A 72,089-nucleotide genomic window follows, 5' to 3' on the forward strand; every position below is an offset into this window, starting at 1 on the left:
TGCTTATATTCTGATCCTGGTGAGAGTAGGAGCAGAGTCATTGATTCCTGACTCTTTCTGGTTGAAGAGTGAGTGTCTGTGCTTAACGTACCTGATTAGTCAGGTTTGCTATTCAAGGCATCTACCAGAAAAAGGCTACAAGCCTGCAGACCCTTGCATCATCAAGAGCAATCTTTATGGGTTGATGGGAAATAGAAAGTTCACCCTGGGGATCACTCCAGTGGCTCTACTTGATAGAGGCACTGGGAACTAATGTCGGGTGGCATGATGCCAGGGAACCAGGGCCATTAGCCTAGCACACAGCTATGAACCTATGAACTGCATTTCCATTGCTTACTCATCCTTCCTTTCCACATCTTTTCTTTTCTCCACCTTGTGAATTAATTGCTAACCTAACCATTCTGTGCAATCACTAAGGCTGTATCCTTTTCCATCAGCCATTCCACTCTTCCTCAAGCCCATGTCCACAGCCCTGTAAACAGCATCTCTGTCATATTCCATAGTTTGTATTTTCTTTCAGATTGCTCCTAATCCTCATCTCATTTTTGACCTGCTTCCCTTGTTTATTATATACCAGTTCCCTTGGAACCCACAACATCATGTCTTTGTGTTTTTTCTAGTGCCATGGATGTAACTGACACAGTGACATGATTCATGTTGGCTATAATGGAACATGCAACCAACCATCCCTGAGATCTTTCTCATCAGTCAAGACTGCATGCAGAATTATTTCCCATTAGGCAAGCTGTACCAGGTGGCTGATTCAGTCATAGTCCAGGTCTTTAGTCAGTTCCAGCAACCTTTATACACTCATGCTTAGAATTTTCTATTCATGTCCTTGGAGATGCAGATCTCTCATGACTGTAACTTTATATCTCCTTCCTCACACCTAAGTAAACAATCTGTACCACTAAATTGTATCAATCCAGTAACATCCATTTGTGTCATTCCATTAACATCCCACATGTCAGTCATTAACATACATTCAGAAACAGTCTGCAGCTGGTTAACTGATATTCAGCTCCAAAATGTAAAGTCCAAAAGTTTACGAAGCAGAATGGAACACAGCTGAATTGTATCACCACACGTAAACTTTAATAAAACACTTTAAAACAAACGATAAAACAAAAATTGTAAAATGTGTGTACGTTTAGCACTTTTGCATCAAACTATGATGCTTCATCAGAATGGGTTTTAAAGACACAGTGTCATTAATACCAAATCATTTTTCCGATTGTAATGTAGTAATCCACCTAACTTCTAAGGCTTCCATCCTATCTTTAATGTCCCCTAAATGTTTATCAATAGGTTATAAATTGTATTACCTGAAAAACAAATGTATGACAGCTAACATTTGAACTGATATGTCTAGCTAATGTATTATTTGCACATTTCTTTGTATTTCACTAAGATGTTCCTGTATCCTTTCTCTTAGTGATCTGTTGATTTTACCAACATACTAAGCTAAGCAATATCTGCACCTAGCTAGATAAATTAAATTCTTACTGGCCCAATCTATGTATAAAGAGAATTTCTATTTCTTTTTTGTTGTAGAATGTTTGAACATATTCCCCTTCTCAATATATGGACAAACTGTGTAAAATCTGCAGTTGAAGGTACCTTCTCTTTGAGACTTGACTGTATTATAGCTATTGTGTTTTCCTCTTCTTGAAACTGAAAGATGGAGTATGCCCTATTAAATTTCTTATCCTCTCATGCACTGTTAAAATGTGCCAGTTATTCTTCATAATATTACAAACATTGGCCGCATCTGATGAAAAGGATAAATATATCCCGAGGTTACTGAATGATACATTATGACCAGAATTGGTGGAGGATGTATGCATGCTACTATTCTCACTTGAAAAGTAAGGACGTCCCTCTGAAATATAGTAAGACATAATCCATCTTTCAGTTTCAAGAACAGGAAAACCTTGTAACTTAGGTTATGTTATGAACACAATAGGTATAATATCTGTACTATTACTGAGGCATGGTTCCAGTGCACTGGTAGTACACTTTTCCTTCCTGGGGTCAATGCTTATCAGATGTTCAGATCCCTTACTGAAGGTAACCTCCATGTGTACTGATAGTATATATAGCTTAATATTGACCACAAATGCCTTCATATCCTTGAAGTTAAAGATAAGACTCCATACCACTTTCAGTCATAGAACCTCATATCCCCTGAGACACATCTAAATAAGCCTGAGTGTCTAGTGTAGAACCAAAAACTATTATACAGTACTTGGTATTTTCAGTGCTACATCTGTTAACTTGGTACTTGGGCTACCAAATAAATATACTTATTGTCTCCTGGATTTTATTCATGCAAACTAGTATTATGATCCTCTATGAGAATATGAACTATATTGGGCCTGAGTATTACAAACATTAAAGTCTGCAACTGTTGTTATAAACTCCTATGTTAAGTCTGACCATCAAGCAGTGGTTTTCATCAGCTGAACCCAGCCTAAGACACATAGAAACTCTACCGCCTTCAGAGATTTCTCTAAGGTAAAACAACTTCTACTGTTTTGATGACCTGAGGGGTTCCAAGAGTTCCCATCCCATTAAAAGACCCAGCAGCAGTCGTTGATGCATTCATGGATGCATTCTCTTAACTCATTCCCTGCAATGAGACATTGAACCTGATCTGTAACCAATACAGTGCCTAGTTTAGGAACAAAACCATTTAGTGACTCCCTAACATAACAAGATTTACATTAGGAGGAAACAAAACTCTACTTTAGGAGCAAATGAAGACCCTTAGAGCTCAGAATTAAGCTCTACATATTAAACAGAAAGCTTAGAAGCAAAGTCAGATTTTCCAAGGCCAAGTATGAATTGTCTTTTCTGTGTAAGACAATCCTAAATCCTGCAACTATTTTAGGAACCTTAGAAATGACACACAGCACTGCCCTGGGATGATACATAATGCGCTGCTACATGATGGCTGTACCTACACTGCCCTTGAAGGCAGAGCTGATCTTGGCATACAAATTTAGTTCAAACCTGTCACCACTAGCTCACCCTGTCTACACACAAATGACATCTTATCTGCCTACCCCAAACCACATCCACAAACAATTCCTAAAGGCTGTCTTGGAGGTGAGATATATTAGCTTAGTTGGGCATGCCAGTAGGCTGTGCTTCTTTCTTGCTAGTATGAATCAGTGTACTACTGATTTATTGCACATGTTTAGCCTTAGTCTTGTCTGGCTTTGTACTTTAAGTTTGGGGAACTGTGGTGGTCATTCCCATAGATGAGAGAGGCACCACCACTGACATTGGTAATTACAGCTCTGTAAGCCACAAAAGCTTTGTTTGCAAACAATAGAACACATCATTATAGACCTCCTAAATCTGAAAATTGGTAGTTTAGAGTCCCTTACCCAAATCACTTTGGGGTTGTGAAGAACAGACTGTCTACTAAACAAATTTGAAAGTCACTGAGACCATAGCTGAAGATTTTGACACCATCCTTCACTCAGCCATTGTAGGAAAACTTACCAAACTAAATGTTATCCCCTATGTTGCCCAATCTATAGCAAAGTAAGCTTAGACACAGTCTTGTTTAAAGTTTTGTTATGATGGTAACCCCAGGACTCAGTTTTAGGGCTGATTTTATTTGCTATTTACTTATCAGACATCAAAACTAATGTGAAGGACCTTTGACTAACTGCATTTGCTGATAAGTACATTTGGTTCCATCATCAGCTCTGCAGAGGGCTTCCAAATTCTGCAAAAAGGGCTAAACAAATGGTGCCGTGACTATGATCTTAGGCTAAATGATATAAAATATGGTACTGTATCTTTTGACATACAAGAACATATCTGTTTGTAGTACAGTAATGGTACTTTTTCTCAGAATGGACATGCATGCCAGAGACCTGGTCACATTTGCTGACAGCGAGCTATCATTTAACCACCATGGATAGTTGTTAGGAAATTTTTCTATTCAGCTAGCTGGTTTACTAAAAGGGTCTCTCCTCCTGTTCCAAGGATATTATAATACTGTTCTACTTGAGTAATGTGCTGCATTTGACATGTATCTGTCCAGATTTGATCCAAATTGGATAACTCCAGCATTTCCTCAAAGAAAGTGAAGGATCTGAGTGTCATTATTTATGCAGAATGTCTCAAAACTTGCTTTCTGTCTCTCTCTTTCTCATCTGCCTGATGTAGACACTTTTGACCTCTGCCTCAGCCTACTAGTCCCACATTATCCTGTCATGAGTGACCTCCTTCATAATTGCAAAACTAGCAACTCAATGAGCACCTTTACTGAAGCCCTTAACCTTCACTGTCACATAAACTGAACCCGATGACATGATAGGGACCTCATTTAAAGAATTAATTTCCTCTGGAGCAGGGTGTTTCCTTCATATTAAACAAGACTGATATTTCAGCCTCTTCAAATGCAACTTGGATGAATGGCTGGGTAAAACTCAAAGACATACCCTGTCTCACACTAAAGAAAAGGGGTAGCATGTAGTGGGGCTTGGAGTGGCAAGGTTGTAAATGATCTACAAAATTAGTTGCCTAGTAACTACATGTGAACCTGTGAAATAAAATTGTTACCAAAAGCAAAAAGTACTGAATTCAGTACCAAGATTATTGTTATAAATCTGTTGGAACACATTGATAATGAAGCTGAAGTGTTTCCCATGAAGTACACCTGACTTCCACTTCCAAGTGATATTGTAATCATAAAGAGGCAGATGAAGAATAGTTTTGTTGTCATAATGGAGCCTTGCAAATTTTTAGTTCAGGCAAGTTTTTTTAATTCTGCATGTGGGTCAAGGGGTTTAGGTTTTGGGTTGGGTGATGGTTGCATCTGAATTAAAGGGTTGTACTTGAATTTTTGCAGTGTTCTGACCTAATCCAAGGGTATGATACATTTATTTTTCTTTATTTTGTATTACTTTATTTTATTTTATTAAGAATTAATGTGGTGTGTTATGCTTGCTTTTAGACTTCTTCTGTTTAGTCTTGTTTTGTATTTAGTAATCAATGTTATGTTTATTTTGGCATGTACATTGTCACTCGTTTGTCACTAATACATATAACATGAAGGCTTGGGGTTTCCTTCTGATGCTTTAATACATACAAACACAACAGGATGGATAGCAGCATCTTTAAATATGAACTAGTTAGTAGACAGAGCTTACATACATACATACTTCATCACAACCTCCTACTCGTATGTTGTCTACTATGATAGCATAAGGATAACCAGAACAAAGGTGCTCCATTGCACGCTGAAAGACTTCATTTGCAGAATTTATTCCATATGGCATTCTCAGAAATCTGTACCTGCCAAACGGAGTATTAAATGTAGTGAGCAAAGAGGATTTTTTCAAGCTGAACTTGCCAAAATGAATTATTTGCATCTAAGACAGAAAAAATAGTGGCATTTGGCATTAAGGCTGCAACTTCTTTGACTGTGCACATTGCATGATGAGGTGTTTTAAGTGCTTTGTTCAAATCTCATGGGTCAATACATATTCTTATATCATCTGAGCTTTTCTTGTTAACAACCACCATGGAAGATACCCAATCAGATGGAGTTTCATCTGGACAAATCACACCTTGTCGAACCATTTTATCTAGTTCAGCCTTGACTCTGTCCTGCATGGCTATTGGAACTTTACATGATGGCCTAATAACTGGATAGACCTCTGTATAACTTCATGGAGTACACAACTGGAAGTTTGCCTTGTTTGTCTTGGAAAAGATCATCATAGGTAGAAAAATGTGCTGGGCAAAATTAGAGTAGTGTTCTTTTAAGCTAACATGGTGGACATCCTTATTGAATGAAAGCAGTCCCATTTTCAAACTGACTCTGAGCCCTAATAATGACTGGATGTGCCTCTTGACCACATAAGATAAGTCATAGCTTCTTACAGCAGAGTAACATGAAAGCACTACTGAGCCTGTGGTTTGAATTTCTTCACCTCCATAAGCAACAAGTTTTGCACACCTTGCCAAATCAAGATTTTCACCTTTACACACACTAGCAAATGTTTCTGCTGACATAACATTGCACTTAGAACCAGTATCAACTTTGAGCTCTATGGGTTTGCCCTTCATCTGAACAGTACAAAATACTTCATTCTTTGCCGTTAAATCTATTGCATGAACTGTTTCCTGAAGCACTGACACACCATCAACATAGAGTGGGCTGCAACTCCACCACTTAACTTTCTAATTAATCAACTTGCTTCTTAAAATATTCCCTTTCAGTAAAAGAATGTGGGTCTTTTGATTTACAAAACCTTTTGAGGTGATCCCATTTATTACATCTGTATCATTGTTGATCAAAAGTTAAACATTTATCCATTTTAGATTCATGTCTTCCACCACAATTATGACAGTTGGCAATAAAACTGGGTTGGGGGCCAAGCTTTGAGTTTTCTGACTCATTCTTCTGCTTCACTGAGACTGTGTAAACTCTGGAATTTGCTAGAAAGTTCTGGGGTTTACCAGTGAGTGTGGCAGGGGTTAGTTATTTCCATGTGCTTGAGCCTGTTTCTTTTAATAACGTGCCGCATACTATCAACATGAGCTTTATCTCTGTGCCTTCTAGAGCTATTCTCACTTGTAAGCATATTTGTGTGCTTTTCTGTAAGCTCGTATATCTGCCAAATGTCAATGGCCATATTCAAAGTTAAATCACTGTCATGAAGCAAAATCTTTCTCACGGCATCATTTTTTATGCCACACACAAGTCTGTCCTTTATCAACTCATCCCTTAAGTCACCAAATCTGCACATTTTAGCTTGATTTCTCAGGTCAGTTATGTATGCTGCAGAAGTTTCACCAGGCTTTTGATCTCTTATCTAAAATAAGTGCCTTTCCATAGTTACATTTGTCTGCGGATTACACATTTCTCTGAATTTACATTTTAAGTACTCTGGGTCCTCCTTTGACTCAGCCGGTATAACAACATGACAGTTTTCCTCCTCTCCTATATAGATAGCAGGTGCATATACAAATGAGTGTTCCCTTTCTATAGCTTCTGACCCAGCTAAATTAAGTAGAGTAAATGCCTTTGTATGATCATCTTTATCAGAAAATGCAGCCTGTATGAAAATGTCATACTCTTGCTAAAACACACTGCAGTTCTCAGAAATATTCCTGGCAAACACAAGTGCACTAGGTTTTAGAAATCCATCTGCCATGCTCACAACATATATACAAACACATGTATGAAAATATGGCCCTTGTAATTCTGAATAAATAAATTGTTCTTTGAGCTTGTAACAACATTCAAATGCACAATAAACTCTTAAAAATACTTTACTTTGTGAAACATGCTCTGTAATAGCTGTATTTTGTGAAATATTCCTTGTAATGGCCTTACTTTTTTGAAATAGCTTTGCTGTAATACTGCACAAATATGCAAACACTTTATACACTTCTGATAACTCAGATATCTTTGCTTAATACGAAAATACATGCTTTGAAAATACTGTCGTTTCTCCATATTTTATTTATTTTATGCAATTTGGACTTTGTTTTACACATTTTCCTTAGTAATTTAAATACCTTTATCAATATCATATTTGTTTATGTGGAAATTATTATGAATGTTCTGTATGCCTCGTTTTATATTATGCAAATAAGAAATAGTGCTGAGCAAGTTTTAATACCTGAATTTTTTTCCTGACCTGTTTTGAGAAGTTGTGCACTTTTAGCAATGATCCACTCCTATATATTTCACCAGCATCTAAACAAGTGTCTCAAGTTATTTTAGCCAAGCTGTTTCTGACTCCATGCACCTTTGGTATGCTTCATCTAACTTCATGTCCTTTTAGATATCCCACTTCTGACACCATGTCACTCGTTCATCTCCAATACATATAACAAGAAGGCTTTTGGTTTATTCAGATGCTTTAATACATGCAAACATATCAGGATGGATAGCAGCATTTTTAAATATGAATGAACTAGTTAATAGAAACTTATATACATACATGCTTGCATCTCAGCAGCTAACTACAAAATGGCAGTCAAACTTGCATGTGCTCAGTATTTATACACTTGTGCAAGCCCTTGGATAGCTTCTTAAAGGTATATATACACACACATTGATCTACATACATGTTTATTTAGTTTTTATCATTTTCAAATATTCATTTTCTCTCTCTTTGGAGATGCATATTTGATTGAATATGCATAGATGGCATTGTAGTGGGATCATAAAGTTGCTTAGATTGGTATTTATAACACTTTACATTTATTGCAGTACATCTACTTCAGAGGATAGGGAGACATTAAACCTGGTCTGTTCCAAGATGGATGCACATTGAATAACAGCTTAATTTCAGCTCTCCCAGTATGATAACAGAAACTCAGATGAGAGAGAGAGTAAACTCATATTTTGGGATAAATTTCAGTAACTGGCTAGTAAGTGCACTACCTGGATGCTAGCAAAAAAATAAATAAAAAATTCAGGAAACCTAAAAGAAAATCAGTACAAAAAGTGAGGAATAACACTGACTGGAATGAATTCTGCAGCAATTCAGCAAAAAAAAGAAAAAAAAAACAATGCAAGGTCTAGTTTTGGTGCAGGGCATGATTTACAGTAACCTAGAGGAAAAACAAATAAGTCATATGTACGCAGAACTGATAAAATAAATGAAACACTGAAGGAATATATCAAGTCACATAAAGAGCTGGAAAACATTGAAGAAGCTTTAAACAGATATTCAGATGAAAAAATATAGTTAACATTTTTGCCTGTGACTTTGTGTTATCTACCCATACAGTTTATTACCGGTGGTTCCCTTATCTGTTAGAGCACAAAAAGCACCAACGGACTTTCCAAAACAGTTTATTGGAGATAAAATTGTGCCTCTGATATACACTTTCATCCACCACAATGTATAGACTTCTTCAGAATGTATGTGTTTGAACGTTAGATACTCAGATGAGGTGATAAAGTTTTAAAACTCAGAGGATGAAATGAAGAAAAGGCTAGCTGAATATGAGACTGCTCAAGAAGAGATGTCTCAAAAAATAGAATCAGAGGACAGAGCATATAAGATTTTCTGCTGTGCCAGAGAAGCTGGAAGGAACAGAATGTATTAATTTTATGAAAGTATACATAAGCAATTGGACTGGTACAGCAGGAGTTGTTAATTGAAAGGGCAGATTGTGTGTATCCTCCAAACCTGGTCATGAGAAACCAACCAATACCTGTAATAGTAAAGATGCAATCCCACCAGCAGAAGTTGATTCTGACAAGACTCTGGCAGACGGACAAATTACTAAAAGTGGGTGACAATAGAGTGTTTGTAGAAAATAATTACTCACTGAATACCAGGCAGAAGAGGAGTAAATTTATTCCACTAATCAGAGAATGTCAAGAAGCAGGCATGATTATTAAATTGCTGTACCAAGCTATTTTCAGATTATTCTTTCCTGGAGGGAGATAATTTTTTGATACAGATAATGCTTAGGAGAAAATACAGTATTTTGTACAACAAAAGTGAGCTATGAAACAGGAGGAGAGTCTGCTTTTTGTTCTTCTGATTGGAAAAACCACAGAGACTGTGCCAGTGAAACCTTTTCCAATGTTTCAACAAAAAATGCTTGAGACATAAAAAAACACGGGTTGAGAGTACATTGGAAATGAAGCAAATACTGGATTTGGGAGATGGAAATCAACAGGAATAAAACCAACAACTCTGAAACTGGCAAATAAATGTGGGATTAGAAATCATTTATATTTTTGAAACATGAAAGAACAAACGTTTATGGCACTCTTAAACATATGCCCTACTTCATGCCATTAATGTTTGGAAGAACATTTTTTGGGGGTAGTTAACTGTAAGTAAAACAAAATTTTGTTAACAGTAGTATTTTTATAATCCATCTAATCTGTATGCTGTAAAGTAAAGTTTTCCCAGTTATTTTCAAATGTAATGAGATACTAAAATAAACAGGTACCTCTGTTTTTGTTTTTCTTTCTCTTTACTCAGTTTTAATACATGTAAGAACTACAACATAAAAAAGAAGAGTCTGGTCAAAAGTGCATGTTACATGATCAACTGAAGTGCTTTTTCTCACACTTGCATAGTGGAATAACTGTATTAAGGCCCTTGAATTAGTAAAGCATTTTTAAGAGAAAGATAACAAATAAAAAAGAACATTGAATATACTAAAAAGTTTTCTTCTGGAAAATAAATGAGTGCTTGTAGAAGCAACTCTGTGTCTGGCTCTCATGTCTTCATGGAGACAATCTAAGAAAGAGCAATAAAAGCAAATACCTCTGTCTTTCAAAGGCTTTCTTTCAAGACTAAGAGATAATGTTTTCTGAAAGCATTCAAGCACTTTCCCAATCTGGGAGAGTAATAAAGATGAGACAAAACCAGACAACACTTAGTAGAAGCACAGGTGGTACCATGCATCTTAGCATGCATAACATACCTTTTAGGTTAATCCAAGTCTGTTGAATGTGGCTGTCAGTCTGAGACAATTCTTCGTATTAGGAGGGTAAAACTTAAATATTTTAAGATGTACATACTTGTGTATGTTAGTATTAAGTTAATAGGTTTTAGGGGTATATTGGGGGGGTGTTTGTTTTTTTTTTTTGTTTGCAAGCTTTCAATAAAACAAAGTTTAGCAAGACGTGACATAGACTGAAATCTATATGACTAGAAACAACTGTATAAATTATCAAACTGATAAACATTAGTGTATGCATGTAACACAAAAGCTGAAACTAGACAGTGAACAAAAAAGCTTACACATACAAGGTGGAAACAACTTTTTAACATAATGATCCTTTCTATATCTTTAAATGTAAATGGTCTCACAGATGTATACAAAAAAGAAAGAGTAGTGAACTATATTAAATATAGTGTGCAAGTAGCTATGCTACAAACCACTGAACATGTGAATTTGATGAAGAAAGGTTTTCAGGATGGTTAGTCAGCAGAATACCTGTGACAAAGGAAAAGAGAAGTACTTATATTAATTGTAAAAGGAGCTTCAATAGTGATAGAAGAGGATAAAAAAAAGATAATAATTGTAGATTTGTAGTACTAAGGGGCTACTGGCAAGGGATGATGATTACACTGGCATGTATTTATATTCCACCTAAAGCTGTTATAATGGTGCTTAATAAAACTGTTGGAGAAATGATCAGCTTTCAGCAATGAATTGTACTTACAGGAATTTGATTTGCACCAATGAAGATGCATCTGGGGATCCAGAAAAGAAAATATAACAAAGGAGGATAGATTTTTGAAGAAATGTATGACAATATTTGGCATGGAAGATGTGAATTCAGTAATAAGAGTTTAGAGTGAATTTATGTATTCTTTAAGATACAAAAACTGGGCTAGGCTAGATAGAACTTATATTTCACAAGAACATGTGCATTTAATTGAAAGTTTTGATATGCATCCAAAATTTTATCATGAGCCAATAATAACTAAATAAAAATGCAGGTTAATGAAATAAAATGAGTCACTGGTGCTTTCCCACCTATCTGTTGAAAAGGGAGGAATTTAAGGAATGGGTAGTGGAAATTATTTGGGAGTTAGTAGAGAAGATGGGGATTTCTTCTGAAAATATAGCTGGGGGTGGGATAAAATTAAAGTAGAGTTTAAAATAGGGTATAAATAAATGGTAGATATGGTTAAGAAGTTATAAGAATTATTTAGAGGGACTGACAAATGGTGAGGTATTGCAGAATAGGAGGAATCTCACAGAACACGAAGAGGAGCAATTGTAGAATCCTAAACAGAAAATAATGGATTACTTTGAAAATATGCATGAGTTTAGAAAGATTGCCATTAGGCAACTATTTTTTGATAAAAACTCCAGAGCACAACAACTCAGGCAAAAGAAAGTTGAAAGGGTTGTGGACAAGCTTAGGGAGCCAATAACAAGGAAGATAACAAGAGATCCTGAAGAGGTACTAGAATTATTTTGGAAATTTTCTGAAAGTCTGTATAAACCAAAAAAACATAGAAATCAAGAAAAGCTACAAATAGAAATGTTAATGAACAATTAAATATGCCAAGGCTAGAAGTAGATGAGACTCAATTACTAACAGGATAGGAGGAGGTGAGATAAAATGGTGATGTAAAAACAAATCCACAGGAAAGTCCCCATTCAGAGATGAGTGGATATTGCCCTTATGGACTGACTAGTTGTATAGATGGTAATCTTGTGGAAGTTTAGAATCTAGGAGGGAAAAAACTGATAAAGATCTGGAAGGTTTTGTTTAACATTATTTTAAGAGTAGGTGAAGAACCAATATCCTGGAAGAAAGTGGTGGTGGCTGTAATACCTAAACAGGGCAAAGACTCATCGGATACAGATTCATAGAGATCCATTTCAATCCTTAACCATGATTATAAAGTGTTTATGAATATATTGGCTAAAAGAATTGCAAAGGAAATGCTAAAATTGATAGGTATGGAACAGTGTGGTTTTGTGGAGGGGAGGCAAACATTTGATAACATTAACACAACATTGGTGATCCAGAAAGAAGCAGAATGTGAGAAAATACTACTGTTGTTTGTGGATCTTGATGCAGAGAAAGCATCTGAGGGAGAAAGTTGGAAGTTTATGAGCAAGGCAATGGAAACATCTGCATTCCTGACAAAATTATAAGGTTGTTTACAAGGATTTCTGAAGGACCAGAGGTGAAAATTAAAGTGGGTGGGGCTTCTCTCTGATAATTTCTGTTTGAGCAGAGGAACCAGGCATGGGTGTTCTCTTTCCCCTCTGTTATTTGCATTGTATTTATAATCATTGGCAAAGAAAATAAGGGACTCATAAATTAAAGATATAATTGGTGTGATAGACAAAAAAAAAAGCTGGTTCTATTTGCAGATTTTATTTTGTATCTGATAAAATCAGAAAATGACATTTCAGGGTTGTGGAACATTTCGAGACAGTTTCAAATCTTTTCAGGCTCCAAAATTAATGAAGCTAAAACAAAGGCAATAGCTAGAAATGATGTACTCACACACAAATTGGTTCAGAAATATCCATATTTATGGGGATGTGATAAAATTAAGTTCTTAGAAGTATGGAATAAAAAGGATTCTGGTGCAGAAGCTACAGATTTGTGCCCTATTGTGACGGGTAATGGATGGGTTATGGAGTCAGACTTGATCTTTATAGAGCAGAAACAAAAGCTTATATTAAAGATGATACCATCAGTACTAAGGGATACAGAGCAATGTTTGGATTTGCTGCATCATTATACTAATAGTTCAATAGGACCAATGAATTTCTGGATTGTAACATTTGATATTCAGAGCCTATTCACAGTGAAACTGAATAACTTTGGAAAAGACTCTATAAGAATGATTCTTGGCATTAAAAGTGATTAAGACAACAATACCATCAGTATGATATGTATGCTACTGGATTTGATTTTAAGTAATAATATGTTTGCCTTTCAAGGCAAGATATATTGGCAAACATGGGGTGTCACAATGGATATACCCTGTGCTAATAGCTATGACGATCTTGTCTTGGCTAAATGGGAAGAAGAATATGTCCTGAACAGTGATGAATTTTTCTCCTGCATTAAATATTATAAGCCCTTTGTGGGTGATATTTTGATGTTATGGGATGGAGGAATTGACCAACTTTGAGAATTTAAAGTGTATTTGGAGGGGACAACTTCATTCCTGAAATTTACAATGAATGTTTCATCTTCTAAGACTAGTTGGAATACTAAGACTAGTCTAAGGACTGTTGGAAAAATAAGCTGTTGTACTGCATCCAGGTCATGTTTATAAGAGTCCTTAAAGGACAATTTCTACAAATCTCTTGTTTGCATAATGGGGACTCAGAATATCTAGAAGTGTCTAAGAATTTAAGTAAAGACTTTAAACTGAGAGGATATAAGGAGAGAGAAATAAGCATTACATCAGTGTAAGTCAGCGATTTGAAAGACATGAAAGGAAAACCTTATTTTTCTAGCAGAAATAACATTTTCTAAAGAGCTCTAATGCCAATAAAAGAAGCAATGCAAATATGGTTTTAATTTATTCCAGTGATATTAATCAAGTATCTGATGTGATTAAAAAGAACTGGAAAATTCTTACTACAAATGATAATGATAGAGATAGTTGGTGAACAACCTTCTTTTTGCAACAAGAATAGTCAGAATTTGAAACAAAGACTATGCAGTAACATGAAGTGGGAAGTTATCTTTCAAACAGAATTGGTACGTTCCCTTGTTTTTCTTGTAGAGCTTATAACTATGTATTCAGAAGCAATCTCTTTATACATCCAATATTAAGAGACTTTTTACCCCAATTATATGCTGATTGTATAACTACAAATGTCATCTACCTCACACTATGCCACAGTTTCTATGTTGGAAAAACAAATAGATTATTGAAGGAAAGGATTCTTCAACATAAGTGACATCTGGTTACAAGACAATAAGAATGCCTTAGTTAAGCACATTACTGTGAATCCAGGGCATGACTTTAACTTTATGGTATAACAGATTGTCAAAGAAAATATCAGAGGAGGTGATGTAAACAAAACAGAACTTGCTGAAGTTAATTCAATAGGCACGCTACAAGCCGATAAGCTGCATGCACTCAATGCGAATGTTACACTTAAACCTGCCCTAAAAGGGCATAGATAATGTCTGAGATGATGATCAGATGTTGCCATTATGGACTGACTAATTGTGTACGTCTTGTATAGGGTGTCAATTACTTTGCAGGTAATGATTGGATATTGGTTCTTAAAGTTGTTTTACTTTGAATCTGCTCATAAGGAACTTATATAATTATGCATTTATACTTTCTTTAAAAGGGAGTAGATTACTTCAGAGACAAAGATCAGGACACAAGTCTATTGTTAAAGATTGCTGAAGAAAACCTCAGGAGAGATGAGCTTGAATATTAAAAGGAATCTGCTGAAGTTCATTGGCTAACTATGCTGCAAGCCGATAAGCTACCTGGTTTTAATGCAAGCATTATGCTTAAACTTGCCCCAAAAGGTGTAGATTGTCTAAGAGATTATTACTAGATATTATCATAGTTGACTGACCAATTGTGAATGTTTTGCAAGAGAGATGTAGATAATTCTGCAGAGGATGTTTGGACATTGGTTCCTTGAGTTGTTTTACTCTGAGTATGTCTATAAGACTGTTTGAAAGACAATGATTGCATATTGATGTTTTGCTAAAACCTGCCCTAAAAAGGCAAGGACTGTTCTGAAGATAATGACTGGATACTGATTACCAAGCTTGCTCAATTAACTTAATCTGGTTTGGGTCTGCCCATGAGGTGTATAGATCATTTCAGTGACTAATACTGTTTAATAGTTTTTTAAAATGCATAGATTTATTTTATGAATTTTATGGATCTGAAGAAGCATTCTTTAGTAATGCAAAAGCACTCAGCCATATATGTTTTTACTTTGCTTTTTTATTAAAATTTGTTTCTGATTCTGACCATGGTGGTTGGTCTTCATATTTATCTTTTCAGCTACGGATATGTGGGAAGGGACTAAACAAAAGATAATACAAAAACTGGGAAATTAGAAGCTCTGTTTTATGCATATGGATGGCAAGATACAAGCAGATAAAATCATTTTAGTCCCTTTACATTTATACACAAGGCAGGCATATTTTTATCAGTCAGAAGAGAATTTGTGGATGCCAATTAATAAAGATCTGAAGGATTATATTTGGGAGGGCAAGAGAGGAAGAGTCAAGTGGGATAAGCTGATTTCCAATAGAGCAAGGCAGTTTGGGATTACCTGATTTGAAGGGGTACTACAGAGCTACACGGTTAAGGCTCCTATACATAGCACAAGCAGAAACCTTTAATTCAAAGTGGAAAGGGATGATAACAAAACAGAGTGAAGCTGAAGAAACAGAGAGAGACTGGAATTTTGGCTGCATACCCTTAAGGAGAGTAACAGTAACCATACAGAATATTATACTCCTAAAGTAGCCGAAAGTAGTCCAAGAAGTAAGCCAACAGGGGAATGGAGAAAGGAGATTCTACCTCTAGGGATGACTGCAATTGGGGATACAGACAGTAGGCAAGAGGGGGCTGGAATTTATTGAAGAAAACTGGCAAAAGAACCAAAGTATTGGCAGCAAATAATTAATGAGGGAAAGTTAATAAAATAGGAAGAGGACAATAATTTATTTGGACTGCAAGCTACAGATTGCCCTCCCTATCAAGGATTGATATCAGAGCACAGGCAAATAGAAAGAAATGGGGGGGTCTAAGTGAAAGACCAGCACTGGTAGAGTTTTTAGTATCTAGAACAGAAGCTGCTGTTAAAAAAGGAATAAATAGTACAGTATATAAAATATTGCATGATGAATATAAGAATCAATTAGAGGAGGTTAGAAAGGACTGGTAAGACAGACTGGATAAGCAATTCACAAAGAAACAATGGGGGGGTTATATGTATGTCTCACAAATATGCAACCAACTCTACAAGCTTTTGGATCTTGCTTGGAAGTGTTTACATAGGTATTTTTGTACCACAAATAGACACCAAAGATTTTTTCTTGAGGTAGATAGCAAATGTTGGAGATTTAATGGTTTAGAAGGAGATAACTGACAACACATTTTTTGGGAGTGTAATGAGTTACCACTCTGTTAGAGATTCTGGATGAGCTTGAAGTTATATCAACTGAATTGGTATAACTAAAGAAATTACTTTTTTGAGCTGTAATACAGAATCTGAATTTCCTAGACACAGTAAGGCCTTGCTGGGTCTAATTATGGTGGCTGACAAAACAGCAATTACTAGAGAATGGAAAACAAAGTCTAAACCCACTGCACTAGAAGTAGTGAATATAGTACAAAGATAAAGTAACTGGAAATTGATCTTTAGAAATGGGTAAGAGAAAAATACATAGAAAAAAGTTGGAATTATGGGGACAATACATGCAGAGAAGGAATGAGGTTTAAAAGGAGACATGATTTGAATGAGCTATGTAATGTCTGACTATGACTAGATAGATTATAAGTGGTGAATAATGTTTGCACCTAAAATTGTCAATATGGTTTGTTTTCATCTGTATAAATGTATGATTGCCTATTTCATAAGTGTTAACTTAAAGATGTTTCTTGTTAAAAAAGACATTAAACCTATTTAGTCTGCCCTTTGAGTACATTTAATATTTTATGTGCACCAAAGTCCTACCTTATCTCTTACCCTTTCTACACCCATCCTATACACGCTTGAATACCTCTGCGAATTCCTTGTTTTTACTACCCATTCTGATAGTCCATGCCATGGTGCTACAACCCTCTCTGTGAAGAAGTACTTTCAGAACTCCAGGGAGTGATTGCACTCTTCAGTTTTATTTTATTTATTTTACATTTGTTTACGGAGGGGGGGGGTCCGACTGGCCAAAACCCATTTTCAGTACAGGCCTGGGAAGAAAAGCTTCACATAAAGAAAATACAGCATAAAGATCTGTAGCACAGACATATTAAATTAAAAAAGTGTAAAACAAACTTACAATATTCAAATAAATGCACGTATGAAATTTGTACAACAGTAAATTAGAACATTTGGGTATAGTACAAAATAATGCAGAAATCAGAGTAACAACAAAAATATTTATACAAAGATAATTTAAGTTAGCATTAGAAATAAAAATAATTTACTGTGTATATCAGTAGACATTGAGTAGATTAGTAGGAAAAATAGATTGAGAGACAGGAGAAATCCAATATAGATGGAAGTGCTCAACCAGGGGCATTGCATGAGCATAGCCATGTATCTGATGAATACATTTTGAGTAGTTTCTTGACTTGGTTTATGTTGTTAGCAGATCTGACACTGTGGGGTAAAGCGTTCCAGACTTTAGAAATGAAACAAGAATACTTGTGGTCCTTTCTTTCCCTCTGCATTTCTTGTTAAAGATGTACTCTTCACATCTCCCTGATGTTACACTGTCTTTTCTGGTCTCAAGTGAAGAGTGCTGCCTACTCTACTGTCAGTCTGTATCCCTCCCTGCATTCAATGGTCCTACCTGGTGGCTTAATCCTGAATTCATACATAGCCTGATATAATTTTCTTGGCATAGCTCCAAGAAGTGAACACAGTACTCAAAGTATGGTCTAGCCAGGGTCCTGTAGAGTGGGAGTATTATGTCCTTACTTCTAAGTGCTTTGCCATCAGAATGTACCCTAAACTTCTGTTTGCTGCTCCCACTGGCATCTCTCACTGTGCTCCTTGTGGACCGATCCAGGTAAGATCAACACTCTAGGTCCTTTTTATGTTCTGTTGTCATCAGTTCCACTCCACAACTTTGATACTTCACACTGGGTTGTAGTGACTTAAATGCACTACTCTACATATTGTCATATCAACCTTACCTGCCACATTATAGCCCAATTGGATACCCTTTCCAAATATTTCCTTAGATACTTCCACTGCCTCCCACTGCTGCATGTTTTGTGCTTTCAGTAAAGAGGGTTATCTTGTTCTCTTATCTGTCAGATATGTTTGACTCAAACAGTACTGGATGCAAAACAGGCCCATGTTGTGCTCTACTACTTAGAACATGCAAGGAATTAGAAAACTATTTCACAACCGCACTCAGTCATGCAGCAGTTCATGTCCTGTACATCATTCTGAACCTCTACAATGCCAGTTTTCCTATCAACCTCTTATGTGGGAACAGAGTTGAAGGCCTTTCTGATGTCCAGGTAGATCACATGAGCTAATAGTCCCCTATTTGTAACTCAGCCACTAATCTTGGTCAGATTTGAATAATAGCTCTTCATGAATCCATGTTCATTCTTGTTAGGATGTTAGGATTTCTAGCTTCAAGAAATAGTGCCAGCCAATCACTGAAGGTCATTTTAATAACTTTCCTCTGTCATTAGTGTTAATTCAAATTATTGCAGGAGTGTTAGGCTTCTCCACTACCACCACCCATACATTGCAACCACACTTACACTCTTCCAGCCCTGATACACTTGTATATTAGTCCGTGATCTTTTGAATGTCTCAGTCAGTGTCTAGCAGCAGAATAGCCAAATTACTAAAGAATGTAGGTGGTAGCCTGTCCTCGTGCCTTACTTTTCCTATGAGCAATCTGTCTCTGTTGTACCTCTTCCTTCCCTCTCTGTCCTGTTGTTCACTCACTGCTGTCCCCATAGTATCCTGCTTAGGTTTCAGCATGGCAGTATTAATTTGCTTGCTTTTGTGCAGAATAAAGCAAGTCATATTTATTCATTAAAGAGCCATAAGCAGATCATCTGGTGCTGTGAGCACCGGTCGTCTGGGGAATACTCTCAAGTGAAATTTGAGAACCAAAAAAGAGTTGTCTTAAAGCTGAAGAAAAAAAAATCTGATCCATAACTTTAGTATGTTATTTTCTTCATCCATAAAGCACCTTTCTCCAGTTCTTAACATAATACGCTTCTAAATACAAACCTGACTGGAGTACTTACATTCATTTAAGCCAATATATGACCTGCAAATTGGATACATTGCTTAGCACACTCCTAGCAGCTAACAGCTAAGGCCCATTCTCCGTACCGTAGTTACTGCTCGGAGTCAGTATCTCTGCTATCCCAGTGTTCTGTGATCTCCCTTCCATCTTTACTCAGCCGAGTCAGTTCTGTCCCTCTTTTCCACTACACTCTACTTGCAAAAGCCCTTATTTATGTATTTCTCAGAAACCAGTGCAGTAGACTGATTGTAAAGACCCATTTCAGCTACAACCCAGAGGAACACCAGTAAACAGGAAACACAAGAGCAATGAAAACTGTTAACATAAAACTTTAGTTGCTATAAACATTCACAATGATACATTGTAATATACATAAAAAAATGTACATATACAAAACATATGGAAAAGAAAAACAAAAGACAACTCAAACTGAAGGCCAAGTCCCTACATTTCCCCTCCATCTTCCCTCTCTTCAGTTTAATCATTTCTTGTTTATAATCTGTGCTAATAGAGATGGCAGCAATGTTAAGTCATGGATTCCTATGATTATGCAGTAAGATTATAGAGAAAACAAAATAAATACATGGTTATTGTGGGACGAGAGGAGGAGGAACAACTTGATTTCATTCTTACTGTTTGCAGAAAAGATGTCCTATGTATTTAAAGGCCAGAAGAAGCTCAGTGTCATCATATTGGCAAGATAAGATAATAATTTAGGTTTGCCTGAAGTTCTAAAGAACATTACTTTGTTTCCCATTTAAAATAAGTTGCTTATTACTTATCCAGATGAGAATCATTTGTAGATCTTGATGACTATGTTTGACAGTAAGGTGAAAAGCAGGAAATCTAAAGATGGTAATATTATCTGTATAAAAGACTGAAGTTAGAGAGGTGATCAGAGGGAAAGAAATAATAGGCTAAAACATGTACCCAACAACAGAGCTTAGTGGGAGACAGAGTTTAGAAAGGAAGAGGTTAACAGGGAGAAACCTTACTTAATTTTAAATGATGCATTAGAAAAGTTCTAATCTAGAAGATTGTTTCTTGAGAATATGTGCAAAAGTTAAAGAAACAATTATGAGCGTGTAATTAACTAGGCTGAAGGCCTTGGCACTATGAATAATCTATAAGTCTTGGGAATAAGACTTTGATGGACATCAGCACAATTTGGGTACTACTTTTAAGTCTCTGTCAATACTGTTTTCCTTTTAAATCCTGAATCATATGATGTAGATTTTTTGTAGTAATGTATCTGAGATTGCTAAGGAACTTGGTTCTTTCTTAAAAGGACAAAGACCATTTTGTCAAGGGAAAAAAATACCAACATATGGAAATAATCAAAGAAGGCAATGTGGAACAGAAATAAAATCTCTGCCATGTTTGAGGAACTATAGGAAGATGACATTAGTATCAGGTCACCATACAACAGCTTTTCTATGCATTTGACTGAGATTTTCTTTAGATGACAAGGAGGAACCAGTGCGAGTGTGTGGAGAAGGGTGACAAGCTGTACATGGGATGTTAAAGGTCAATCTGACATCAAGGAGTTATGGCAGGTGACACTAAAGAAGCACCATGGTAAACTTTGCAAAATTAAAGGCTGCAACATTGGAACCCTAATGTATATGGTGTTCATTTGCCCCTCTGACTGTGACTGAGGAAGTGTTAAAATGAACAGAGGCAGTAGACCTTAATACGAATCAGGGACTTAGTACTTTTAAAATCTATTTGTTTCAGTAATGACTTAAACACTAGAATTGTCTCACGGTTCATAATTCACTGCCATGGCCTCAAGCTCAGTGCCAAAAAGTGCATTGTCATCCCCTTTGGTAAAAACTCTGTACCCATGAACTACCACATAGGCAGCAATCTACTTAACACTGAATGCGTGATAAGAGACCTTGGGTCCCAGGTGGACAGTAGTCTCTCCTTTGATAGTCACATCACCACAGTAGTCAGGAAGTCCTTCTACATGGCACACCTCATCATAAAAGGGTTCCCATCCAGGAAAAAAAGAGGTCATTGTTCCCCTCTACAATGCCCCTTTTGGAATGTACCTCACAAGACATCTGCAGCAGCTGGAAAGGCCGCAGAAGTACCTCACAAAGAGGATCACTGGCCTGAAACAAATGCCCTACACTGACCGCCTCAAAAAACTCCAGCTTTACTCCGTAGCATATCGCCTACTCTGAGGTGATCTCTGCCTAACATATAAAACTATGTCAAACCCACAGCTGTTGGACATGCTACACCTAAAGAAATCCCAATCCCTCCGAGCTACATGCTCTAGGGACCTAAACCTTGTCACCACAATAAAGAGGACATGCTGGAGGGATAGATTCCTGTCCCAGAGACTTCCTATACTCTGGAACAAGCTACCCATCTATGTCAAGCAAAGTACTTCATTAGCACTCTTCAAGAAAAATCTTGATGAGTGGATGGGAAATAGGAAATACACCCCGGAGATCACTTCTCTGTCTCTGCTGGTCAGTGGCACAGGAAAATAACTTTCTTGGGTGGTGTAAGCTATGGAATCTTGCTGGCTAGGCTTACGTAGGCCCTTGGGCCGATAGCCTAGTACCTACCTATGAACCTAAATTGAGTGATATTGGGAAGAGACAATATTTTGCAATATGATTAATGTCATTAAGTGCTTGCAAATTCTACAAGCCACACTAAAAAGATTCATTAAAATTTAATAACTTAAAGAATACAAATTGACTCTTCAAACACACAAAACAATATTAACTGCTGGCAGTTCTATGTTGACAGCATATGGTTACCTATCAGAACATCTACTCTTCATAACATCTAAACTCAAAACATCAAGACCATAACATCTAAACTTCAAAACATCTAAAACTCATAACATCGAATCTCATAACATTGAAAACTACAAATCAACTATAAATAACATCCCACAGAGTTTATTCTTAATTAATAATTTCCTAACCCCACTGTAGTGCAACCTTGGAGTTGGTCTATCTAATTTTTAGGGGTGGGGGTTCAGGGGGGCTTGCCCCCCTGCATGAACTGCATTTATCCAAAAAAACGGATCAACGAAAATCAAAAAAAAAAAAAAAAAAGAAAGGAAAAAGTGAAAACACTAAACACATTTATGTGCCCCCAAACCCCCGTTACGTATATATATTCCCTTATCAACACTGTGCCGCGTTTATTTATCTGAGTTTCCATGAAAGTGCACATTCAGAAAAACAGGGTTGCGAAATTACATTTCAGAGAAACGTAATTTCAGTGGGTCGAGGTAGACCCATATATATAAAACAGTTACAGATATATTTGCAAAAGTATTGGGAAAGTGGAATGAATTTTGACCATTGGAACTTTTTACAATACAGAGTGTTCTGCAAGAATGTATCACTTCTTTGACTAGGTTTTCTTATGTAGAACAACAGTTTTTTTAAACATTTATAAAGCAAATTTTGGAAGCAGTGGGACTGCTGATGTATTTTTTTTTCTGATGACTTAAACAGCTGTGTTATTCTATGTCACCATCTATAAAGCAACAGTGCTACACATGGAAGGAATTTATTCTGAGCTATAGTAATGCCCAAGCCAGTAGTGAATACATTTTTTTTTTTGCATGCACAGAGCAGTTGCAAAATAAGGATTTGAAAAAATGTCATTATTTATTTAAAGTTACTATTCCAGCTTTAGTAAATTATGAAACAGAGTAGCAGCTTTTCTTTCTCAGGTGAAGTTAATCGGTTGTTAAACGGTTCTGCTGATGACTTAAAAATAAGAATTTTCATTGTTATCTGGACATTTAACTAAAACTGTGGTGTTAAAATCAACTTTGACAACTGAGAGCAGCAACTGGTGAAAGCTCTGTGACTGAAAACGCTTCCCTAACAGAACATATAATTAAAAAAATAAAATTTGGATATACTTGTTAGCTAATTTTATACACTAATAGAGAAGATTTATAGCTTCTAGTTCTTCAAAAGCTGTAATTTTTTTGTCAGAATTTCAACTGTTTGGTTAAGAGAGAGGAGACTTCAGCATGAGCCATTCAACAAATGGTACTCAGTATTGTGGTGTTAAAAAATACATCCAATCACAAATATCTAATATGCAGGATGTGTTACTTAAAATGGATAAACTAGATACCACACCAGAAAGTTTCAAATAAGAGTCCATAAAGAAGATGGAATATTTAGAAATTCTTATAAACCAACAAAGTGCACAAATCAGTAGTATGGACAAAGCTTTAAATGATCATGAAGGGAGAAGAGTCTCAGACTGAATTTCTTTTATAAAAAAATAACTGTCATGCATATCGTCAATGATTTAAAAAATAGACTGAGATAAAACAACACCTGAAAAGTATGAAGGAAACAATATAATAAACTTCTTAAACTGGCTACATAAAATATTAATTCTACCTGAAACTGTCTTTTGGTATTGAAAGGGCACATAGATCCTTCAGCACCTTTGAAGAAGGAAAATGCATCAACACATTCAATTATAATTATGTTTGTGTCCACTTAGAAAAAGATCAAATATTAAAGACAGCATCCTCCAGCCCACCTTTCTACATAGAGAGCATGTAGTCAGATTTGATAATGATTATTCCATTAAAGTAATGAGTAAAACAAAATCCTGCTTACCACTTATTAAAGAACCTAAAATGAGCAATGTTAAAGTCACTTTGGTGATGCCTGCAAAGATGAAATTATTAGTTTCTGAAGGAACTAAAATATTTGACACACTAGAAGAAGCATCCAATTTTGTAAAGAAAAATAAGATCCTTAATGACACAAAGCAATGTGTTGGAACAGTAGATCTTACAGGAGACAGAGTGAGATGAATTCCTGGAAAACTGCTTCTAAAATTAAAAACCTTAAGAACAAGTGACTTGTATTCTCTGATGGCATGACCATTTTCTGAGACATTAGATTTACCCTTTAAGTAAAAGATTTGTATTGGACTTTAAACTTCAAAACCTATGTAAGGATATATTTATTTTAAGCTAAAATATTTCCATGATAAGAAATATAAATGGTTAGTTTTACTATATTTAAAGTGCAAGACTTAATATATTTCCTTTTACTAAACTTATAAATGTATTTCTAAATGTTAAACAAAAAAACAAGTAATCTCCATGGTATCCTAGAAGTCTCAAAACAACCCACTCAAGTGTAGTGGGTCCAAAAACAAAACAGTGTAAGAAACTTCTCTGTGTGGAAGATTTTCAGTCCATATATTTCTAGTTAATCACTGTATATTAATCAGATCAGACAATAGTAGTAGAAGTAGCGAACTTAAACTAATCTTAAGTCAAAACAAAAAAAAAATAACAATAGAAAGTATATATAATTGTACAGCATTACTAAGTATTTGAAAGTAATCCAAGCAAGGCAGGCAGTCTGTTTCCAGTTGAAAATGTACGGTCTGTGTACTTAATAAATATATATATGGGTCTATTATATATAATCGAAAACTCACGTTTTCGAAAATAAACAGTCGACCCATGGTTACGCGGAAGTGCACTTCTCCAAAAGTGCACTATCGTGAACACCACTTGAGTGAATGGTTACGGACCTTAGGGTTAGGGCTTGGGTTAAGGATAATGGATAGCTAGTACAGCTATCCACTTTCCTTAACCTGAACTCTAACCCTAAGGTCCATGACTAAAACACCACAGTAGAGGAAATTGTATGTCCTCCATGGTGCAGTAGTCACGGACCTATGTCCTCCATTGTGGTGCAGTAGTCATGGACCTTAGGGTTAGAGCTTGGGTTAAGGATAGTGGATACCTAGTAGGGCTATCCACTATCCTTAACCCAAGCCCTAACCCTAAGGTCCGTGACTACCGCAGTACATTGCCCGTTCATTCTAGTGGTATTCGCGAAAGTGCACTTTCGGTTAAGTGCACTTTTGCATTACTGGACATCTACTACCGGATTTCAAAATAGCGTAATTTCAATCTCTGGTAGTAGACCCATATATATATATATATATATATATATATATATATATATCTAAAACTACTTATCTACTCATCACCTAGTTCTAACAGTATATATGTGTATATGTACTTGGTCATGGTAGGATATACGTCCAAAACTCAAATAAAAAGAAAAGGGGGGGGGGTAGTCAGACCAACAGATTGCCAGAACTGCATAATAAAATGTCTGAATGAATATTTGCTGTCTTATGCATACTTGATTAATTTAGCACTCTATATAAGAAAACATAAAACCAACATGCAAAATTCAATGCTATAACCCAAAAATGAAAAAAGGAAAAAAAAAAACAGTATAGTCACTTCCTTGCATAGCACAGCATTGCAATAAAACATGAATATTCCTAAAAACATACCATAAAAAGCAATTAAAAACAAACTGCTACTATGGTAACTTTTTTTAATTTATTTTTATTTGCAGTTTGTTTGCCAGGATAGTCCAGTTGGGCCTCGAATAACCTGTTTTCAATGCAGTCCTTGGAAGAAAAGCTCCAGAAAATACATGAATGCAAGAATACAAAAATACAAATGTACAATATAAATGCAAGAAGTGAATCACCTGTCTAACAAGAATAGAAGAATAAAGAATAACTACCAGGGTACTCGCATTCATAAAACTTCAAAGTAAACATCTAAGCAGGTGAGCTATTATAATCACAATCTTTGTAGGCAAGTTCCATGTATACTCATGAAACTTAAAGCTTAAGAATAAAAGCTGACTAATGTTGCTAAAAAACATCAATCATCATTCAAGTGTTATATGTATAAATGTGTATGTCTGCTTACAAGCGTCAAGTCTTATAACTTTAAGGATCACTCCTCAGTCAAAATGAAGATGAAAGTATCTTGCCTGATAGACACCCAAGGAAATGTGCTAATTAAGTTATAAACCTGCCGAACAAGGCCAGTGAAGGGGCTTAGATCCTGAAAAGAGCAAAAGAGTGTAAGCAATCCTGAAGATGTGTAAGAACCATCCTCTATGTGCATAAAGCCAGTCAAAGAAATCTATGTGAAAGAAGGAGCTTACAGCATATCATTCCCTTTAACTGGAGTGAAATAACCAATCACTGGAGTAAAAAAAAAAAAACAAAAAAAACTTCAGTATAAAACTTTTAAGCAGATATGCTATTATAATCACAATCTTTAAAGACAAAGCCGATGCATACACGTGAAACTTGAACGCTATAAGAATATAAGCTGGCTAATGTTACTACAAAGATATCAACCTTCAAGTGTTATATGTATAAATGAGTATTTCTGCTTAGAAGCGTCATGTCTTATAACCATAAGAAGCACTTCTCTGTAAGTGAAATAAAAATGAAAGTACCTTACCTGATAAAAACATCCAAAGAAATGTGTTAAGTCATAAACTTGAAAAACAAAGCCAGTGAAGGGGCATAGATCCTAAAAGTGCCAAAAGAGTTCATATAAGCCTGAAGTTGCATAAGAACCATGCAAAGAATTATTTGCAAAAGAAAGATGAAAGAGGAGTATGGTTTATATCCTCAGTGAATGTTCACAAAATCTCTAAATAAATAAGTAGAACAGAGTGGGACCTGAAGAGATATTGTTGAATGAGTAATAATTTATGAATATTTAATGGATAATTTATACTACTATTACATAAATAGGTATGTACTACACTGTTTGTTGGATTATTTAATACTTGTGATTAACAGAATAAGATAACTTTTATGTAGTAATGGGAGAATAGTTTAAAATAGCAAAATATATATATAAGTTAATAGTCTGTCATTATTTTTAACTTGTATACAATATTATATTAATTTGTAAGTCACTGTAGCTTTTGAATATTTTTGATGAATATTTAGGTATTGGTAAGTACAGAGATAGTAGTTTGTCTATTCAATAGGCAAAATAGGAACTTTGGTATCCCTGGATACGTTGTATAATACTGTAATATATACCGTTACATTTGTAGACTTGTTTCTGTTTTTATTTACAGGTTTTAGTCATTTAGTTTGTAGAAAGAAAGAATTCAAAAAAACATTTGGAATGTTAAGATAGTTTTGGAGGAATGCATTTATACAATGAAATTAATATGGTAGATACATGTGTCATATTATCATTTAAAAGAAATCATTTTAAATATACAGAATGGATAGTTTTAATCTATCAATGTAAATGAATTAAATAATGACAAAATGAAATCATTAATGAGATATCTAAAATTAAATAGAGGAATCATTATATTCTTGCAAGAGACTCACTTGATAGATAAAGATAACATTTCATAACCTAAGTTATTTGAATATTGCATTATCTACTTCTTTCAAAAAAGAACTGCTATACTTTGCAGAAAATCTACCGTAATGCCTAAGGTCATAGAATCCATCAATGATCCCAAGGAATATGTGCATTTGTAATAAATATAATTGCAGACTCTAGTCACTAACTAATGCTTACTGTATTCATAGAACAGATGCACAAGTAGCTAAAGTTCACTTAAACTTACTACAAAGTCATTGGATGTGTAGTTTAATTTTAGCAGGGGATTTTATTTGCATATCTAGTATAAAATATAAAAGTGAACAGAAAAAAGCTAAAATTTTGGCATCAGCTAAAGCACTAAACAGATGGTTGGTAATCATAAATTAGTTGATTTAATAGTAAAAGCAAAAGATAAGCAATTGTTCTTCACTCATTTTTATGTTCCTGGGACATGATCTAGAATTGATAGCATTTATGCCTCTACAGATTTACTTAAAGGAAAACTCCACCCTCTCATACGATTTAACTCAATCATTAGGCTTCTTTTCTCCCTACAGTATGGTTCCAGCATTGTGTAGGTACCAGAAACTTGCTTGTACCTTTTAAAACTTGTATTTCCTTGCTTTGGAGTCAAAGGAAGGGAAAGCCCACATAATTTATTTAAACTCCACTTCTCACACACTTTGCATAGAAATTCGTCTCCACCTGTGTGACATATCATAGACCCAGTTAAATCTGTAGTTTACCCTGTCAGGTACTGCTGTCAGTCTTAGATGGGCAATTAATCCTGCTAATATCAGGAACACAGCAGCTGATATAAAAAAGACAGTAAGCTGTGGAATTGCTTCCACTGTTTTTATTGCAGAGGGGAGGAGGAATGAACACTCCCCTTTCATACCAAACCAAAGCAATTAGATCAGTCAGGGGTTTAAAGGCAATTGTCAACTCTTACATAAGCAGCAACACAGTATTGAAATTCTATGCTTTAAATGTTATTTATAATAGTTTGTGTTAAGATAACTTGAGTAGTAGCAAATATTTGTGACATTTAGAAAAACGTCAGTAAACATTTTTTCTTATAAAGTATAAATGCATTTACCATTTTCAACCCCACCCCCCCCCCCCCCCCACACACACACACATGCACACACACAGGCCAGAACTGCAGAAAGAGAGTCAGGTGGCAACCCTATCAGCTAGATGCACTGATACTGTTCATAAAAAAAGGTCTTTTATGCTTTGTGTGACATTCTTCCAGAGGGGGATGCATATCTGGTGCATGCAGATCCATTGTAAGAGATTCTCACTGACTTTGAGCCAATCCTTGCATTGTCAGAGAGCAACCATAATATACAGCTGATTTACTTTAACATACATTTACTGTGTGCCCTTGCATTAAGAACACTAAGAAAAGGAAATCAGAAGTACCTAACTGTGTTTAAATGCACACACACACACACACACACACACACACACACACACACACACACACACACACACGCTTTTGTACACATGTACTTTATATACATATACAAAAACACATACACACTATATATATATGTGTGTGTGTGTGTGTGTGTGTGTGTGTGTGTGTGTGTAATATGTGTGCATACAATGAATTATTTATAATAAACAACATAGTATAACATTCTAGTAAATGTTGCTCAGTGATTTACTTGGTCACTGTCATACTTTGGCTATGTGTTCCACATGCAATCTTGATCAATCTCTTTCTGTCAGTATTTTTTTATTTGTATTGATAAGTGCATTTAATAATTATTATCTTTGCCAGTGTAGCTTATGTTGTGGCATAAAAGGGTCCTGGGACCAGTCCACTTTCTTGGTTACCAAAGTATAAATAAATATTTATTTATTTATTGCCATTTGTTAACCAGGTTGGTCCAACTGAGCCAAGGCCCATTTTAAGTGAAGACCTGAGGAGAAAAGCTCCAGATTACAATTACAGTCAGTTGAGAAAACAGTTTACATTTCAGAAGTCATAAAACAAACATAAAACAAAATCTTTTAAACAACATAGAGATAATTAAGTAAGATTACTGTGATTAATCAAGGTTTCTAAATGTGTCAGTAAAGTAAATGGGGTCTATATTAGCACAACAGAAACTGCATTGCGCAAATCCCATTTGAGCAATACCTAAAGCACGAATATCGCAAATATCGCAAGAATGAACAGAGATCACCATAGGGAATTCTTCCCTTTACTTCAATGGAGTGCAATCTCGGAGTTGGTATATTTAAGTAGCGGTGATATGGGGGAAGGAGGGGGGCTTGCCCCCCTGCATAAAACAGCTAGTGACAGTTTTTGGGTTTTAGTTTTTTTATTTATTGGATTCGAAATTTGCAAAATTCACTCATTTGGTGTCGCTCAAATGGGATTCACACAATGCAGTTTTTGTCGTGCTAATATAGACCAAAGTAAACAAATAAGGATAATATTCGTGAAGAAAATTGTATACAAGAGGTGGGAGAAGATTTATAGTAGTGATGGCATAACTAAGTGGAGAGAGGGTAGAGGAGAGTCAGGTAATAATGAGAGAAAAAAGTAGTTTGAGGATGAGGGAGTACATGACAGAAATAATTGAGGAACCAGTAAAGCACATTTTAAGTCTGCATCATTCATGAGAGAGAGAAACCCCTCCCACTGAAAGCATTGGGGAGTAGCAGACAAAGTTTAGAGTCCTACTACTTGTCACTTGTAAATGTACAGCAAGGATCATTTACTGCAGTGAGAGTTTTCACACTCAGCATCAGAGTATGGGGGAGGGTTTATCAAGTTTGTTTGGACTACAAAAGACTCCTCTTACAAAAAACTGTATCTGCTTTCTTTTGTTGCAAGTAGCTAACAGCTATTTATAGCACAGAACAAGCTCTGGCAGACAGGCAAATGAGGATCAGTCAGGCAAACAGAGAAGCAGCTGTTTTATGGAAGGTGTGTTTAGATGACAGTGCTTCACAGTCCTACCATTATATTTTAATGGCAAGAGAAAACAGCACCACTTCCTTATGTCTTGCATGAGTCATATAAAGGGGACTTGAAATGTTTCTGGGATGAAGGAAGGAAAGCAAGAAAATAAGATCACATTACCAAGGCAGGCATGATTTTGAGGCATTAAAATAGCTCAAAAACAATGATACAATGAAAAAAAATGTTTTTTGAGTTCTAGGGTGGAGTTTTCCTTTAATAATGTGAATTTTAAAGCTACTCTGTCCTTTATCTGATCATAATGCACTAAGTATTAATATATTAATAGATATAAGGAAGGTTCAGATTATTTATAGAATACCAGTATATATTTTATTTTATTTTTACATTTGTTATTTTTACATTTGTTAACCAGGAAAGTCCGACGTGGAATGAAGCCAGTTTTCAGCGGAGGCCCAGGGAGAAAGGGTCCAGATGCACATCTTTATAATGTGGGAGGAAACCAGAGCACCCGGAGGAAACCCACACGAATGCAGGGAAGACAGGCAGACTCTGCACAGAAGGCACCCCAGCCGAGAATCAAACCAGAAAACCTCTAGCTGTGTGCCAACAACACTACCGCTGCACCACTGCACCATCCAAATATATGATGAAAAGAATAGAATTTAAGATTTATCTTAAATTGAGAATTTTTATTTTTGAATGGTAATGGTCGCTTAGTATAGTCATATCTCAGGACTCCTTAAAAATGCATATTAAAGACAGAATGGGAATATGTGCTAGTAATAAAATGAAAGATTGGAATAAAGATTTGTTAGAAGTACAAGATGAAATACACAAAATGAGGTTTCAACAACAAAGAAATTAGAAAATACTTAAGCCATTAAAAAATAATGACAAAATATAAAACAGTTTTAATGCATAAAGTGGAGATACCTTTAGAAAAAGTAAAATTACATGTTATGTGATGACTTCTAAAAATCTGCATGGACTTTATAATAGAAATAAGATGTTAAGCAAAAGGCACAGATCAATAATATCCAAAATACTTCCACTAATAAGCTTACTTAAGACATAGAGGAAATGCTTAATATTTTTTTAAAAAGTCCATGAGAATCTTAATAAAAATAATAATCCTGATTAGAAAATTGACAAGTATTTAAAGAAAAATGTTATTAATAAACTTAATGATCAACAAATATCTATGATTACAGATATTATCATAACAGAAGTTAAAAAAGTTTTTAAAAAGTGAAAAATGGTAAAGTTCCAAGGTTAGATAATTTAAGTATGGAATTATATGGTCTGCTTCCATTAAATATTTTAGAATTACTGAGACATTTTAGGCTAATTCAGAGTGACAAAATAATGAATTCCTCCCTCGTAAATTTTCTGTAATGTCACCTATACTGAAATAAAGAAAGGATAATAACTTAGTTTCCTCATATAGACCTATTTCATTACTAAGTGAAGGTTATAACATATTTGCAACAAGATTCAGATATAGTAGATTAATAAAGATCAAACAGGATTTATAGTCAGTAGATTCTTATGATGATATACAATTGGTAGTAACTATCTTAGGTTTAGAAAAAGGAATAGGTATGAAACTCACCCTAAGTAGCTTAGATATTGAAAGAACTTTTGATTCTGTAGAGTAGAACTACTTGTTTAAAATATTAGAAGTGTTTGTGTTTCCAGATTAATTTATTGAAATATTAAAAAAACCTGGACAGATACTCCAAAATATGTACTAAAATTGGATCTTACATTTCTCAAAGATTCACTTTAAACAAAGGCAGAAAAAAGTGTGTCCCTTGTCCCTTCTACTATTTGCATTAGTTATCGATCCCTTGGCTAATAGTATAAAAAAAAATTAAATAAATGATGGATTCTCAATTAACAAGGATTGCAATCTAAAATACAACTTTTTGCAGATGATATTTTACTAACTATAGGAGATTTAAATTATTCATTTGAAGAAATAGATGAAGAAATTGAAAAGTGTCAAGAAGTATAGCTGCTAAAATTTAATAATAAAACAAACGTTAATGTTAAATCAGTTACTAGATAGTACATTTAAAGATAAGTATAAATATAATCGGGAAGGAAAAAAACTAAAATATTTAGGTATAAAAATCTATAAAGATTTGAGTAAAGTTATTAATTTTGAAAAAAAAAATTGAAGTATTTCTTATTAAAAACTGGAATGAATGTTTACTTTTGAGTATAGGTTATTACTTATTAAAATGATTATAGTACCCAAGATTTTATACAAATCTGTCTATATGCATATTATATCTATATCTACATATATATATATATATATATATATATATATATATATATATATGGGTTCCTATCTAATGGCCGAATTAACATAATGCCGAATTACACATTCCAGAGATGAATTTGCCGAACTTACACATTGCCAATCGGTTAAACTACCAAATAACACTACGCCTAATAGAACATGAACTGTACCTGAACGTATCCCATAGCATACTTTGTACAACATTAATCATGGTGGACTTCACAAGCAAAGCACTGGAAACTTAAGGTAAGCTTAAACACGCTAGTACACACCATAAAAAATGAAAAAATGTTTTTGCTGTGCCCCTCACCCCCCTACTTAAATATACCAACTCTGAGACCGCACTACAGTGGAGAAACACGTAAATTCACTTTCCCCACTGTAGTGTGCTTTTGCATAGTGTTATTTGGCAGTTTAACTGATCGGCAATGTATAAGTTTGGCAAACTTGCCTCGGGAATGTGTAATTCGACATTCTATTAATTCGGCCATTAGATAGTTGACTTTTGGGTTAGCAGTCGCTTCTGTTTTTGATATATATATATATATATATATATATATATATATACATGTGTATATATATATATATATATATATATATATATATATAGATATATATATATATATATATATATATATATATATATATATATATATATATATATATATATATATATATATATATATATATATATATATATATATATATATATATATATATATATATATATATATATATATATATATATATATATATATATATATATATATATATATGTATATATATATATATATGTATATATATATATATATCTATATATATATAGATATATAGATATATAGATATATATGTATATATATATCTATATATATATATATATATATATATATATATATATATATATATATATATGTGTGTATATGGGTTACCTTAATTTCATTGACAGCTGACTTCACTGACAAGTATGTAAATCAGCAAGACCAATTCATTGAAAGTTCATTTCACTGACAACTCATTGCATTGAAACTCATTCCATTGACAGTTATATATGGCCTGTTCCCCACTGTAGTGTGATCCTGGAGTTTGAATATATAGTAAGGGGTTTGGTGTGCGAACCCCCCCCACATACTTTGGTTGTATATTGTTTTCTGCAAAACAGTTATTCATTGCACTTGTAAGTATCCATCTGTATAGTTTAAAATGTTTATAATATGTTCATTTTTATGGTATCCTAAAAAGCTGATGGTTGCCTATAGAAATCATAAAAGATTATGGGAGTATGACTGTATTAGCTTTCCAGATGTAGAATTGTATTCTACTGCTGCAAATTTTAACTCTGTTCTACTTCTGATAAACTCAGCTTACACTAATAAATGGAAAACTGTATAGGAGCAGATAATACATTTTTATAAGTTTATCAAATATGGTACATTAAAAATATGTAACAATCCTTTCATTTGGTTAATAACATGTACCTTAGAAGGAAATTCATTTCAGTCTTTAGACTCTGGTTATATATGAAATCAATTTTTAAAGCAGTTAAGAAATATGTTTCCAAAATTTATAAATATCAAAATGGCAAAGTTTGTGCTTTCCCACTACACATACTTCTAGAATTAAGAAAACACAGAACAATGTCAAAAATGAATTTACTAAAAAGCACTCTATTAATATTATGGTCTGATTGCATTGAAAAAGGAAAAACTAAGTCTCCAGAATATTTAATGAAAGAATATAAGTTGGCTAAATCTGTTAACCAATTAATATTAGCCATGAGTAAGAAATTAAATTAATTTGTGGATGATGTGAGTGAAGTGGAACTGAACAGTATGTTACCATTATATGAATATATGAATGTTATTACTGAAGGTAAATAGGCCTACAAAGGAAGCCTGTCCACGTTATATAAATTAAATATACATAATATAAATAATAATATAAATAACTAACAATTTTGATGCAAAATTTTTGAACTTTTTAGAAAGTTTTGGACTGAGTAACTCAACAGATAGTAAGAATAAATCTTTGTTACTCAAATTATTTAGTCATTCTTTTTTAAGGTTGTGTTGCAAAATTTTTATGTGGAGATATATACATAGAATGTTTGTTAATCCCTATAAAATCTCTATGTTTTTCAAAATTACTTCAGTCTGTTGGAGATATAATAAAGATAAAAGAAGTTGTTTGACACTAAGGAAGGAGCCAACCAGTATACTGAATCTACACCAAACTTTAATAAACAGGATTACCATGTCTTTGTCTCATCAAGTAAAGACTTCATCAAATGTATACAAAAAATCACAAATTACATTTCATAAATCCCAACAACCCTCTGACAACTAGCAATGAAGTGAAATGTCCAATCAACCAATTAACCATTAAAAATTCACCATTCAGAATAAATGCATAAATTGATGCATAAATGAATGAGTAAATAAATGAATGAATAAATACTTGAACAAATAGATTCATTAAAACATACAAACAGTGATATGGGTTTGGTGTTGTAAGGTAATGGAGGGCGTGAATAATCATAATTAAACCATTATTCAGGAAGACACTGGTTTCTGTTATAGAGATTAGTATTTGGAAATGTGACGCTACTAAGTTATTTGACTTGATGAATAGAGATTTTTTTTGTAGTGATGCATTATTATGGTTTACCAATTATGGTTATTAACATAACTTGATTTAAATTCCTGAATCATGTGATTATTATAACCAGTAGTGAGTTTAGTTCAGCTTTGATGCTTAATACTGGATTGTGGTAAAGAGGCACATTATTATCTTCATTATTTGTGCTTGTTATGACCCAACCCCCCTTTTATGTTAATTGGAATATGAATTGATAAGTATTGCTTTTAGAAAAAACATGTGTTTAAAATCAAATGTAGATAATTTGGCCATAGTGATACATTTTTCCATAGACATAGAAAAGTTTAAGGAATGCCTTAGAGTACATTAAACTGTAAAAATGAATGATTACTGTTATCGAAAAATAGATGTGCTGAAATGTCACTCGATTCCTACCGGCCAACACTGTAAAAATGAATGATTACTGTTATCGAAAAATAGATGTGCTGAAATTTCACTTGATTCCTACTGGCCAACACTTTAACATTTTGGGAATTTACTACTCTGCTCAGTGTTTCAAATCTGCACAGCTGATATATGATGCAAACCTAACAGTCAATACAAATTAAGTATGAAGCAAAGTTTTTTTTATTATTTGATGCAATCAGCATTGTAAATAATTTTTTAGCATTGTTTTTGTTCCTGCTCTGATAATCCCAACTTTTCCATGGTTATGATCCATCATTTTTAAGACAATGTTTTCCAAGTTCTCATGGAGAGTAGAAAACCCTCAATCTGTGGAAGAAACTTGTTAAATGTAGGATGCATTTTGGTATTAATATGTCTTCATGTCATACATTTGTTGGTGTTAATATACTTGACATGAATAAATATACTAGCTTAATCAGTTTTAAATGCGAGAATGTTTCAATGAAGTACAGTATTTTTATGGTGTCATAAGGAGTTAACAGGAAAAGAACATAATGGAAATTAAGTGGCAAATATGTTAACAATGCCATTGTGATGGAGTTTTTAGTCATACAAAATGCTCTCTCATTACCAGTGTTCTCATTTTCCAGCATTCCCAAAACATGGCTTGATGACAGTACTGTACTTTTATTCAGTAGTAAGGCTTATGTTGCATAACAGTGTTATGATGAGTTGGGCTAAACTGAATAATTTTTTTGCTCATGTATTTCATCATTCGCAAAAACTGTAATAGGTTCATAGGTTGGTACTAGGCTATCGGCCCTAAGGCCTATGCAAGCCTAGCCATAACAATTCCCTGGAAATTTTTTCCCACAATATTTACTTCGCTGGGCCCCTGTCTAGCATAGCGACTGACATGATCCCCAGGGTGAATTTCCTATCCAATCATCAAGGTTCCTTTTGAAGAGGGGCAATGAGGTGCTCTGCTTGATATGTATGGGCAGTCTATTCCAGAGTATGGGGAGTCTCTGGGTCAGGAACCTATCTCTCCAGCATGTTTTGTTCATTGTGATGATAAGGTTTAGATCCCTGGAGCGTGTGGCTCTGAGGGATTGGGATTTCTTTAAGTGGAGCATGTCCAACAGCTCAGGGTTTGACATGGCCTTGTATGTTAAGCAGAGATCGCCTCTGAGTAGACGATATGCCACAGAGTATAGCTGGAGTTTTTTTAGACGGTCAGCATATGGCATCTGCTTTAGGCCTGTGATTCTTTTAGTGAGGTATTTCTGTGGCCTTTTTAGCTGTTGCAGATGTCTTGTGAGGTACATACCAAATGGGGCATTATACTCTATAATGGGTCTAATGAGGGATGAGTACAGTGGGACAATGACCTCCTTTTTTTCTGGATGAAAAGCCCTTCGTGATGAGGTGTGCCACGTAGAAGGATTTCCTGACTGTTGTGATGTGGTTATCGAAAGTGAGACCACTGTCCACTTGTGTCCCTAAGTCTCTCATCACACTTTCGATGTTTAGTGTCCTGCCACTTATGTGGTAGTTCATGGGTACATGTTTTTTCCAAAGGGGATGACTATACATTTCTTGGCATTAAGCTTGAACCCATGGCTCTGGCACCAGGAATCTGTTTCTGTAAGGCCCTTTTGTAGAATATCCACATCATTTGGGGATTCAATAATAGCTCCCAGTTTGCAGTCATCTGCAAACTTTGTTAGCCAGAGTCCCTTACTGTTGGCCTGTACTTCAGAGAAGTAGATGCCAAACAAGAGTGGTCCCAGGACTGAACCCTGAAGTACTCCACTTGTCTGGAGCTGGATTTGGAGTTGGCTACTTTTACAGTCTGGGTTCTGTCAGTAAGCCAGTTGGCAACCCATCGAGTGATTCTAGAGTGGGGAATGGTGTCAAAGACCTTGGCGAGGTCCAGATAGGCTGTGTGGACCTCCTTACCCTTGTCCACAGCTCTGGAGACCAATTCAAAGAAGTCAATCAGATTTAGGAGACAAGATTGGCCCTTCACAAACCCAAACTGGGTGGGGTCCAGTGTCTGGAGGTTGCCAATGTCTTTGTTTATAAGTTCCATGATAATGCGTTCCATGCCCTTGCAGATCAGGCTTGTCATACTGATGGGACAGTAGTTCCCAGGATCCAAGGTGGATCCTCTCTTGTGGAGCGGGATAACTGTAGCTGGGCGCCACTCAGTGGGCACGAAGCCTGAGGTGAGGCTATAATTAAACATGACACTTAGGTGAGGTACCAGTTCATTTTGTAGTTCATGAAGTACACAGCCTGGGATGTCATCTAGACCCATGGATGCTGTATTCTTAGTTTTGGAGAGTGCTGTTTCTACCTGTGTGGATGTGATTATTGGAATTTGGCAATCTTTTGGTATTGAGATGGGCCCTTTAGGGGGTGAGAGGGGAGTGAAGTTGGCACTAAATCGATCTGCCAGGATATTGGCAATATCCTTGGGATCAGTATATTTAATGCCATTCTGTTGTAGCTCAGAGCAGATCTGAGCATTGCCATTTAGATTCTTGACATAACTATAGAATGCCTTGTGGTTGTCTTTGGAATCTATGGCAATTTTATTTTCATAACTAGCTTTTGAGGATTTTATGAGGGATCTCAGCTTCTTACTGAGGCTGGTGAGGGAGTTTTTTGCATCCTGGTATTTTCCTCTTTTCTGCAAAAGTTTCTTCCTTCTGTTGTATAGTTTGTTTATAGCAGGGGACCACCAGATTGGATTCCTTTTTTTGGAGAAGAGCATCTTGGTTCTATTTGGGATGGCACGATTCATGCATGAGTGGATGTGCTTGTACAGTGCCTTAGTGTAGGATTCTGCAGTCAAACTTCCAGATCCTGTCTGCGTGGGTGTTGTGAAGTTTGTCACTTCTGACTTCAGTAGCATGAAGTTTTTTAAGGAGGTTTCCTTACTGGGGGGTGGGTGTGGGATGTGGATGTCAAGGGTGATTTGCTTATGGTCAGACCTGACCAATGAGGGGGTGACCACTGGTGTGGAGCATCTATCTCCCATGTTGGTAATGACCAGGTCTAGGATATTGGAGCCCCTGGTGGGACAATGGATTAATTGATCCAGAGCTTTGGAATTTATGAATTCCAAGAACCGTTGGGAAAAGGAGTTGGTACCCGAGTAGTTTTCCCAATTAATGGCAGGGTAGTTGAAATCACCTAGTGTTAGGGTGTTTGGTTGTATCTTAATATTTTCCAGTATGGTTTAGGAAGGTGTAGTGAGAATCTTAGGGTATGGTGGGGGATCTGTAGCAAGCTACAATTTGGATTGCAGTCTTACCTAGTGTTAGTTGCACCTGGAGAGTTTCAGATGCATTGTGTTGGGCAACTAGCCTGGAGGTGTGAATATCCTTGGTGAATATGGACACTCCTCCACCTTTAGTGTTTCGGTCTTGGTTTTGTGGCCAAAAAGCGTGGTAAGAATTGTAGCCTGGTATTGCAGGGGTGCTCTCTGGAGCCTTGAACCAGGTCTCAGTCACTGCACAGATATCGATGTTCTCCATTTTTAGGAGTGCTTCGAGAGAGTGCATTTTGAGGTTTAGACTTCTAGCATTGAGTAGCATTACCTTCAGATTTTGCATGCTTGTATCTGTTATGGTGGTGGTTTTATCCTTTAAACCTTGCCTAAAAAAGGCACTATAGGGGTGGCAAGAGCTTTAGCCAGTAACCTGAATCCCAGGGGTGACAGGTGCAGACCATCTCTGACACAGCATCGTGGTTTGTCGATCATGTCTTCCCAGGCAGACAAATACTGGATCCCCTTTGAGTGACACCAGAAGCTTAGCCAATTGTTGAAGTCAATCATTTTGTCCTTATAGTGTGGTATCATTCTGGGTGAAGGCAGGATGCTACTCAGGGCTAGGGTCATACCTGCCTGGGTCACATGATCCAAGAGCTCTTCCATGTCTCTTTTCATGTAGTCCAGGGAGGTACATCTCAAGTCATTTACTCCAGCACGGACAATGACAGAGTCTTATTTGTACTTGTTGTGGAGTGACTTGAGTGCATGCATTATGTGGTGGATCCTGGCACCCGACAGGCAGCTGACTGTAATTTTCTCCTTGTTCAGCCTGCTGAGTGGGACATCAGTGTGCCTGACTATAGAGTCACCTATGACTAAAGTGTTGGGTACATTGTCTTGCTTTAGGGGCTGTTGTTGGTGGCACACTGGTGTTGTGAGCTATGTGTCACTTTGATTGTGACTGGTGTTTGTTTGCGTTTCGGCTTTGGAGGTCCTTGTTGCTTGGGCAGGTTAATGTTAAGGGCCTCCGCATATGTGGGTTTAGTGTTGCTATGTGTGGGAGTTAATGATGTGGATTTTGAAGGAATGGTGTGGGTTTAATGGAATAGGCATGTGTATTTTATAAGTATGAACAGGAAGTACCTCTATCTTCCTTGTATATACTTAAAAATAAGGCCATGGCGACAGTCTATAAGGTTATGAAATATTTTAAATCCATAACGGAATGTCCTGAGAAAGCATGAAGGATAAATTAATTGTGGTAAATGTCTTTACATGGCCAATGACTGATGATATATATTAATGTTTTCAAGAATCCTATATCTAAGTATGATGCTTAGATGAAAGATTGCTGTGCGATAGTTCATGTGTGATAGTTCATGAGATGTAAATGTAAAAAAAAAATGCAGGCATGTAAGTATTCATTTTTCACACTCGATTAGTATCATAAATTAAGTATCAGGTAAATTCTGACCACTGATAAAGTTCGATAGCAGCCCATAGTAAGACATAGGGCAACAGAACACTAATGCAGTACCCGAGTTTATGTTCATATGTAGACAGAAATGTTTCAGTATAGATGGGATCTCTGCTCTATGATCTGAAAAGAATAGCACAAAATACCAGTACTATCAGCCTGAAACATGTCCATTCTGTATTAAGTAGAGGTATGTTTGATCCCTGGAATCCAAAAGTCAGTTGGGGGAGGGGTGCTTTTTCACTAAAGCCCAGTGCATAGCAAGAAAAACCTTAACCCATAAATCTTTCTATTTTGGGCAATGTCATAGCAGATGTACATAAGTTGCTGCCAATGTTGTTTACCTCCAACAAGACAAAACCCTTTTCGCCTGTTCTTGGATGAAAGTCATTCAGAGTATTATACCACATTTATAACATCTTGAATTGGTAAACGTTAAAGCAGAGGCCAACATAAATTCCTCCAATAAATAGAAAGTTTCCTCCATTGCTCTTCTCACAGGGTGACATCAGTCATACATTCCCACTTGCCTTTCAACATATCAGATGTAATTACCAATTTGTCCATCTGGGCATTATACCATAATGCAATCATTTTCCAAGGGAGGCTAACATTGGTACTAACAGTATTAAAGCAGTCTTTTTTACTTCCTCCCAAGTCAAACGTCTTTAGAAAGGGTATGTTTTATAAAAGCTCTCAGCTGCAGATATTGCCAAAATGGAACAGTGATGTGGGGTTCATGGGATAAACATTGATGAAAAGCAAGAAAGGAGTGTCCTCAAATAAGTCCCTCCAGAATAATATGCCTTTATATATCCAAGAGGTCTAAAAGATCTGATGTTGGTTCACAAATATTTTCAGAGAAACTCAAATCCTGTCCCATGACCAGCATATCTTCTTGTTAGGATCTGCCTTTCTAATCTCAGCACATAGTCTGCTTGTCCCAACCCCCTGGGTCCCATATCTTTTTCCTGTCTCTGGGGAATCCCTGAGCAATTTAAATGGTACATCATTACCACCCCCTGTAAAATCCAAATGGGCTGCAGGTGAGACTTGCTCTCTACAGCATACTGATTTGTCCTACTTTAGCATAGATCACATAATCTGGTAGACCTAGACCACCTTTTATAAGTGAAACATAGCTCCTCCTCAGTAACCTAGGGTGTTGACCTTGCCACAAGAAAGGAGTAATCCATTTCTGTAATTGTGTAAGGTAAGTTGAAAAGACTGCCTGCAGTGTCATACTAGAAAGCTGCATTTTGGTAAGTAGCACATTCTGATTACTTCTATATTAGACATACGTGATAGCTTGATCTCTGTCCACCTTTGCAAATGGGTCTTCATTGAGTTCATGAAGACTAGCATATTTAACTGTAAGATCTGAAACAGATCATAATGAAGGTTTATACCCATGTATTTCACTTCAAAAGTAAATGGAGAGTGGAGGCCTTTCCCATTGTTCAATTTGATGTTTTTCTAATTTATTCTTGAGTAATAGCAGAGATTTTCTAATGTTGACTTTTAGGCCTTAGAGCATAGCAATGTGCTCCAGAAGTTGGGATGCTTTCAAAACATTTTCAGAAGGGGTTTTAATCCAAAAAAAATCATAATCCATGAACCAAACAAAAATTCTGTATGTAAACCAAGAGTAATAGTGAGGCCCCATGCAGAGTGAATTTATAGTCAAAATGAATACAAGGGATGACAAAGGGCACCCTGGCTAGCCCCTCATTTTAGTGGGTAGTGGTCTGAGAAGGCACTTTGTGTCACCACTCGGGTTTGCAGGTTCCCATATAAGAGTTTGCACCTTTGAATGAAGGAGCCCTTGGGTCCATATGCTTGGATCACATCCTTTAGAAACCCCAAGGTAAGGGAGTCAAAAGCCTTTTGCGGATCTAAAAAGCGATCTAAAAGTGGTACCCGACAACTTGGTTCTGACAAGCTAGACCAAGTGTGGACACAACTTTATGCTCCCCTTTTGTAAATAACAAGAGTGTCAGCAGGTCTTTCCTAAACAACTTGTAGAATTTTTCTAGGAAACCATCTGGCCCCGGCACTCTTCCATCAAGGAGAGTATGTATACCTGTATCAACTTCTTCCTTCATAATAGTGCTCTTTCAGGATTTTTATCTCATCTTCAGTTATATAGAACAATTGGGCATGGTGCATGAAAGATTGATGCAAGTCTGGCTAAGATTCCTTTACTTGCCTTTACAACTGTTCAGAAAAATGTGCATCATATGCATTAATCACTTGACCGTCCCTATGCACTTACCCATCCTCAGCCTCCAAGGTCAAGATGAATATCTCACTTTTTTTAACCTATTAACAAGTAGTTTAGGGAATCTAATTCCCTTAGCCCAGTGCAGATGTCACCATCTCTCCCATTTATACTGTACATGAATACATTGTATAGCTTTTTATTCATTCTGCAGTGCTTTAATCTGGCCACTAATCCAGACCCTATTTTTTCATCACCTTTTATATCTTTCTTGGATTCCCCTGATTTCAGTTTCTGCACATCTAATCTTTTGGGAAATATTCATGTTTTTGCCTTGCCTATACCCATTGTCCACCATTTAGTTTCCTTGTATGTGTCCCAGGCTCTAAATCTGTCTATTACTTCTCTAAGGATTGCCTCCCAGTAGATTTGAATTAATTTCCAAAAAATCCTTAAGCAACTTGCATTTTTCACCAACTGTGTGTCAAATCTTCTTCTAGCTATATTATTATCTTGGCCATTAAAGCAATACAGCTGTTGTACGAGAAGGGTGATATACCAGGTGCCACTTCACTAACCATGTGCAGTATCTTGAGAGTAGAAAAAACATGGTCAAGCCAGAGGGTGTACCTGTTTGATGTGTTGTGAATGTACGGTCATTGGTTTGTGGATGGTGGGCTTTCCATGTCAACTAACTGCCAGTCTTTGACCAAGTTTCAAAAGTCTCTAGATGTTTTGAACACCCTGAAACATTTCTGTTTCATCCTGTCTACACAAAGGTGCAATGATGTATTACGGTCCCACTAAACAGGACCATATGAGGCAATGCCACCATATTCAAGAGGACCATAATAAATGGTTAATGACCTGAGGCCATCTTAATTGGGGCCAAAGTAACAGTCAGAATGAGTGATACCATCCCCTCATAACTTTGGCTGCAATCTATTTCCCATCAGAGCCCTTGTCAGAGGATAATAGAGATCACTGCAGCCTCTGATGCAGTAAAAAACACCCACCAAAAGCTTAGATACTCTGTACAGAATCAAACAATACTTCACAGATAATGCCAGAAAAATTATTGCTCATTCCCTTCTCATCTTTGCACTAATTTACACTGCTCCCATCTTGTTTAACCCACAATCCACTCAAATCTCACTCTTGGAACAGTGCTATATTAAGGTGGTGAAATTTGCCATTGATCATTATTATAGGATACATCACTGTCTGGCCTTAAAAAAACTTCAGGGGTTAGAGCTAAGGTGTTGCCTTGCACTCTTCTAATTAGTCACATCCCATAAATGTATCTGTTATGCAGACAAATGCCATAGTTTGAAAAATATTTTCTAACTTTATAATCTATGTAAGCCACTGAAATCCATTAACAAAATATTTAGTGCTACAAAATGTAACAGATCAGCTGGGGACTCTCTATATTCTACTTTCCTGGCTAATTTTGGACCTCCTTTCCTCTATCTCTCTAAGAAACATAGTAAACAGCAACTCTTTTAAGGCACAAACTAGCGAATACCTAAAATATACCCAAGACTGTACATTCGCAGTTCCTGGATGATAACTGTCCTGTTGTATCACCAATTCATTACATACACTACACCCTTTTCTTATTAGCCCAGTACCTCCTCATTGCCCTTTCTATCTCCCACTTCTTTCTCCTACCTGTCCTAAAAAAATTCCCTCTGGTCTCTTAATACTAATTCTCCAGTTCCTTCTTTTCTGTCCTTCTACCAAGTTCTTTTCCAAATGTTTCATAGATTTTTACATGCTGCTGCCATTAATTAACCATTTTGTGTTTAAACCTTGTATATTTGTTGATTATTTGTATTCCCACATTTATTGGTTGTATACCAGTTTACTATGTTTATGTACATTTTTTGGAGCTTTTCTGCCAGGAAAAATTCATAGCTCATTATATGACATGGCTAATAATTACTGCTCGTCTGTTTACGTTTTGTATATTTGTTGACTACTTGTATACCTCAGTGGATTACTAACAAGTCAGACAGTTTCACTGTTGATGAAAGCTTAAAATATGATTACAAAAATCAAGCAGTAAAAACACCACATGCTAGGTGCACTCTGTAGAGTCAGACAGTGCCTCACAGACAATGCCATTCCCTTCTTATCCTACTCTGTTTACTATGTTTCTTATGTAATTTTTTTCTGGAGTTTTTCTATTTGGAAAAAGTTTCATAGCTCATTACATGATGCTGTTTTTAATTAATGATACTCTGTTTAAATGTTGTGTTTAAATTTTGTGTATTTATTGATTACTTATATACATTTGTTACTTGTATACCACTGCTTACCATTTTGTTTTTGAAATGTTTCTTTTCCCCTAGAGTCTTTCTCCTGGAAAAGTTTCATAGCTGATTACATTATGTGGCTGTAAATTATTTATGTTCTGTTTAGATTTTGTATATTTGTTAATTAAACTTTTTTTTTTTGAAATAGTTATTTTTTGGGCTGTTCGTGGTGAGGAAGCTCTCTCCAGCCCATTTTCAGTGTGCACACCTGCAACACACTTGGTCTGCCTGTACCATCGCATCTCAGGTTCCTCACCTCCCCCCAGCAACTGGAAAATTGCCAAATAAAACCACTGCTATGGTCTGGTTTCTCCCTACAGTTATTGCAAGCCAAGAATAACACTTTTTAATAAGGATACCCACCAGACAAGTCTGCATAGCACACTTGGTCTGCCTGTATCATTGCAGTTCAGCCCCCCCCCCAACAACTGCAACATTGCTAAATAAAACCACTGCTATAGTCCGGTTTCTCCATACAGTTATTGCAAGACAAGAATAACACTTTTTAATAAGAATACCCACCAGACAAGTCTTCATAGGTGACTAGATGTTTACAGTTCTTGTTATTAGCAGAGTTGATCCTTAATAGTTATGTTTTAAACATTGTGACTGGTTGTTTACATTTCTTTTTATAGTGCATTTGTTACCTTTACTAGTTATTTTTTAAACATTGTTTTGGCTGTCATGCACACCTGCAAGGCCCTCCCATCCCCAGGCACCTTTAGCTTCATCTTTTGCCACTAGGTGGCACAAATAATATACTTGTTGTATCTTGCCACAAATAAATCTGCCTCCCCATTAGCATCCCTGTAAAGTAAGGTTACTACCATTTACTTGGTGTAATTTGTCCCCAGATAGATTTGTCTTCCTTTGTTTTACTTACACACCAAGGCCATAAAAGTAGTGTTTCTGCAACTATCTGATTATATTGCTACCTTTCTGCCTCTACTGCTTCCTTGCTTTCACTTACCTTACAGCTCCAAGGTTTCCACTTCTCATACTGATGGTTTTCTTTGCACTCTTCTGTGAGGGGGGCCAGCCCACTATGCTCGGGGGTCACTCCACTCCCCTACCCTACCTCCATTCCCACCCACCACTGCATCACCTAGACTTATACCAACATTAACTACTCCCCTAACTTCCCCAATCAAGAATCACCTTCCATCCACCAGTCACACCTCAGTTAACCAGTACACTATTTGTAATACTCCTCCCTCTTCTCACACAACTTAATTGCAACTGACCTTAATCATTCTACTCCCACCACACTACACCAACACCCCTCTGTCCCTAGATCTTCATCACACCATCCAGCTAACCTAACATTTAAAAAAGAATACACACCATGCTGTTTCTCCTGCCCACACGCTATACCCTACTGCTGTCTGCATACTATCCAGCATCATACAGTCACCTACAGATATAACATGTCCATAGCCCCACATGCTATATAATACTAATACCAGCCACTCCTGACTCTCTTACCTTGCCATCTCCTTCCAGCTCTACAATCACACACCTATTGTGTACTTCTACTTCAAACATGTAGTTGTCAGCAATACCACTAACCACTTCAGCAACCACCTTCACATACTCTCCAAATTGTCACACATACATGCATGTATATTATCACAGATTCTTCGTAGTGGTGATATACACCCCCAATCCTGGGTCACATACTGCACAACATATCATCATGGCTACCATTCCACCCCTTCCTCATATTAAAACTACAGACCTTCTCATTCTTAACATGAACCTTAGAAACCTAATTAACAAAAGCACAGACTTTCATGCAGTCATTGCACAATACTCATCAGACATTCTTATAGCAACAGAAACCTAGCTAAAACCCCATATAAGAGACTCAGACATACTCCCACAAGGTTATAGCATACACAGGTTAGACATGATCAGGAAGAAGGGTGGCAGGGTTGCAATCTTCTACAAAGATAACCTAAGCATAGACTACCTACCCATCAAATACCCTTATGATAACAACTTTGAAGTCCTAGTAACACAGCTCAGAATCAACCCAAATAAAAATATTACCATAATAGCCACTTGCATACCTCCAAACAATAATCCCACTGCCACTGGGGAGCTCATACTAAAGAAGAAATGCTAGGAAAGCTCACTCAGCTAGGCAGTCGACAACAATTTGTGAAACGCTTTTCATCTCTCAGAATAGAGAGACTTCTTCAGATAAAAAGTAATAAAAATAATACAATGTAAATAGTCCAGTCATACAATCATGTGGTTCCCGACACACCAGTGTCAAGCATTTCTAGCAGGAGTGATTGGGGGTCACCTCTCTCATCCAAGTTAATACTGTCAGTAGCTCTAAATTTAAAATTGTGGTCATGGTATGCGTCAACATGACGGGCCAATGCACTTTCCTTTTTTAGTCTACTGATGTAATAGATGTGCTTGTAAACTCTTTGTTTCAGCCTATGGTCAGTCTTCCTGATATAGAAGGCTGGGCATTGTTGGCACTGTGCCATGTATACGACTACCCTACTCTGGCAGTTCAACTTGGATTGGGTTGCATACTTTTGACCTCTTAAAGGTGAGAGGCGGCCCCCAATCACTCCTGCTAGAAAGGCTTGAACTCAGGTGGCAACTGTGAATGAACGCTTGCCAATTTCCTGGCTTGAATGAGTTTTTTTTTTCTATATTGTGCATTTTGAAATTGAAAAGCCTTGAGAGATAGGAGTGGGAGAAACCCAAAGTCATTTTATTAACATCTTTTTTATAAATGTATAACTTATGTTGAGGATTGTTGTATCTATACTATCTTATTCAAGTATGTGTTCTTTTTAAAAATTAGTTTAATGTAGTACAAAATGCATCTCCGTATGGTTTATATTTGTATTGCTGGTCGGAAAATAACAATAACAATAATAATAATTTTATTTCACTGTGTATATATTTTTTAAATTGTGCTATTATGGATAAAAGTTTTACAATAGTTGAATTTTCAAGTAATCTCTAGTTGCATATAGGCACATTGGTCATTAAGGACCAAAAGGTTGGTGGTGTTAGGAAAATTTATGGGATGGTTGGATTTGTATGTGAAAGCTGGGATCATGTGATATGTTGATTTTAGCCATTGGTGTGTCTGGAACCATATGATTGTATGAATGGACTATTTAAATTGTATTATTTTATTACTTTTTTATCTGAAGAAGTCTCTCTATTCTGAGAGATGAAAAGTGATTCAATAAATTGGCAACTGCCTAGTTGAGTGAGCTTTCCTAGCATTTCTTCTTTAGTTTGTGTTTATTTTTGTTTAGCAGTTTGATCTATTGAGGAACTCATAGCCTGGTTAGCCTCAACCTACACCCATGAAACCATTATTATAGGTGACTTCATCTTAGACTGGAACACTTGCACTGGTGATAACCCCTCCACTTTTATAAATCCAAAAAGCCCAACAAGCTTTTAATGATATAGAAACATATCTAAGTAAATCATAATGAATTCTCAACCCCAAAAAGACACAGTTAATGATATTTACCAGTAGCAAACAATCACCAACCACCCTTACTTTAACCATTCTCTCAGCAAACAACACAGTCACCCAACCAGTTGAGCATGCAAAACTCCTTGGCGTGACAATCGACAATAAACTCAGATTTGACCAACACATAGCCAACACAATTAAGAAAGTTCACATCTAACTTGTCTCACTGTACAGAAGCAAGCCATTTCTCACTGACAATACCAGACTAGACATATCCAGAACCTTCCTCTTCTCTACACTCATATATGTTATCCCCATCTTTACCATCTTTAAAAAAAATCAGACTTAACCAAATTGGAAAAAAACTATACCACCAGCAGCAAAGAACAAACCAACCTTTTATTACTTAGTGCCTCAGCTATGCAGCCTTCAAAGAGTAAAACAACATTAAAAACAACAAAGTTATATACACATAAAATTTACAAGTCACACCCACTGCAATTAATCACTTAAATTACATGCTTCCAGTCACATTCCTTACTTAACCCTAGAGGTTCCAAAGTATTACATTTTAAAATATATGATGTTTCCTTTTTACACATAACTTAGTATCCAGATTTACTAATTCCCCCAAAGATACCTCAATTTTTTCCAAAACACAACCAATAATATGATTAGGATTACAACTGTGAAATTCAGAAAAATGACTACCCAAGGGGCTATCTGTGCTAGCATTTTTTTATGTCTTTCAGGTGTACTTGAAAACAGACCTTAAAACTTCTACTGGTCTCACCAATGTAGTATTTATTGCAACTAAACCTAAGAGCATATATAACCCCACATGTATTACAATTAAAATTGCCCCTAACCAAAAATTGATGTCCATTAATATATTTAAAACTATTGATCACATTTTTACATATAGAGCATTTATTACATGGTATATTGCCTTTAAATGTAAACATTTCAGCATTAACATTCATTATGGCTAATTCAAATTGATTATGTACAACTATGTCGCTAAGATTTCTGGCCCTCTTATAAGAGATTTTTAACTTTTCTGGCAACAACTTATTTAATTCCTTATCTCTAAACAACATGGGCCAGAACTGGCGAGCTGTATTAATTATTTTGTCACTAATAATGTTATAAGTAGTTACAAAGAAAACATTACTTAAATTATCTTCCTTATTAGATACATATTCAGTAAAAATATTGTAAATGTTATCATCAGACCAAGAACTCATTCCGTTCCTAATGTTTTGAGCCTTCATATTATTTTGGGCATTGGGCCACCTAAGATTCATAACAGTAGCCTTAGTTTCCAAGACTATCTCTTAACCAGATTGGAAACCTGCTACAAGAAAATAGCCTGCTTCGCAGCCAACGTTCCCCACCAAACCCACCATTGTATTGCTCTACATAAATTAAATTGGCTCCAGCTACCTAACCTTCTCCATCTCTAGCAACTTAAATTCACATACAATATTTTCTATCCTGATAGTTGCCCATCCCTCAAGGAATTTGTTTTTACTCATGCCCACAAAGTCTAAGATCTGCAGACAGAAACTTTCTCACAGTAAAAAAAGCTAACAACACTCACGGTAAACCCCTATTCTCAAATCAAATGGCCAAATTATGGAACTCTACCCCACACCCTCCAAAACACACCTGACTCTACCAATTTCAAACTAATATTTGAACAAATATCCAAGAACTGGCATTGCTCCTGTGCCAAACCTGACTGACAAGATACCTATAACTCTCTCAGCACACTGTCCACTCCTTACCTCATTTCCTCCCTCTCCTCAGTGTTTATTACCACTCAAATAAATAATATATACAAAGGAAATCTCATTTGTTCATAACTATTATTTAATATGTACACACTACTAATTTTATTTTTTCTTACAAGATCTTCTAGATATATTTCACTGAAATGCTTGTGTGTTTTTCTTTTTGAACCTGTATCTACTAGAAAACTGTATTGAATACTTCTTGTAGAGACTAACTGTGTGATGTGTATTCTGCATCTTACTGTATGTATACTATTGTACTGTCTAATTATTGCACTTTGCTTATATTTCTGTGGAGCTTTTCTCCCCAGGCCTCCACTGAAAATGGGCTTCTGGCCCAGTTGAACTTTCCCGCTAAACAAATATAAATAAATAAATAATTTAGTTCCATAAATAAAATAAATAAATACATAATTTAATTGCATATCTCTGTTTACTGTGTTCTTTATGTAATTTTGTTTTTTCAGAGCTTTTCTCTCTGGAAAAAGGTTTCCTAGCTCATTGCATGATGCTGTTATTAATGATGGTCTCTTTAATTTGTGCATACTTGTTGATTACTTGTGTACCTCTGTCTACTATTTTCTTTATGCAATGTTGAAATTTTTCTGGAGCTTTTCTCTGGTTCTCCACTGAAAAAGGCTAGCTTTCTGCCGAGTCAGACTGTCCTGGTAAGCAAATTTATTTATTAATGTTTTTTATCAGGGAAGTGAGTCTGGGGCAGAGCCCATTTAAACTTGTTTTCAGGTCAGACGTAGAGCATTGATCCTAATGAATCATTTTCATGCAAGCCTGTTAAGAACACACATAACAAAATGGCAGATTTAAGCAAGTCAGAAACAGGTCATGCATGTGTAAAGTTTAGTAAACAATTCTTTAGACAAATATTTAGGCAAAATACTTACGCATGAAATAAATGCAACCTTATTAAGAATGAAGAGCATAATGCACATTATATACAACTGATTTTTATAAAAAGAGAGAAAGTTAGTGCAGATGGCAACTGTGTATAGTATAAAAGGAGTGGTGAAAGCCAAAGGGACTACAGATTAGGAAGTGGATGTATTTTGGAAAAGATAAGGCTGAAGCTTAGATACATATAAGGCAAGTCATTTTATTTGGTTTGGCAAAGCGTTTCAAGTTTTAATAGGAATTCACTGTATGAGTGGATTCCTTTTATAGAGCAGAGAAGGAATCCCAAAATATAGGAGTAATGTATGAAAAACTATGGGTAGTGGGAGGTAACTTCCACTTTGATGTCTGCAGTGTAAAGTAGCAAAGCTTGGCACCAAGTTCTTAAAATCTTTTTCCATGATATTCCAGAGCGATCCCTAAGTTTAAGGATTTGAAGGATTTCATTACTAATTGATGGAACCCTGCTGTCTTTTATATATCTGTTAGTCTGTTGAACGTATTTGTTTTGTATAGGCAAGATAGTGTTAATGATTTTTGCTATACAGGCTGAGTAGTTGATAAACATTGGAAGTAGGGGTACCAGCCAGATGAAAGGGTGTACAAGGTTGAAAGTAGTTTGAGGTTTTCTATAAAACTTATGGAAATGACTAAAAAGTGGCTCTTTATTTAAGAGGAAGGACCTTAGCAATGATAATTTTATTAGAGGGAATAAGTGTTGTGTAAGAATTAGATGTAGCAGGTTCATGGCTGAGTTGGGTGAGGCAACAGCTAAGTAAATAATACTGTACAGGCAAGAAGAAAAAAAAAACATAACACTGAAGTCTCCAAGAAACAGTGCATTTGATTTAGAGAATATGTGAGGGGAGAACTTATTTTCATAATTTGTGGAATCTTATAACAGTTGTGATTGTACTAATCCTGCATGTATGCTCTGTGTTGGGTTTTATCTAGTCAGTGTTTATTAATGCAAGAATATTTGGCAAGGGAAACTTTGCTTTGTACTCCTTTCCCTCATTTTAAGGGCTGGGTGCACCACTGGGCAGATTGCTTATTGTGGTTATTTCTTTTGAATTTGTCTTGTATTTGGGGCAGGGCATGAGTTAGTGCATTAAGACATTTCCCTTTCTGTTATTTAAGGGAAGATAATGAGTGGGCGTGTCTGCTGTGATGTCAAGAAGCAAAGACATGTTTTCACATCTTTGCATGTTAAGTATGTTGGGAGTGGAAGGAGATAAAGGATTTTGAGCTGATACGTTAAGAAGTAATGGAAAAAAATGATATTTGCATTACCTTTGTTCTTGATAGAGGTTATTTGACCAAAGGTAAGCTATATGTTTGGCACTGAGACTAAAGATTGGGATAGTGAAAATGTTATTTGTGTTAAGTGTAAGGAGAGGGGAAATCAGAGATAGATATGAACAAAGAAATACTGATAGATAAAGAAGTGCACATGGATTATAAGATAGAACATCATTTGTTCCCTGTAATTAAGGTTTAAAAAAAAATAAAGAAACTCAGATTTATCTTGATTAGAAAGATAATAATGGGAATGAAGATAGAATACATGGTTTATCTAGCTTCTCTTTAGGAAGTAAGTTTATTTGTACAAATTATCAAATGGAGGAAAAATTACAATTGCCTAATAAGATCTCACAAATATCCCTTTTAACACCTGAGTCTACTGATATAGGAAGTTCAAGTAAGTATAAACAGTGAGTAACATAAAGTTTATAGCTGGAAAACATTTAATGAAAGATGTGAGAAAGAGGAAAGTAATATACAAAGCCAAAGGAAGATCAGCGCTAAAAGGAGGGTATGTCTGGATGAGTTAAATGAAATAGTTGATGAAATGTAATTGTTAAAAAGAAAGTGTATAGCTCTAGGAGGTGCAGCTGTTTGTAATAAAGATGGAGACATTTTTATAATTAATTAAATAATCAAAACTTAATCAAAAAGGTAATGTTAATTATTTGAGACTCTGTGTTCCTGGTAGTAAGACATTTGATACCAAGATGAAACATAAATTGTGCCTGAATGGATGTAAAATGTGAGCTACATTTAAAGGTCTTTTTAGAAAAGGAAGAAAATATGTAATTGTTCCAATTGCAGCTGAAAGCCCTCCAGGTGTAGCATCTCTAAGCCACTGAGGACCTGATCACTTTGCCCCCCCCCCCCCACTTTTGTGAGCAAGGAATCCTCTCACTTCAGCTAAAAGCAAATAAAACTCTAACCAGCAATCATCCAAAAATAGACTGCAGCCCCTGGTTTAACTCCAGGAACCTTGTTGTTGCCACTTATGTTGTGAAGGTGCCAGCTTTTGTAACTACTGTTATGCCTTGTTAAAATCTGTTACAGTCACCTAGAGTACATACCCCAGGGGCAACAACTGCAAACCTTCTTCCTCTTAGCCCACCCCTTTCATCTGTTTCACTGTTGATAATTTGTTATATGTGAAGGTATTTAGCCCCTCTCAACAGTCATAGCCTTCAGTCCCTCCTCCTCAATACTTGTTCTTCACTAAACACCAAACAGAGGTGCAAAGTGTCCAGCTGCTTTTATCTTTAGCTACATTGTGTGCAGCAAACAATGAGCAAAGAGGAATACAAATATAAAAGAGAATAAAATCTGCCACTGCAGACTAGTAAGCAGCATACAACTTCCACCTGTGGTGTATTCCTACACATAGTTTTTCTTGGAGAAACCTTCCAGTCCTTGAACAAGGGTGCCTGTATGTTTACCTTATTTCCTTGGCTGTCCTTGATAATTAGCTAGGTTTAGCAGAGTCCCTTGTATTGTCTCCTGCTACTTTAAATTCCAATTAAAGGTTTCCCTCCCTTCTCCCACCCCCCAAGTGATTGCTCAGGTACAACACACCAAAGGTTTTAAAAACCCTGGATGCCATATTTGCTCTAATTGCAGCTGAAAGCCCTCAATGTGTAGCATCTCTAGTAAGTGATAGTGTTATTTTTCTTTTTTTTTCAGTGTTGTATTCCACACTGTAAACTCACTGTCCCTGCATAGAGTAGTACAGTAATTTCTCTCCAAGGTAGCTTTCCAGTTATTTTTTATTTTTGCTGGTATAGTTTATATTTGGATATTAGAAGCTTATGTTTATGTTTTTGCTTGCTCCCAGTTTCAGTAAACCTGATTCAGAGTTCCTCTAAATGATAGTTTAGACTACTTTATAATGTCACAGTACTAATAGCTTAAAAGTGATTCCAATATCTTCTTTCAAAAATAAGGGCATGAATATAAGCTACTTTATTAATTGTGTCTTCATGTAAAGCTTTTTTATTTGTTTAATTGTCATAACTACCTGATATGTGCAAACTCTTTTTTCTCTTCTCCACGTTTGTCTCTCTTTCTCCCTTAAGTACCCTGTTCCCAATTGTGCTGTTCCTGATATAGTCACTAAGAACCTACCTATCTGGTGACAAAGGACCCTATCGAAATACCTGCGATCTCATCTAACAGCCTTATATTCCCTGCACCCTCTTTCAAGGAAGTAAGAAAGTATGTGGTTGTCTAAGTCCTGCTTGTAAAGCTGACTACAGTCTACTATTGCTTCAGAGGTTCTAAAGTACGCTAAGAGCCTGAACAGACAACAGCCTTTACCCCCTCCTATCTACCCTGTATCCAACAAACCTCTTCTACTTTATAATAACTGCCTTTACTAGCTATCACTCCTTCCCTAGTTCTAAACCAGCTAGCTCCCTTACATACTTACCTGTAGTAATACTAGATCTGCCCACTAGGTGGCACCCTTATCCCATCCTTTATCTCCTGCTTATCCCTCAGTATTTCTTCTGTAATTATACTACATCTCTTAAGTCCTAGACCTGCTCTTATTTTCTCACTTACCCTTTACTTCACCTGTCTACACCCACCTGTTTTTTTTCTCATAGACTTCTGTTTTATCTCTGATCTTTTCCACTCCTGACTTGCCTAACTTTCCTTCAGTTACTAGCATTGCTGATAGTTTCTTCTCTAGCGTCTCCTTCACTTGTCTCTACCCGCTCCGTTCACCCTGCAGGCTCACTCCGCTCCCCAACCCCCAAATTCCATCCACCCTCCCCCCAGGGGTCCTACTCTTATACCATCTAACCACACCCCTTCCCTCTTCCACCATTCACAAACCCTTCACCATTGGCCACTTAACTCCAATTCCCTCCTTTCACTTATCACTCCCTATCTCTCCCACCACACCCTCCACCTATTCCTTTCCACACCTAGTATACCTCCGAGCCTATAACGGCAACCTAAAAACTTACCCTTCCAGATGTATAAGCTACCCACCCCAGCCCTCTTACAGAGGTTACTCATACTTACACTTCTACCACCTCTAACTTTAGCTTACCTGCTCACCTCCTATGAACACCCATTATATCCACCCCTTCTCTACGTCAATAAGCTATCTACCTCTCCTTCTCTACCTATTTTCACTAACCATGTTAACATAAACATCTACACCCAGCTATCTACTAGAAAAATACCATAGGATAGCCCACATTAGATATGACTCTCCCAGTCCCAGAAAATCTCTACCTCTATATAGTAAATTCCCAAATCCTAGACTTCAAACACTACTCTTCTCTTTAAAAGATGGAGACATTCACCCAAACCTAGGCCCAACAATTGCTACTACCACTCAACTCCTCAACCCCAACCCCTCTGCTATCCATTCCCTTATCAAACCAACTAACTCATTCTTATTAGCTCACCTCAACATACGTAGCATTAATAACAAAGTTGCACAACTCCATGCTCATTTGGAAGTCTACTCCTTTGACATTCTTTGTTTAACAGAAACTTGGCTAAAACCTGTAACTAAAGACAAGGAAGTCATCCCACCCGGTTATAATATTTTGCGACTTGACTGTGCAACCAAAAAGGGTGGTGGTGTAGCTATCCTATTTAAATCTGGGTTACAGATTACTACCTATGACTATAAACCACCTCAAGACTCCAACACTGAAATTCTTATTACCAAGCTTCAACTTAACACATTCAAATCCATCTATATTATCTGTATCTATCTTCCTCCTGGTAATAACATTGCCACCATAGAAAATATCCTTTGTTGGTTGTCCCAAATTTTACCCCAGGAAACCATAATCCTAGGTGATTTTAACATTGATTGGAAGTGTTGGAGCAGTAGCCACCCTACCAGCCATATTAACCTTTTTGGTTTTTCTCAAACCATTACCTCCCCTACCAGGATAAACAAGCCTAATAAGAAAGAAATTACCTTAGATTGTATTCTCATAAATAATTATCCCCAGACATATGAAGCTGGAACCCTCCCTGATGATGTAAGCGACCACTCAGCAACCTACATCATCAGGCTTAAATCCAGTCTACCTAATCCAACCATATCTAGGACAATTAGAACCAAGAAAATCTTCAACCCTGATCTCTTCCAGAGAGAACTAAGAGCATGTAACTGGACTCCCTTAAAATACCTCACACTGGAGGAAGCAGTTAATTACTTTAATTCTAACTTCCTAGCCATACTAGATCACCATGCACCAACCCGCTCTATTAGAATGAGAACTAAATCTGCCCCATGGCTTTCAAAAGAAACCAGGCAAAAAATCCATCTCAGAAATACAACAATCTAAAGACCTTACGATCATCACATAAACTTCTTGTAAATATTTGTAAATCAAACAACAGGGCTGGGGACTCTCTTTTCTCTAATACTGTTGGAAAATCCTGGAACCTTCTTCCTAACAAACTTTTCTCTCTTCTCTCTATATCACTATTTAAAACCAAATTGAAACTTTTCCTCAGAACACATTGGTTGTGCCCCTGTACTAAACCTGACTGATCAACTAGCTCTTCTTACTTGGTTCAACCTACCCTCCTCCTCTTAGTAATCAAGTTCCTTTTCTTAATAACAACTTACCTTGTCCTTCTATACTATTACTTACATCTTCAGAATCTCATTAAGGAGACTACTTTTACTAATATATTGTATAATTTCAGCTCCTACTTTTTCTTTATGACTACTTGTAAACTAATATATTGTATAATTCAGCTGCCATCTTTTTCTTTATGATGTATTGCAACTACATTTTGTATTATACTAATTGTATCTGTATATTTTGCACTATGTTATGAACGAATTACCTCTTTTATTATTCTCTGTACTGCACCTGCAATGTTCATTGTATACATTCATTTTTGTATATGTGATTTTGTTTCTTTCCTAGGAGCTTATCTCCCTGGGCCTCTACTGAAAATGGACATATATCCAGTTAGACTAGCCCAGTCAACAAATGTAAAATAAATGAAAATAAAATAAATAAATAATTGTTGCAGGATAAATGATAGTAGATGTAATGTACCCTTATTTTTTAACATGGTTAAAGAAGTCACTGAATCAAGTAAGAGAGAACATTTTGAACTAGTGGTTTCTGACATTCCTGAACAATGATTTAGATTAGTTCTAAAAGGAAGTCACTAGGACTTTCACAAATAACTTGAGAAAGGCATGTCGAGAGATGGGTATTGAAGTAGTTACTTCATGGGAAGATATTAAATATAGAAATCAATATTTTGGAAGGATAGATTACAGTTACATTATAGCAGCAACAGGTTTCTTATGAAAAAAGTGGCGTCATGTGAACTGTCTTTTATAGAGAATGGAGAACTTCAGAAAAAGGTGAGAACTGGTATGGGTAACATCTTAAAAGTTTATGTGTGTAATGCCAGAAGTTTAAATAAAAGATTTATACAGTTAAAATGTAGAGCTAAAACAGATGAGACTGATGTTTTTTAATTACTGAAACTTGGTTCTTGGAAATAAATTCTCCATGGAGTATACCAGAATTCATGATTCATCATTTTGTTGCAGTTGGGAAGAAAGGAAGCAGTTTGTGTATTTACTTCAAACTAAGATGCAAATCAATGGAATCTGAAATTCTCAGTTAGTATATTGGGTAATAATAGGACTGTTAAGCTATGCCTGATTTATAGACCTTCAGGACTGAGTAATAAGGACAATTAAAAACAAAAATCAGATAGTGTCCAAACATGCCTTCCACAACAAATGAAATCCAAAAATGTAAACAAGGAATGACACGGTCACTCAAAATAAATGAAAGAGTTTAATATCCATCAGTGTAAAAAATTCAGATAAACAGGACTCTTAATTTAAGTAATATGATGTTTGCAGATGACATTGTGATCTGTCATGAGAGTAGGGAACAGATTGAGGAGACCCTGGAGAGGTGGAGATATGCTCTAGAGAGGAGAGAAATGAAGGTCAGCAGGACTAAGACAGAATATATGTGTGTGAATGAGAGGGAGGATAGAGGAATGGTGAGGATGCAGGGAGTAGAGTTGGCGAAGGTGAATGAGTTTAAATACTTGGGATTAACAGTTCAGAGTAACGGTGAGTGTGGAAGAGAGGTAAAGAAGAGAGTACAGGCAGGATGGACTGGGTGGAGAAGAGTGTCATGAGTGATTTGTGACAGACGAGTACCAGTAAGAGTGAAAGCGAAGGTCTACAAGAGGGTAGTGAGACCAGCTATGTTATATGGGTTGGAGACAGTGGCATTGACAAAAAGTCAGGAAAAAGAGCTGGATGTAGCTGAGTTAAAGATGTTAAGATTTGTACTGGGTGTGACGAGGGTGAACAGGATTAGGAATAAGTATATTTGAGGGTCAGCCCAGGTTGGACAGTTTAGAGACAAAGCTAGAGAGGCAAGATTGTGTTAGTTTGGACATGTGCTGAGGAGGGATGCTGGGTATATTGGGAAAAAGATGCTAAGGATGGAGTTGCCAGGTAAGAGGAAAAGAGGAAGGCCTAAGATAAGGTTTATGGATGTGGTGAGAGAGGACATGCAGGTGGTTGGTGTGACAGAGGAAGATGCAGAGGATAGGAAGAAATGGCAATGGATGATCCACTATGGCAAACCCTAATGGGAACAGCCAAAAGAAAAAGAATTAATTATCACACACAATTAAAAATATCCAATTAATGCCTATCTAATGAGATTTAAACAATAATGCAGCCTTAAACAAACACCTTAATAAATGCAACTTATTATTATTTTATTTATTTATTGTCATTTATTAACCGGGTTAGTCCAACTGAGCCAGTGGCCCATTTTCAGGGGAGACCTGAGGAGAAAAGCTCCAGATACAAGTAACAATATCACAAAAGTATTACAAAAATATCCCAAAAATAGTTACATTAACAATGATATAGTTTTAATTTGTTATGCATTGAAGAATATGAATGCTTTTTTATACAGTTATTATTCAAGATGCAGAAAGCTGGAACATAGGATCAAATAAGTTCAATATAACAAATCTATATAAAGATAACAGCTAGAAGTACCATGTGCATGAATATGTACAAGAAAACAAGGTGTAGGTAAGAAGTAAAGGAAGTAATAGGAGAGACAAGTAGAGAAAACATGATACAGGTTTAGAGTAGGGTAGACGAGATTAGGAAGAGAGTAGTATAATATCAGGTAGGAGTTTGACATGGACAAGACCAGTTGTTTAGTAGGTAGTTTTTAAGGTCGTGTTTAAATTGGACCTTATGAGGGATACTTTTATATTAAGGGGAAGGGCATTCCAGGAATGAATGATGAGAAATGTGTGGGGGTTAGTAAGTGAGTGGTAGCTGTGAGAGATGGTGGGTGCTACTGTTGTAAAATGCAGAGGTAAATGGTAAAATGTAGAAAGTGATAGTAGGAGGGGGATAGTGAGGGAATGGGGGACATAATGAGGGAGCAATATGGTTATAGTGAATAGGTAATACTTGAGAAGAGAATAAGGGGAGAGAAGTGGTGGATGGATTTTAAATGAGGAGAAATTGGTGCTATGCAGAGAAAGGCTGAGGCAGAAGTGGTAAGGGGATAGTAGTAAAAGTTTAGGAATAGTAGAAGGAAGTAGAATAGGAGGGGTAATGGAGTTGGTACAGGGGAGGGAAATAGGTTGGGGGGGCTATTAGGTGGATGTGGGTGATTGGCTGATTGGCAGAGGGGGAGGAGTGCTGAGAGTATAAGTTAAATGAATGTGGGGGGGTGTGGGAATGGGGTGGGGTAGGGGAGCGTAGTGAGCCCGAGCAAAGCGAGGGTGAATGGAGTGGGTTGACCTTGTTTGGAGAATCACTAAGAAGAGAAAAAAAGAAAACAATCTGTAAGGTATGTCAGTGTGCAGGAATGTCAGAGAGACAGAAATCCCGGTTAAAATGGAAGAAGTAGAGGTGATTAAAGCTGGGGAAATGGGTAGAAGGTACCGTGTTACTGTACAGACAAACATCTGTAATTAAAGGTAGTGTCTATAAATTATAGACAAAAAAATCCTTCCCTTTATTAGCCACAATAATACTATACATCCATCTTCTGGATCAGTTGCAGGGCTTCTCCTCCGATTGTTCAGTACGAATAATGTATCCAGTACTTCATTTAGTTCCTCCTTTAATTGTGTACATTTGCCTGTGGTACCTGGTGTTCCTGATCCACTCGGCCCCAATTCCTTGATGGAGGATGGAAAAAAAACTGAGGATTGGATCAATTCCATTGTTTTATTCCATTGTTTTATTCTCTTGGACTGTCTGAGTCTTGGATCCCCATTGTTACTTCTATTCTTAGCCTCTTGTCTCATATTCTGAGAACTCAAATTAGTAGATGAAGGATCTCCTGTGGAGTTATTAGGAAAACCCCACTGTTTCTTTTCCCATATTTGAGAACCTGGTGGTCGGGGATAACTGACTCCATTAGTATAATCATCCCTATCTCTTTGGAGTTTCTTTATCTTGACATTTCTTAGTTGTTGGATTTGGTGGTCATTGCTATTATAAATCCTAACATATTTGAACTTCAGTTGCTCAAACTGAATATTTTGTTTTATTTCATTGTCCAACAGCGAAAGTCCATTCGTTAGTTTATCTATAAGCACATCAATATGCTTCATTAATAACTCTAAAAACTCACAATCCTGTTTATCAAGTAGTTTTAATAAATCCAAATGGAGGGGTGAGTTCAGTTCAAGTCCTGTTGGAAAATGACATTGTCTGAATCTTTTAGGTATCAACTGATTCTTTACACACTCCAAGAAATAGGCATTTTCCAACTGTCATTTTTTTGTATTTTAGCAACTTATAATCCATTTAATCTAATTTGTCTTGAATAGAACTTGTTGAATTAGTAAGAGCAGTTTGTCAAAATTCAAAGCCTTCTTGTAGTCAGTCTTGCAATACAGGCAAATTTCCCCTGTTGTATTGGTACTTATCCAACGGACACATTAACTTCAAAACTGCTTCTGTTGTACTATTGTTCGATTTATTTATTTATTTATTTACATTTGTTGACCGGGAGTGTCCGACTGAACATAGGTCCATTTTCAGTGGAGGCCTGTGGAGAAAAGTTCCACAGTTAAAATAAACAGACAGTAGTTACATTGGATTACATAGCAATTAACAATTTAACATAGCAATTACTTACAACATATTTACAGATGAAGAACATAGTACATCAGTAGACAACTAGAATCTTTATATGTGTAGTACATAACAGACATTAACAAATGTTACAATAAGAAGTTCCTGCTGTATAATAAGTACTAGGCTTATGATCATCTGAGCTTGCTATAATCAAGGCAGTTAGTGGAGTGGAAAGAAAGGTAGTGGTTGGATGTGGTGGGTGATATTAGAGTGGGATTTGCAAGGGCATAGCCAGCATGTTTTTAGGTGCACTTTTAGTAAAGTTTTGAAGTGGGTGCATGATGGTACGGAGGTAATTGTGGGTGGAAGGGAGTTTCATAATTTGGCTATGGTGCAAGAGAATAGTGCTTCACCTGCAGAGTTATTGGCTTTAGTGATCTGCAAGTGATTTTTTTTTTGCTGGATCTTAGTGGTCTGGTGGTGCGATTGGGTTGGAGTAGACTCTGGAGGGATGGGACATTTAGAGGATGGTTTACTAGTTTGTGGGCGAGAGAGCATTGATACCACTGAAGGAGGTGAGGGAGTTCAAGCCAGCCCATTTCAGCAAGTGAGAGACAGTGGTGACTACGATAGGATGCCCCTGTGGCAAATTTGGCGATTTTGTTGTAGCAGGCTGATGTTGCCCCATTCTGTGAAACAGGAGCTCTGTTGTGGGGCTGTCCTATTAACTAAACTGTAAAGCAACAAAGAACAGCCAGCACCACATGTGAGGGAATATTACTTTAATAAAGTCAAACCACAGTCAACAGACCAGTTTTGGCCCAATGGCCTTTATCAATGTATAACAATAACTGTAGTATATTGTGCCATCCAGCCTTTCAATTTCTATTCCCATATATTTTATCAATAACAATGAATTGAAATTGAGCAGTGGCATGATTAATGGTATGTCGGAATAAAACATTTGTAGAGTCCTTATGAAAAACATATGAACAATGACCACAAGGAAAACAACCAATCAATTCACTGCCATCCAATGTACCCTGAATCAAATCAATAAATGGTGAATTATTTTTGTAATGACTAAGATAACTACCCAAGGTTTTACCTCTACGAAAAGAAAATTGACATTTTTTTTGCTCAATAGAGCACTTAGTCGAGCATCAGTCAATAAAATGTCCCAGAGTTGTTGTACCAAATCCATGAAGTAATGTGTATTTCTAGCAAAATTAGTTATAAGTCTGATGTTATGATCCAAATTTTTATTGTGGTATATTAATAAATCACTTCTGAATAGTTTTTGAACCTCCTGATTGGACCAAATGTGCTGGAGAATAACCACTTGCAGTAAAACATGTTATTAAATCTTTATCATGATACTCAAAATCTTCATCAGTAGAGCAGATATGCTGAATCCTCATGAACTGAGATTTTGGGATATTTCTAATAATGTGTTTGGGATGACAGCCGGAGACATGTAATACTGTGTTGGACTAAAAAGATTTCAGATATATAGAACTAGCCAATGTACCATTGGATTGTCTATTCAAAGTTACATCAAGAAAAGAGATGGACTCCGTATGGCAATTGGCTGCAAATCGAATGCCCTTAAATATTGAACAAACTCCTGTAAATATGTGGCATCCGATTTCCAAACCATCCAGCAGTCATCCAAAAAAGTCTCCAAATATCTATTTTATTAAGAAATAGATTATGGCTGCTATCATAAATGATCATTTGTTCAAGATATCCCATAAACAAATCAGCATATATGGGTGCAAATGAAGCACCCATTGCTGTACCTTTAAGCTGTAGATAACAATTTTCATTAAAGTAAAAAACATTCTTAGTGAAGATGTGTTCTGTTAAGCACAAAAATAAAGTGTTAAACCCCAGACTACATAATGAAATTTTATCCAGCCAGTATTCTAATGCTGAAAGACCAGCCCAATGTGGGATACTAGTGTACAAAGATGTAACATCAAGAGTATACATCAACCACCCGGGCTCTAATAGAGTATCATCAGATATGATGTTAAGAAACTCAGTGGTATCTTGTAATCAAGCCCTGACACCTTTCAATAAAGGTTTCAAAAATGTGGTCAAATAAACAGAAAGTGGTTCTGTAAGAGAACCATTACCAGACACAATTAGTCTGCCCGGTGGTTTGACATCTTTGTGAATCTTTGGAAGTAAATATAAATACTGTGGTGATGGGTCTTTAACTTTCAGATGAAATGAAGTCTTTTCAGATATTATACCCTCACTGACTGCAATTTGTAAAACTTCATCTATCTCCATTTTAAACCTGGAAGTGGACTTGATAGACATTGCTGTATAAATTCTGCCATCCTGTAGCTGTAGATCAGCTACACACATGGACCCATCCATCACCACTATAGTACCACTCTTATCTGCTTGAATAATTATTATGTTCTTATTCTTCCTTAAACTATCTAATGCTTCCAGTTAGATTATGAGGAAGAAAATTTCTATTCATATTAAAACCAAAATGTAATTCTTTAAGAATGTATTTCTGAAAAATATCTACATGTTTATTCATGGGTGGAATGAACGTAGATTTATGAAATTTAAATCCAGGTGTGGAGGAAGATGTAACATCGCTATTGTCATCATTTTTAAAATACAATTTGAGGTTAAGTAATCTACAAAATGAATTAAAATCATCAACGAAAGTATCCTCAGACACAAAGTAGCCAGGAATAAAATTCAATTCTTTATTCAGTACCTTGTTGTCCACATCAGACAACATAACAGATGAGATGTTGAGCACATTATTTGTAATTACTTCAGTTTCAGAAGGTGCAACAATGCTTCTAGGGATATATCTGAATTTGTGTTTCCTGCCCCCCTTCCTTCTACTGCTAAAGGGACTGTATTAATACCATGTCTAAATCAGCCTGTTCAAAAGAACACATTTTTTTTATGAGCTGGTGACGTTTGTTGTGTTTTAGTTTCTGTGTCAGTGTAGGTAGACGAATCTTCCCCTGAGGTATCATTAATGCTTCTCTTAAGGATGGATTTCTTCCTTTTTCTTTTTTTGTCCTGTTTGTGAAAAACCATTTTTTTACAAATTTAACACTTTTGACATACTCAGAAGGTCTCCCCTGGTTATAATCCCTTAGATCCCTACTGAATTTTTGAAATTTCCTTTCTTTCAATTCTTTTTCAAATTCCAACAAATCTACACTCAACTTATGGAAACAACTTTTATAAATTGGTTGACTTTCATACTGTTTAGCTTCTTCACAAATGTAAACATCTATTTTGCGTTCATATGTAATGTTTTTACAAATTCCATGGAAGTATTTTGTTGAATCTCTGATCAAGCTGATCAGAGCACGTTATCTGGTTGACCCACTAGGGGTTTTACAGGGATTTTCAGACCCCTGGGTAAAATACCTTTTTCCAAATATGCCTTGAAAAGCTTTAGATGCCATACACACAATCTAAGAATTTTCATGCTCTTAAAAAAATTGTCAAAAATAGATGTACATGAAACATCTGAATGAGATTTATTTTGGTTTGCCTTATCATGGGCTGCAAGCCCAAATACTTGAATATCATCTTTATCAGCTGATAACCCTTTAAGAATATTTATAAGATCCGTGATATATACACTAGTATATACCATGATATCTACATAGTGTAAATTGTAATAAAGCCAAACCAGAACAGGGTAAAAAGCAAAATAAAAATACTGATTAATTCAACCTGAATTCCCAAAACCTGACAGTATTGACAGTCATAAATATGAATAAACCAAAAAACATCCACAAAATGTTAAGTAATTAGTTGTTCATCACATTTGTGTATGTAGATAGGGAAAAAATAACCTTAATAGTTTACACTTGAAAATAATTTGTAACATTTAAATGGACAAAATGCTGAAATCCATGTACAGTCCACTGAATGACTAACCTTATGATATTTGTCCCATCAGTCATTTGAAAATAACCAGGGTTCAAAAGTACAAAATGACCAACAATCGGCACACATATCAAAAGACTAGTGCAAAGTGAGGTCCTTATTGCATTAAGCTAAAACTGTATTGAATATATACCAATAATAGTAATATAAGCACATAAACTTAGCTGGTATAATAAAAACAGTGCTTGCTTTTAGACAATGTGTTAAGTTAAATGCAAAAAACAAAAACTATATTGACATAGGTTGTTCATAATGTCCATAAATTAAAACACACATGAAATCAAAAAAATCCACAATTATATTATATTATATTTACTTCTGACGATTCACAACAATGTCAATAAACCACCGGGCAGACTAATTGTGTCTGGTAATGGTTCTCTTGCAGAACCACTTTCTGTTTATTTGACCACGTTTTTGAAACCTTTATTGAAAGGTGTCAGGGCTCGATTACAAGATACAACTGAGTTTCTTAACATCATATCTGATATTCAATTAGAGCCCGGGTGGTTGATGTGTACTCTTGATGTTACATCTTTGTACACTAGTACCCTCATTGGGCTGGTCTTTCAGCATTAGAATACTGGTTGGATAAATTTCATTATGTAGTCTGGGGTTTAACACTTTTCTTTTGTGCTTAGCAGAACACATCCTCACTAAGAATGTTTTTTACTTTAATGAAAATTGTTATCTACAGCTTAAAGGTACAGCAATGGGTGCTTCATTTGCACCCATACTGATATGTTTATAGGATATCTTGAACAAATAATCATTTATGATAGCAGCCATAATCTATTTCTTGATGAAATAGATATTTGGAGGCATTTTTTGGATGACTGCTGGATGGCTTGGAAATTGGATGCCACATATTTACAGGAGTTTGTTCAATATTTAAATGAAAATAAATGGGGCATTCGATTTACAGCCAATTTCCATATAGAGTCCATCTTTTTTCTTGATGTAACTTTGAATAGAAAATAAAGGCAGTAAATGGACTTCACTGGCCACAAGCTGAAGTTGCGAGATGAACACAAGATGTTCAGTAAACACGCAAAGACTTTTATTAAATAAAATAAAACAAAATATTCTGTCAGCGCTTTCATTTATACTATATGTTAAACTTCATATAGTTTAAACAAAAGCACTAACCAAGTATTTTGTTTTATTTTATTTAATAAAAGTCTTTGTGCATTTACTGAACATCTTGTGTTCGTTTCACAACTTCAGCTTGTGGCCAGTGAAGTCTGTATGCTGCCTTTATTTTCTTTTCTTAGTTTTTAGTGTATTTCTTTTTCATTTTGTAACTTTGAATAGACAATCCAATGGTACATTGGATAGTTCTGTATATCAGAAACCTTTTTAGTCCAACACATTATTACATGCCAAACACATTATTAGAAATATCCCAAAATTTCAGTTCATGAGGATTCGGCGTATCTGCTCTACTGATGAAGATTTTGAGTATCACGATAAATATTTAATAACACAGTTTTCTGCACATAGTTATTCTCCAGCACATTTGGTCCGAACCAGTCAGGAAGTCCAAAAACTATCCAGAAGTGATTTATTAACATATCACAAATCACAATAAAAATTTTGATCATAACATCAGACTAATAACTAATTTTGGTAGGAGCACACATTACTTGATGGATTTGGTACAACAACACTGGGACATTTTATTTGCTGACAATCGACTCAGTGCTCTGTTGAGCAAAAAATGTCAATTTTCTTTTCATAGAGGTAAAACCTTGGGTAGTTATTTTAGTCATTACAAACATAATTCACCATCTATTGATTTGATTCAGGGTACATTGGATGGCAGCAAATTGATTAGTTGTTTTCCTTGTGGTCATTGTTCATTTTGTAAACATGTTTATCAAACCAAGGAATTCACCAGTAAGAATACACCCCATATTTTCAAGATTAATATTTTTGCCAACTGTAGCAGTGATTGGGTTATCTGTCTTGCCATCTGTACATGCTCTGCATTTTATATAGGTCAGACATCAAGACCCATAAGGTTACGTATATCAGAACAGCTTAGCAATATTATTATTATTTATTGTTATTTATTTGCTTTTGTTAACCAGGAATGTCCACTGGGCTGAAATGAGCCCATTTTCAGTGGAGGCCTAAAGAGAAAAAACTCCCCAAAAAAAAAATGTACATAATTAAGAGATTATTTAGAGAGTTAATAACAGCATTTACCAATATACAAGACTAATAACAGCATTTAACAATATACAACAGAATAATATAGGAGTCAGAAGTGACACAGTAACATAGGCAATGTATAGCAACATTTTGTGGAAGACTCGGGTGCTTGGCAGGTATTCAATAGATCAGACAGATAATGATAATCTGCACTTACACAATTTTTACACACCATGTGAGGCAGGGTGAGGCACACTGTGCTGTGATTAAGGGTGAGTGCACAATAGGGAGAGTGAAGACTGTGGTACCACCTTTAACATTCTTATAAGAAAAGCGCAGTCTGGGTCTGAACTGTCTGCAAACAGCTACAGTTAACTTTGAGTATGTGTCTACCTGTTTGAGCCAGTATTCATTTTCCCCTGGAGAGCACTCTGCTTTGGCTGTAAGCAGCCCCCACCACCACACACACACACACACACACACACACACACACACACACACACACACACACACACACACACACACACCTTCCACTTTCTCTTATTCCCTTCTGTTAGCAAATAGTATCCATAACTGATCAATACTGTGTGTTTGTTAATTTAAACTATGACCACAGTAGCCTACTGATACAAGGTTATCCTGTTTTTCCACCTGAGAAATTAAGAAATGACTTACAGTTTCAGAGCAGTCCTTGGTCAATTGTGATTGTTTCTTAACACATACTTGTCTTTGCTTTGTGATTGTTTCCAGCCCCTCATACAAGAACCTAACAGGGTCTCCACCCGCATTGCTCCCCACCCTGCCTCCTATTCCCTCCCGCCCCCAGTGGTCCCACCTTTATTGCACTCAAACCCCTCCCATCTTTCCAATAGCCAACCACAGTGCTAACCCAACACTACCTCCTCCATCTTCCCTCTATCACACCTCCTCAACTAACATGTACAAGCATACCTTTCCTTTGCTCACTGCATGCACTCTCCTTGCATATCTTACATCCTACCAAAGCTCCATCATTCCCCCACTCAACCACTACCACTGTACTACTACTCACACCACCACTCATGTCTCACCCATACTCAGCTCCCCTCCCACCAGCTCAAGAACCATCCCTATGCACCCCCCACATATTCTACCAACTAAATTACTCAAACGTAAAGCATCCCTACAACTTAACATAGTAACCCTCCCACCATACCTATTACCCACAGAGCACAATCATAAACTTTCCCTTATAAACAAACACATTCAAAAACTGAGAAAACTAATAATCTCATGCATATCAAAACTAGCCCTAAGTGGAGACATCCACCCCAACCCTGGCCCTACCATCTCCAACCCCAATCCTCATAATCAGACTCGAAACCACAACTTTTCCCATATTACAGCCAATAGAAAGCCAAGTGACTTCCTTCTACTAAGCCTAAATATTAGAAGTATATCCAACAAAGTCCATGAACTCCATGCCACCATAGACTTGTACTCCCCAGATATAGTCATCCTGACAGAAACCTGGCTAAAACCTCACATTACCAGTGAGCAAATACTCCCTACAGGTTACGGCATACTAAGAGTAGACCGGCTAAACAAAAAAGGAGGTGGTGTAGCTATAATATTTAAACAGCATCTAAACATCCAGATCTTAAAAACATCAGCTCCACAAATAGGTAAGGAAGAAATAATATATACCAACCTCAAAATTAACCAAAACAAAACCATCAACATAATTGGATGCTACTTCCCACCTGGCCAAAACATCCCTCCACTAGAAAACCTCCTCAGCTGGTCTACCTACCATCTCCCCCAAGAAACTATCATCTTAGGTGATTTCAATATTGACTGGCAATCCTGTTCTGGCAACAATCCAACCCATCATGTACACCTTCATGGCTTCACCCAACTAGTCCAGTCACCAACAAGGATAAATAAAAACTCCAGCAAGCACACTACCCTGGATTGGATACTAGTCAGTAAGAGCCCCCAGTCATATATAACAGGCTGCTTATCATATAGCCTCAGTGATCACTCCCCAACATTCCTACTCAAAAAATACCTATACCAAACTAAACCTGTCATCTATTGTCAAATACATCAAAAAATAAACTTTAACCCACTCACATTCATCACATCCCTCAAAGAATGTAACTGGCATGCTCTAAAGTACCTCAGTCTAGATGACGCAGTTGAATTTTTTAATACTACCTTCCTGAACATCCTTAATTACCATGCCCCCATAAGATTTTCCAGAACCAAAGCACAACCCTCCCCATGGCTACAGAAAACCACTAAGTCAGAAATGAAAAACAGGGATAAAGCCTGGGAGCACTGGCGCAAAACCAACCCCCCCCCCAGCTAGACAGAAATTCCTAGAACTACGCAATAGAGTCAAAAAGCTAATAAAACAGGACAAATTCCAATACTACCAGTCTGCCCTAGACTCCTCACAACACAGCCCCAAACAATTCTGGTCCTCCATAAACTCCATCCTCCACCCAGGTAAAGTCAGTACCCCTCCTCCTAACATCCCTCACTCCTCAGAAAATATTGCTACCTCATTCAACACACACTTCACCCAAACCATACTATCACTAGCTAAACAACACAACCCCCCTTCCCTCCAACCCACACCTTCAACTAGTAATCTCCCCACTGCCTTCTCTTTTTCTCCTGTACCTACCTCCAACATAAAAAAACTCTTAACTAAACTTAAACCCACCACATTAGCAGCAGACAACCTCCCAAGTGAATACCTACAAATTGCAGCTGATGCTCTGGCCTACCCAGTATCCATCTTGATTAACTGATCTCTGTCAGAAAGTTACGTTCTCACACTGTGGAAAGTCTCACATATAATTCCCCTCCACAAAGGCGGACCCTCTGCAGAACTAACCAATTACCATCCCATAGCTATTCTCTCTCCACTCTCCAAAATACTAGAGAGATGCATACACTCTCAGGTCTCAGACTACCTCCTTATTAACAACCTCCTTTCCAGTACTAAGCATGGTTTCCGACCAAACCATAGCACCACCACTGCCTTACTCTCCTTTACTAACACTATCCTTCAGCATAAAAACAATGGCTATCTCTCCTCTGCCACTTTCCTAGACCTATCTAAAGCATTTGACATGGTCCCACACAAACAACTTATCTCTGTCCTCAATAACCTATCCTTCTCACAATCAGTCACCAACTGGTTTCAGAGTTACCTGTCTGACCGCCAACAATCCATTGTATGGCAGAATGACACATTTCCCCAACTACCTGTCTCCATAGGGGTTCCCCAAGGCTCCATCCATGGACCCCTACTCTTCTCTGTTTACACCAATAATCAAGCCTCTGCCACCAAACATGGCACACTCATCCAATACGCAGATGACTCGACCATCATCTGCTCAGCCCAGTCCCTACCCAAACTGCAAAAAATCACACAGGAAGCCTTTTCCTCTGTTGAAACATGGTTATCCGATGCCCAATTAGTACTCAACCCAAAAAAAACTAAACTACTCATCTTCCAACCCACCAAACATACTCAAAACAACTCTCACGTTAACATCACAGCAAAAGACAACACCACTATATACCCAACTGAACACACCAAATTGCTAGGAGTGGAAATAGACAATAAACTAAAATTTGACATTCACATATCCATGACCATAAAAAAAGTCCACAAAAAACTAGGAGCATTATACAGAAATAAACAATTTCTCACCAAAGCAGCAAAGATTTCAATAGTAAATTCCCACCTTATCTCCACCCTACTTTATGCCTCTCCAATATATACCAACCTAAGGCAATGTGATCTAAACAAGCTAGAGACCTGCTACAACAAAATCACCAAATTCGCCACAGGGACATCCTACCGTAGTCACCACTGTCTCTCACTTGCTGAACTGGGCTGGCTTGAACTCCCTCACCTCCTTCAGTGGTATCAACTCTCACTCGCCCACAAACCAGTAAACCATCCACTAAATGTCCCATCCCTCCAGAATCTACTCCAACCCTATCGCACCACCAGACCACTAAGATCCAGCAACAAAAATCCCTTGCAGATCACTAAAGCCAATAACTCTGCTGGTGAAGCACTATTCTCTTGCACCATAGCCAAATTATGGAACTCACTCCCACCCTCAATTACCTCCGTACCATCATGCACCCACTTCAAAAC

Source organism: Protopterus annectens, chromosome 2.part0 (assembly GCF_019279795.1).
Source record: "Protopterus annectens isolate FY-2018-M chromosome 2.part0, PAN1.0, whole genome shotgun sequence".
In the NCBI taxonomy this organism is placed as follows: Eukaryota; Metazoa; Chordata; order Ceratodontiformes; family Protopteridae; genus Protopterus; species Protopterus annectens.